The sequence below is a fragment of the Anopheles merus genome, chromosome 3L (genome assembly GCF_017562075.2).
Source record: "Anopheles merus strain MAF chromosome 3L, AmerM5.1, whole genome shotgun sequence".
NCBI lineage: Eukaryota > Metazoa > Arthropoda > Insecta > Diptera > Culicidae > Anopheles > Anopheles merus.
Window position 1 is genome coordinate 7,071,726 of NC_054085.1, and position 71,925 is coordinate 7,143,650.

Sequence of the window (71,925 nt, forward strand, 5' to 3'; positions counted from 1 at the left end):
CAGAAACCACGAGACACAAAACTCCGGAGACAACACACCACGCAGCATCGCTCAACAGCACGCAACTCCAGAACGGTTCACGCACACACGACGAGGAAGAGATGGGCATTATTTTTAAATCTCCACCGACGACTACGACGCTACGACAACGATATGTTCGTGGTCTCGTGGTTGTGGCTTTGAATCCCAAGCCTTAATAACAAAAAACCTGGAAGGAAACGAAAAGAACAGCACCGCGAGAGCAAGAAACCCCCCGCGACTACCGACCAAGCCTTTTATTCGATTGGAGGCGATTTAAAAGCCAGCCACGCAACGTGGTCGAACGACGCAATCAAAGCAAAAAGGGATGAGAAATAGACAGATAGAGCAGTGCGGAACGAGATGCAGTATGGCATACAAGCAAGAGATAGAGCAAAGCGTAAACTCCCTACACATCAAGGTTAGTTGTGGAGAAAAGAAGGACCGTGTAAGAAGGAACAAACTTTTTTGGATAATGCTGTGTGGTGAAAAAGAAAACATAATTCTTCTTTCTGCTAAGCGCTAGCTTCGCTTTTTTCCGTGCGCATGGCATCATGCGTTGCGCAAGCATAAACCCCTAGAGAGTATGTCAACATAGCACAAACATAGTTGATTTTTAGTTTATGTTATTTTATTTTTAAATTTTGACTGTGATGTATTTTTACTAACACTATTGTTGTGCTAAAAATTGATATAATTTTCATGGTGTTTCCACCTTGTTTTTATGCCTTTGATTATAAAAGAAACTCAAGGCAATACAAAAATAACCACATATTTTCTATGTTTTAAACTACTTTTCATGATTTATTCAATTTAATATATAATTGTATTGTATACAATATTTGTTTTACTTGGTATAACTGACTATTCTGTTTTGGCTAAGTCAAAAAGTCACTGAAAGCCAATCCCATTGTAGTTCAGGCAGGCTTTGACTGACAACCAAATGTTGTGCCAAATGAAGAAGATATAATTGTATTTGTAAAACTGATAAGATAATAAAAATAATTTACGATATGCATCACAAAACCTACAAAACTGCATTTGGAATTATAATTTTCTATTATTTTAAAACAAAAAAGTTTTATACATTTTTGTTTAGTCCGATTGTCATACTCTGTTTATATGATGAATTTGGGACAAAAAGTATCAGAACAACTTATTAAACTAATCCATATCTTAGATTTCGGCTTTCAAAGAAATGAAATAGTGTTATACACGTCACTAAACATTGTTCCAAAATATACTTCATATTCGTTCTACGAGTTATGTGTATGAAAGAAAAAACAATTAAAATAAACATAAACATCACGGAAAATATGTTGAATATTCCAAAGTATGGAAAAACTTCCCATAAATTCTAGATAAAAAATTATTTTTTAGTAACGAGATTTACGTGTGTGTGATACGCTCAATTTCAATACCTTTCTTCGCCATGGCTCTGATGTTTAAAACTCCACTCTACCGTCACGCACACATCCACACATGCGAGTATGTTCTTTCAATTGGTAGTGTGTGCGTATGGACTGTGTACGAAAGCAAGCGAACCTCCGCTAGCATTGCATGTAACGCCTATAACGCACCGCATTACTGTTGAAAACTTCGGCGAGTACAGTTCGGTCTCGATCGAGCTCTCGCTGTTGTGCGTATTTCCCCTATCGCAATATTCGACCTGGTTGGTGTAAAATATCAGTGGCTTGGTGGTAGTTAACTAGCAGCAAGCGAACATCGTTTTGGTGAAGTGAAATTTACCGTGGTTTTGAACGGCAAGGCAAAGGCCTTCCCGCTGGTGAAACCAACGCGTGTGTAAAATCTCGCAAACAGGGTACGCTTCTTTGTGTGTGTTCGAAAGAGTTAATATACTGCGTCCGATCTGTTGTAAGCTGCGCCGCTATTTTGGGAGGAAAATTGTTGCAAAAGGGCAAGATTTTCAATAAACAGCTCACACCACAAGTGAGTGAAAATACAACAACGCAAGCCATAAACGTCAGTGTCTCTACGCAAACTATAAACAGGTTACGCCCGTTACGAGGTTACCCATCCTAACCTCAAATTGAAGCTTGCTTGAAAAATAAAGAGACGACAAAACCCCGCACACACAAACACATGCCCGTGCGCTTGCGTGAGTCGCGTGGAAAGGGCCATCGAAAAACGCCTGTGTACGGTTGTGTGGTAGTAGTGGTGGCAACAAAGAACAGTGCGCACCCGTGTGTATGCGTGTATGAGTGCGATCGCCGCAGTGCGTGTGTCGAAAGCGAACGATAAAGGGAGCGATGCAATCGCGTTCTATTTTATACAAAAAGTATAAAAGGGCGTGTTGAAAATTTGACGACCGTCTCGGAAGGGTGTTAGAAAGTACGGAAACTCTGCCGATTAAATTTTACCGATCGAAACGGGTGCAATCACGGGTGAATGACTGTGAACGAAGCAGTGAAGGTTTTATTTGTGCCCGTAACGCACGACGCCATCTTAGCAAAAAACAAGGGATTCGCGACCCGTCTCGAATCGTTGTGCGGGGCTTGTCAGATTGACAAGTGAAAGAAGCAGAAGCAGTGCGCGTGTGTATACAAACAGACCAGCAGCAAGCCGAAAACATTTGCAAAACAAGCGTGCGTGCATTTTAATTGTGCCTCCCGTGGTGGTGTGTGCGCGAAGCAATATTCACAAGCAATTAGTAAAATGGGTGCTCAGGTGTACAACCAGACGATCGAGCGGCTGCACTATTCGCCGGTGCCGCCGATCAAAAACTACAAACGACTGTCGCCGGCCAAAAGCCTGCTGAACCGCACCAAGCGCAATCTGTTCGGTTCGGTCGAACCGAAAGCATTCATGGAGTAAGTGTACTTTACCACGGAATATGTTTGTTTAATCCCTTTCTAGCATTGTTCATGTTGCTAAATACCCTTTTTTGTTCCATCTTACCCGCAGGTACTACAAAAGTCAAATGCAAAAGGCGAGCGAGGAAAAGCGGAAGAAATGGAACTTCAACTTCAACCTCGAAAAGCCCCTGGACGGTCCGCTGCAGTGGGAACCGGTGGGTACGAACCGTGTTCCGGTGGTCACGTTGACGCAGGCCGCACACGTGATACCGGGCACTAGGCGACCGGCGGGACTGGAGCGTAGCAGTAGCAGCACCAGCAGCAGCTCGGCCGACATCCTTTCGTCGGACGAACTGATGGACCAGCGGGCGGAACGTGCAAACCGGGGCAGCAGTGTGGAGTCTCTCGATGGATCGCTCTCGTCACTGTCACCTGCCGAAGAGGAGGAGGAAGAGCAGGAATCGGTCCAGACGTACCCGATAATGCCCAGCTCGCCCAAGAAGAAGAGCGCGTCGCGCAGCCAGTCGCCCAAACCGTCGTCCTCGAAGGGTTCGAAATTGCGACAGCCACAGATTACAGGTGAGTTTCTGCTTACTGCTGGGTCATGGATCCGTTTCCTTCTTTTTGTATACAAGCCCATTTTTCCGCCCTTAGATATGGGTGCATTGGTAATAATAATTAAAACAAAGCTAATTATTGGAACTTTCGCCCTGAAAAGGAACGAAACATTTAACAAAATCAGAATCGTGCCGTCGGGAATACATTCTGTTAACGTTTCTTCACGCCTTATTGATTATTTTTAATGACCACCAATTAACACTTGGTGTGCACGGTTGATGGCTGACTGGTCGGGAATTGCTTTTTCCTCTTTTTATGATGGAAAGGTGAAAGAATTTTTATCTCTTTCTGTGTCAATAATTAGCAAAAGAAGAACAATTTGCTAAAGAGATGAAATGGAACCTTCATTAAGCAATGGTTTTTTTTTAACTTGTAGTAAAAATCGATCTTCTCTCTGTTTTCTGGTTTCACCAGAGTGAAGACAATTTGATCAAGTGTTTAATTTACTGCTTGAACGAACAAATGTTCGTATAAACGATCGCAATTACACGCACTCAGTATGGCACAGCTACCCTAAATCGTGTGGGAATCTTTATAATTTCCCCGGGACAAACAAAAAATACGTTTGTTCCAAAAAATCGATTATTCCTTCCCTAAACCCCTAAAGTTACTGACACCCAGGTGTTTAAGATCTTCCCCTAAAAGAAACGAAGAAAAGTATAATTTCTCAGAGAAAGGATGAACCCGAAAAAAATGAATCGTAACCGTTGAACTTATTAAAAACCAGAAAAATACATAATACGTTCCGCGGGGGTGCACAATAATATATCCTGCGTGGCAAGGCAGCAATCTTTAAGATTGTGTATCGCTACCCTTTTTGTCCTATTCTTTCTCTCTTCCTGCGACGTAAAAGGTGCAGCGTGAAATAATGAATTCGTTTTACTGACCTCATCGAACATATGATCACTGTTTGGAACCTCCAGAAGGGTCAATACACATGATATGTATGTATGATCTCGTTCCGTGTAGTTTTGCCTTTCCTGTTATCAAACCAACAAACAGCGCAACCTCCAATAAAAGCGCATGCGCGGAGCTCGAGTGTGTTTTATGGTTCGTCGCTTTTTCCAACGGTTTTTTGTTTTGCCACTCACACTGTTGTCTTTTGGCCGGCCAGCAGCCAGCCGTTCTAAAACACAAACCACCGACGACATGTATGTTCCGTTTTCATTTCCCTTCCGATATTCCCGACATCTGCTCGGCAGCGCAGCGCGTGTACGCCCGTGCCATGCTCCTCGGCGCGAACGGAAAGCAGAAAGAAAGAAAGGGGACTCGGAAATGCATGGAACGATCGCGCACAGATCCCCATTGTTTCGGATCTATTTTCCATATTACACACCCTCGTTTAGCCTTAGCAGAGGGGTTCCTTCTCGAGGTTTTTTTTGTTAGCTCTTACTAAGACAGACAGAAGAAGCGGGGGGAGAAGAAAGGTCGTTATTACTGTCTGCCTTTGTCTGTTGGGCTCCTTCAAGAACCTCGTCTCGCGCGTAGGATGTTTCTGCTCGCATGCATGACAGTTATGCTGCTCTTTTGGATGATCTATGCTTCTTGATTTTTGAACAGAAACAGAAGAAATTGCTGCACCTTTCACGGTTAGCAGAAACATACTCTGAATGCACTTAATTGAGCTCGTCTTACTTACAGCTACAGCCGTCCTAAGAGTAATTCTTTTCTGTGTTTCGCGCTTCGTGCACTTGCGTTGAGGTGTAATTATACAATTGTAGCTTGTTCCAGTCGCGATTTTAATGCTTCATATGTTTCCCTCGTCGGAGAATGGAGGGCCGCCACCCTTTTGCCCCAGTGTTCTTAGTGTAATTAGTGTGCAGTTGCGATGAGAGGTATTTCACGGGTTCTTCAACCAAAATAAAACGTACAATTGTGTGTTTGTAATGGTTGCATGAAGCTGAAGCGATCATTTTCAGCATGGCTTAATCGGTGGAACATTTTTTGTACCGATAATAACTACAATTACTATCCTTCATGTTAAAGGAAAGATTTTTACAATCGGGTAATGAAGGAAATGTGATGATTTTGCTCAAAGTTTTATCAACATTAACGCCAGTGGAAGATTTAAGGATCTTTTTTTACATTTGTTCATTGTTTTAAGGTTTTGCTGACCTTTTCAACCTGTGTTTCAACCAACGATTGAAATGTTTCTAAAACTTTCTTATCGCAACCGGATACGGGACATTCCTTTAGCTAATTGATTATGTTCCAAACTCGAGCCTCTTATGGTAAATATGCTAAAAAAGGTAGGATAAGCTATCCTTACCTTTTCTTCTTCTTATCGAGGTCATCCATGGTCAATGTTTCCGGTGGTTGTTTTTTTGCAAATTTGTTTTTACCTTCCCAACCGGAAGAAAGAAAGTGCACACACGTGTTGCCCGTTCCTCGTAATAGATGGCATGTGGTGTCCCTTCCGGTGTTTCTTTTTTTGCTTGTTTTCTTCACCGAAACATGTTTGGTTAAATCGGGAGTGAAGTTTTCGGGGGTTTCTCCTGTTTCCCTACGGTTGCTGCAATTACGTCTAAATTGGAGAAATAATGCAAACCATCATCCCTCTCTTGAAATCGATACTCGTTCTAGGATGTGAAAAGAATCATCGGTCGGAAAGGTCATTTTGCTACCAGCAGGGGTCCCTAGCAGCTAAAGGTGTATATTGAGTAAGAAAGGCCCTGTACGGGGGCTGCGCCCGTTGTGTAGTACGGTATTCCAACCTCAAAATCCCGCAGCGTTGGGTTGGGTGCTGCTGCATGGTGTGTGCTATTGTGGGTCTAACGTTTCAAACACAGGCAAAATCAAAGAACGGTATTTTTTTATTGGGCGATCGCAGCCCCATTGTGCTCTGAACCGTGTGCAGTTCCGGATGTTGTATGCCTTCTATTTGAGGATATGCAACTCCAAAAAGGGTGTTTCTGATTAACATTTTGCGTGTGCGTATTTTCATTAACAAAAAGGAATCGTTTTTAATCACACTGTTTAGGGTGATTTGCTCCACATAATTGAAATGTGGAATGAAAGGCTTTTTGTATTGTTGGTCGGTTTTTAATTGCTGGTATTATGGTTTACCTATGGCGGATAATAATAGTTTTAAGGTATAATAGCTTAAAAGAAACCGCAAAACAACACAATCCATGCTCGTTGAATTCTCAAAATAAATTACTTTCGTCCTTTTGCCGTGCAAAAATAATCGAACCAAAAAAAAAAAAAATGCTGTTATAGAATAACGTTTCTTTGCTAATTAAAACGTAAAGCTTGATAAGTTTGGATAATTCCGTTCCATAATATCGAGGTCAACCGATCGAATGCATGTTATCACATCCCGTTTTATTCCCCCATTTGTTTTCGAATAATCGAACAAAACAAAGCGTCCGTTGCATTAAATCGTCAAGCAAAACCGCTACCGGATTGCCGCTGCCTGCTGTCGGGCCGTGGTGGACACCTGGACAAAGGTTGTAGACCTGCCGCGCCGTGAACGAAAGCACATCCTTTCGTCCGTCCTTATTTTGTCTTGTTTTACTGTTTTGCCATTCGATGTACAATTTATTTATCTTCTCTCGCGGGCTCACCCGTAAAGCGAGATTGTACGTGGTAGCAGCAATATGAAATTATTATTATTTTGCTGGCGTGTGTTTTTCCGCTTTTACAGCGTCCGTGCTGTGTGTGTGCCTGCTGCTAAGCGAACGATAGTGAGACCATCCCGAGGGCACAATTTAACGATCGCGAATGATCGTGGCGTCCGGGGTGTAACGCTTGTACACGAACTACCGAATTTCGCCATCAGGCAGCAGCAGTCATGGAAAGATCTTTCCTCTTACCGTTGTAGCATCGTTTTTTATGTCTTCGAACCAAAGATAAATCCTTCGTCGGGAGTCACGGTGCAAGCCAGAAACACGGCGAGGAAGCGACGTTTGTTTTGTACTGCATTGAAACGAGTTCTTTCTTTTTTGCAATTTTCGATCACTTGCCCCGATGTGTAGTGTAGCGCGGTAAGAGGGCCCCATTCCCCCCTCGTACCTCTTACTTATTTTCTTCCTTCTCGATCGAGGTTCGTAGTGCTGTTTTTATGCTTTCATCATCATCCCTTCCCCATCGATCACCGCGGCAGTTGGCAGCAGAACATAAACTGACGAACGGGGTTTCTGCGGCCGCGATGCACTGCAGCGATGCACTTTTCGATGAAAGTTCAACTGAAGAAAATTGGTCTTATGCTGGTGCTGCTGCGCGTTGTTGTTTTACCATTCGCTCTTACGTGTTGCTAGTGTGTTTTGTTTTTGTGGATGGATGTATTGTTTTTTTTCTTCTTATATTATGTTTCTCGCTTGTGTTGTACGATTTGTTCTTTCTCCTCTTTCGTTTAATTTTTGGTTGTTTTGGGGAGCTTATTTTTGTTTATTTTTCTGTTTTGATTTTGAAGTAAAAGATACATCACTCTTGACAGTAACTATTTTCTAACTATTTTATATGATAAACTGTTATTTTTGTGATGTTGAAAATCGATCAATTGTTTTTGTTGAATGAATGATTTTTTTATTATTTTGAAATAATGACACTGTCATATTGCTTACATTGAAGGATGGATTAAGAGATTTATAAATCAATAGATCGACAAAATTAGAGATTTTTTGCTCACCATTCACTTTGTTAGCATTATTCTGGAACATTAAGTGTTTCTTTTGCCCGATGCTTGTCTTCATTCTCTTCCGTTGCCGCCGTGACCTGCTTTTTTGTGTGTATTCTTTATCTTGCACCCTTTTGGCAAGCTTTCTCTTCCTCACGCGGATCTGTTGTGTTGTTTACGTCGCGAGATGTTTGTACGAAATTTAAAAGTGCTTTGCAAAAGGTGTGCAGAGTAACGCGCCCGTAATGAAGAAGGAACACATACAATGGGCCAAAGATTGGGTCTTGAAGGGACAACGGCGAGGGCTGTACCCGTAGTGTGGGTAAATAATCGAACCAAAGGGTTTGCCTGTCGTCTGCCAGGTGGATTTTGGTCGATTTCATCATCATCTGTGTTGGCCGGGGCACAGGTTGGTTTGTTTGTTGCGACCTGTGTTTCGCTGCAAAACAACCCCTGCGGGAGACGCCTACCCTGTGGTTGATTTCCTTTTTACCCGCCTACCGCTGCCTGTTTCCAGAAAGACAGACTCCTATCGTTTAACTTGTTTTCACCCTACTCAGCCAAAATAGCAACCCGAAAGGGCAGCATAAGAGGATCGTGCCATGCTGCCCGGCTGAGTCAACGCGCGAACACAGTTACCTTACGCGGCGCAAGCGTAAACACGTTTCATCCTGTCTAACGGGAGGTTGCAAACATACATGTTTTGGCGTGTGCTCCACGGCGCGTACGTACCGGCCTCGTTGTGTCGTGCCTTGTGCGAGATAGGTGACGCCCGACGCACGACAATGGACCTGCCGGGCGAGTGGCGTCGCAAAAAGAATAAAAAATCATGTCCAAACGTGATCCTGGAACTTTGGAGCATGTTTTTTGCTGCTCTTTTGGCAATCGCTTCCGACGGACGATAAAAAATCAGGATCAGTTCAAAAAGCTCGTGTAATTATGCGTAAATTAACTTTTATCCTTATCTTTATCTTTTTATCTTTATTTTAACATTTATGAACATTCTGTAGTAATCCACTAACTAACTCTCTACCGGTTGGACCATTTTCATCAATGATATCCCTTCTAATGCCAATCAAAATAAACCACTTAGTGTCAACCAGACTGAGCATGTCAGGAATGACCTACTGTTGAGCTTCCAGCCGTACAACGACGATAGCAAAGACGTATTGCCGTGCTGCGTCGCGGAAGAAGTGCCTCTTGTTTGCTGTGTGGCAATTAAATTCCTCCACACACACAAACCACAAATGTGTTTGCGGGCGGAACATCTGCTTCATGCTGCTCGTGCTCATTGACAGTGAGCCACCCCGGCACACGCGGCTCTGCCTCGTCGCGTTCTGTCGATTAGACCTCGACAGGCCCGCGGGTGGCTATTTACATTTTAAATATGATATGTTTGCGCTAAGCTGCTTATCAGACGATGTAAGGAAAAGAACGTGCTGTCCCACACAGTGACTGCTAGAAGAAGAATCAAATTCATTTGACCGTACACGGCAGCATAAGATAGCAAAGGTTATGTTGTGATAGAAGGATCCAATTCTCTAAACAGGTTGTTGATCGAGAGTTGGGAGGAACTGTTGCTGTCCTTGAAATTCCAACTCTTGATTTCCCGCGCAAACTTTGCTACAATCATCGTCGCGCAACGCGCTTGTCTAGATGTTTTGTTTTGATTTCACAATGTTACCAATACTATTTCGCAGCCAGAGTTCGCATATAGCATAGGCATAGTTAGGCGCCAACTATTAATGGAATTAGCATTTTGGTTCCAGTTTCTTTTCGGCTGACTTTTTAATGACTTATCCCCCCCTGACAGAAGTTATACAGGTATTGACACACACGCACAGGTAGTACCTTTACTGGCTCTGAGGATCAACAAGTCTGACCCACCACACACTTTCTCTCGCTCTATCTAGGCTTGGACCGTGTCGTGTGAAAAGAAGAAACGGAAGCCTCTTACGAAGCATTTTTTTAAAGGGAGCAGATGCTTTTTTTCTTCTTTCATCCCTCCAACCGTTCTGCTATGCCATTTCAAGACATGTGTACGAGAGTCACTCTGTTTCACTCGGCGATCAACAAAACCACCTCGTTTCGGCAATTACCTGGCTGGCCGTGTTTTGGTTGTGTTTTTCGTAACAGATGTGGTGCCGCTGAAGAGAGTTTTTTTTGTGGCTTACAAGTTGAAAAATGGCACGCGCTTTCGGTGATCTTTGATATGTGTGTGGTTCAAGAGATAGAAGGACATTTGCCCTTTCGACCATAAAGGTTTGGCGTGTCTAACAGATGTGAGGTGAAATTGAATTTTTAGGGTACTGGCTTTGCAGAGTTCCGGTAATGTTTTGAAAACTTTTAAAAAAGGAATGTAGTGCATAAATTTGAATAAATTACTCACACTACGCGCTGCTGCAAATGGCGTGTGCCCATTATGCCGGGTTTAAAATTCCTTTTTTTTTGTGTGTGTCACGCCTAGAACCGGAACCGGTAGCGAATATTCCGCCTACAATCGTTTTACGCACGGGCGCCATATGATCCGCAACGTGCCATACCGTTGGCCACGTGCGTGGAGTTGGAGTGGGCATTTGTATCTTTCCTGTCGATCATGTGGTTTATCGGGGAGTTCTTGTTCATTCGTACTCCGGCTAAAAATGAGCAGTAAATGAATAAAAGATGAGAGAAGTGCATCGAAGCTTTACCGTAACAGCGGGTTTGGCCTTTACGCGCTGACGTTGTTGTGGTGACGTTGTCGTTGAAATTAGCTCGGCCAGCGCCTACATGCGGTGCATAAATTATGTTTCGGTTCGGATGGTTCCTGTCAAAAATGGTCCGAAATGCAAGCCAGATAAATGCTGCCCAGCCAGAGAGTGTTTTGTGGTGTGTTTCGGCGGGGACGACGACAGGATAAGATGGTTAATCGAGCGTGTAGAGCTGACTTTACCATCTGTTTGCGCTCGGGTGCGGTGAATATGGGTTTTCTGCGGAACAGGATTTTTTTCGAAACATTAGTAACGGTCACTTTGAAGCTCGTTAAGCTTTTGAGCGCGCGCATTTTGATAGCGCTTTTGTGGTCCTGGAGGATACATTGTATTTTGCTTGCTTTCTATACCGGACACAAACGATTCGTTGCGGTCAGTTATGGTCGAAACGCTGGTTGTCAAGTCCCTTTTCACTTTAATTGGGATTTAAAAAGGCTCATACCGTTTCAAAAATCATCAAACATTACTTTTGTCTCTAGTTGGGATTGAATTTGTTTGTTAGAGCGACGCTAATGCCTAGATAAATGTACTCCGCACAGTATGAGACGCGAAGGCACGCTACAAAAGAGAGGGAGATATGAGAGAAGCTTAGTCTGTCACAGCGTGTGTAGCCAGTCTGTCTGTCGTATGATTCATTTCAAGTTCGCCATGTACTCTAGTAAAGGCACAAAACGGCACAACCGAATCGCATTGACTGACCGTAGCAAATTGTTTATGGTTTTGATTGTCTCTATCGCTTTCTACAGCAACTTAGAATTAGAGTCCGCTCCCCTTACGCGAGCGATTGCCGGCCACCGTGTCTTATCTGTTCAAACTGGCTTGTTTTCAAACGCTTCGCTCTCCCGGGATCGTTTTAATTTGATAAGCGTACTTCGTGTGGTTGCTTGTCTTTTCGCTATATTCGTCTGCTTATTGACCGGTGGTGGTTTGACCGGCCCTCTGCAATCCGGCTAACACGATCCGACACGTAGCCAGATCGTCGTTGGTGATCTTTTTGATGACCTTTTGTTCGGTCCGTATTTGTTCTGTGGTCGTTAATCGTGTTCAGCTTTCATCCTAAGGATAGATCATGGGAAGAAATTGTATAAAATTCGATACCGAACCACTGCTATATTCAAATAATAATTTTAAATGCTTTCTTTAATGTGTAGCCCGCATATCTAATGTATCATTGTGTTTGTATCATTTCAGAATTTTTGAAAGAACGCAAGCGTCGCCTGTCGTCCACTGTTGCGGTGGAGAAAATATCCGCCAAAAAGGTACGCATGATGATGGCAGCTTCTTCCTCGTCGTCCGAGAATGGTGATGCTGCTGCCGGTGGTCCGCAGGAGGCTTCTGCATCGACAGCAAACTAAAACACTTCAGTGTGCCATCTGACATGAGAGAAACCTCTGGACCATCGAAACACGTTACTTTCCTCCACAACAGCACCCAGCGGACACTATTCCACGACTGTACGCCGACGATGTCAGTGTAATGCGACAGTGTCGGAATATAGGGTATATTTGCTGCACATTACTCTCTGGCAAAAGTGTGCGAGCGCTCGCGGAAACCGTACTGTCTGTGAATAGTCGTAACAGTTATTTTTTTACTCTTAGTAACTCTTCAAATGTGAGCTAGGAAACACTTTATGTGTTCCGTGTTTGCAGCAACCAACGACAGCAGCGGTACCTTTTATTTGGTATAGTTGTTTTTGGCTTTTCTTATATTTTTCGAACCATATTTACACCAGAATTTTGATATTTACGTTAGTTCGGGGTTTATTGCAATGCTAATATTGCATTCTTTCGAAATCCATAACTATAGTAATTCTTATAAGTTTACCAGTTTGATCGTATATACACACACAACCCCCGCAATATTTTCCTTTTCGTTGGTCTGTGGTTACTTTTTATTGCAAGAAGTATCTCTCAGATTTTTTTTTATTTTTGTAATTGTATATTTATGTGTATGTACATATTATTAGCTGTATTTTTTGAATAAGTACTTTATTTGAGTTCGCAAATTACAAATAAATTAAACATTCATAAGAAATTTGAAAAAGCTGTAGGGTGGCAACAAGCATCGTACGCTGTTTTGTTGAATTATTCAAGCTTTCAATGACCGATGAATCAATCCGTAGACACAGGAGATGGAAAACAACTTACAAAATACATTGTTTTGCGTCTTCCGGTGTCTGATCTATCGCTTGAAGGAAGCTTGACAATGAAACAGTATACAAGGCTGTGCAATTGAATAGAAAGGAACATGAATGAATGACTTCAGAAGGGATGTTGTATTACATTGTTCTTTTACGTTGTAAAAAAATAAGCTCGATTAATGCTATCTTAAGGAAAATCGTTTCCAGTGCTTAAACCATTATATTAACCATAAATGTGTTGATTGTTCGGTTTAGGCGGAAACGATTTTTTTAGGCTACAATACGGCACGGAACGTTCGAAAATATACTCTTAACATTAAAGTTAGACCAGATCTGCAACATTCGCATGTTGGAAAAGTGATCTCATACTAACGCATATGCAAGAAGTAATGTTGTTTTCACGTATACAGACACACACACAAACACTTGTGATAATGCGTTAGTTATTGATAAATGTTTTTAGCACAGGCGTTTCTCTGCTTTCTTTACTTTCCTAGTCTTTTTCATTATTCTTTTATTTTCTTAACGAATGTGCTTCAAACTATAAAAAGAATCCCACATCGTCGAGCGGGTATTTTGTATAATATAATAATTCTTCGTCTAAATGCCTAAGTATGATTTAAGAGGAGCAAGCTAACAGAACACTCTAGTATGTAACTTCTCGTGCCAAATCGAGAGTGGAAACTGGTGTAAAATTCGGAAAACATTTACGTTTATGATGCGAGGGTGCGCACAACAAAAGGCACGATTTGATTGATCTGAATTACAGGATAAATCAAATCGTTCCTTTTTCTATCGAAGCCCAAAGCATTGCAAAAGAGTATTCTGTCGGGATCCAACATAGGGTGAAACAACATTTATCGTTACCATAGTCGAATAGAAACAGTGGGCAGTAATGATAAGCGTTGAAAATATCGTCTTGAAGAGCAAACAAAAATAAAACTACATAAAAAGAAAACAATACAAAAAGTAACAACGTATATCCTCAAACGACACAACAAAAAAGTAAAAATAGCAATATAAAGATAAACAGTAAACTCTCCTTTCCCTTCACTCTATCACATCTAGTGATTTCTTACCCAAAATTAATAATTTATACCGTAGAAGTTATATTTTCTCAAAGAAAGTTCATAAAATTAGGAAACCTCCGATTTGCTTTAGGGAACACTAAACGATGTGTTTATACAAAGGAAGCAAACGACGTAAGGAACACACGAATGTATGGAAGCGTAGCTTAGTACGCCTTCTGAGCGAAACAAATTTGCGCGCTAAACTCAATGCTACAAAGCCGAGCCTGATTTGTAAACAGTACCCACCCTTTCCTTATCCTTAATTTTGTTTTAGTGTATTGTTCTGTTGCGAGTATTGGTCCTTAGATAAGCGCGCGCGCGCGAGAGTCTAGGATTGCAAGCAAATCGGAACCGTTTGATCTCCTGTTAGATATATGCTAAGAAACGTGTAAAGACAAGCGATAGAAAATATCTAACCCATTTCCCACGAGATAGAGGCGGTGCGATGTGCGAGAGAGAAAGCATAAGAAGCGAAATCAACACACAACAGTCACAATTACAAAACATTATCCTGCACAATGTGTGTCCTCCCCGCCCAACTTGAAACATTAAAATGATTTATAATATATGCTAAACATAAAAGCTATCAATAGACAGGGTGACAGTTACAACTCATACACAAACAATATACTTGCTCTTTAAAAAAGAGACCTGCTTCATGTTAAAGATATAAAATCAGATACATTAATACTATCCCGCAAGCAACAGATAGACGTCAGGATAGAAAGCTTAACCGTGGTGAATATTAGCGAGTATGAGGATAAATGTTGGCGAAGGAACCACGATCCGCAACCAGGCAATGTGCAATATGATAGGGCAACAGTGAAAGAGGTTTCAATTTTTCGCCGAGCCGTATACTCATTGTACCCTTGGTTCAGTTGGTGGTCCTTCCAAACGCAGAGCGGCGGCAGTGCGGGAAATCACTAATCTAAATCTATTTGTATCTAGTGGAACAAATCGGCACCGATGCACGATGTCCAACGGAGAACAGAAATAAAAATATATACAACCCATATTGGAAAAAAAGAACATATACGGTCCTTTTGGTGTGTTGCAAGCTCGTGATGACGTTTGCTAGAGAAAAGTTAGATCGTTTGGTTGGCGGCCCTCTCTCATTGCAAAAGGATGCCTTTAGTAAGTTTTTTCTTTTATTCATTTGGTAAATTTCAAATACAACAAACATAGGTTTCACGTGAAAAAGCTTTTTCTGGTCTGCAGATGCTAAGCCTTTTTCGTTTAGTTAGTTGGAATTGTTAAGTGCATCTGCTGATTCAAATTCTATTTGTATTCTCTTTTTTTTAGGTTATCATTATCACCACCACCTCATGCGAGTATCACACAACGAAGCTGCCTTCCACGTCCCCGGGAAGTGCGCCCGGCTCATCGGCCCGGTTCGTTTACAGCCAACCACTCTTCGGCTGACGCTTGATGGTGGTCACATCGTCCACCTTGCGGTACGGACGAAGACAGACCGGCGAGGAGGCGGCCCGGGCCGCATCGGCCGACGCGTCGCCACCGCCAACGATCAGGCTCTCCTTGCTGCCGGTCGAGCAACTCTTGGCCGCTTCCGATGGTTCACCGTCGGCCATTAGCTCGGTTTTGATGAGCGGCACCAGCGGTGGGCTCGCGATGGTTGGTGGCGGCGAAGCTACCTTTGGAGGCGCCGACGGTGACGGTGGTCTGGGAGCAGCGACGGCCTTGTGGGAGGGAAGCGGCGTTGCCGGTGTGGTGCTTAAGGTTGGAATAATGGTGCCGGCCGGTGCGGCACCACCATCCTCCTTCGACGGTGGCGGTGGAAGCATACCCTGCCCGGGCTGCGGTTTCACGGCAACCGGGCGTGCCACTGCAATGTCCTCCCCGGTGGATGTGGACGGAACCGGTGCCGGCGCCTTGCGCTTGATAACCTTCGGCGGCGAGTTAACGCCCGACACGAGCGGATCCGGATCGTCACTGTGTACAACGGTTGGCACTTCCGCCGCTGGGGGAGGTGAGGACGGAGCACCCGCTTCCTCCTCGCACTCGTTGCTGTCCTTCGAGCCAGATTGCTTCTTCACCAGCTGCGACTCGGTACGCGTGATGTGGATGGTCGGCGGAGGCGATTGCAGGATCGGCGGCGGAGGTGACTGCACCGTGGACGGCGGAGGGGACTTGCAGGGCGGTGGCGACATGATGGGCGGAGGGGGCGGTGACTTCACCTGAAGGTTGTTCTTCTTCTCCGGCGCCGGTGTGCCGTCCGGAGAAGGTGATTTGCTGCCGGCGATGGACGCGAGCGGCGATTTGCTGGCCACCGATGGGCCCTCGAGCCGCGATAGGCCGCCGGGCGAGCGTGAGCGACCACCGCCGGTCGCTACGCTGAGCCCACCGCCGGCCGGCTTCGGCGATTTGCCCATGCAAGGCGACGGTGTCTTGCTGAGGGCGGCCTGCAGCTGGGCGGTGAGCATGTTCAGCGGCGTGGCCGCACCGCTCTTCGCGTCGTGCAGGTTGAGGGTGTTACCGGGCGACGCGTCACCCTCCTCGGCCAGCTGGCTCAGCAGGTTCAGCAGCGTGGTCGTCGTCTCGTCGGCGTACGCTTCGATGCCGGGCGAAGCACTGCGCGAGCGGGGCAACGGGCTGCGCTCCACCAGACGGCGCGCCTCGGCCATGGCCTTCTGGAGCTGCTGCTGCTGGCGGAAGCTGTCCCGATTGCGACAGCGACCGATTTGCGTGTTTATCTCCACGCCGACACCGGTCATTACCTGGCCCCACTTGGCGGAGGTCGTATTGTTGGCCACCTTCTTGGCGACTCGCCGGAACCGGGCGAGAGGATTCGCGTCCTCCTCCTCCTCCTCTTCGGCCTCCTGCTCGGTCATCTCTACCGGCGCAACCTGGAAGTCCTTCATGAGCCGGCGCTCCCAGATCTTCATACGCTTCGCCAACACGGCTGCAAGACGAGCAAAGCACATCAGGTGTCCTGTTATCAGGATGTAATCCGCACAACAACTTACCCTTCTCCTTGCGATCAACAGCGGACACATCCATGCCGTTCTTCTCGAAAATGTCCAACAGCTCGTAGCGCATGGCGGAGATCTCCGTCTTGACCTCGTTGATGTCGTCCTCGGTGACTGCATCTTGTTCCATGCGGCGATGCATTGCCGAGACGTAGCGCCAAACAAGGGCTCGCATCACGTTGGTGTACCGTTCGGCCCGCTCCTTATCTTCTTTACGACGCTGGGTTTGTGTGGGGAGTACAACAACAAAACAATTAGTCATGTGGACGGAATGGGGTGGATAGTGCTCCTTACAATGGTCGATTCACGCTTGAGATCACGCTTCTTCTTCTTGCCGAAGAGGCGCATCACGTGCTTCATGTTCGGGAAGATGTTGAACGGTGGCGGCAGCGTGGAACTCTCCTCGAAGTAGCTCATCCAGAGGCGCGTCCGGGCAAACTTCCACTCCGTGTCGGAGTGCTCGTCGATCATCGCGTACGAGTTGGACATCATGGCGATGAGCAGGTTCAGCAGTACGATCACATTGATCACACTGTACGAACCGAACATGAGCAGGCCCCAGAAGCGCGTGTACGACTTGATGCCCTGCAGCTCGAAGTTTTCCAGCCCCACCATACCGAAGCTGGCCCAAAACAGTGACTGCGAGGACTCGAACAAGCTGTAACGAATGGGGGGAAGAAATGAAAGAAAATGACGTATGAAAACATGCCATCGACCGTTTAAGATCTCCCACACGAATCGCCCTCACTTTCCGAATCGTCTCCATTTCATGCAGGCATCGCCCTGGTTGTCCCAATCCGGCAGGCCACCCTTCAAGCTGTAGCACTTGGATTTCTCCAGATCAGCGAAATACCACAGCAGCTGGTTCAAACCGCACGCGAACGCAAACAGCACGAGCGAGTAGATGAAGAAAAACTTGACAATGTCGATGACCATGCGGCCGAGCGAAATCTGCAACGGTCCCAGGTGCGGATTGATCGAGAACAGGTGCACCAGCTTCAGGGCGGAGAAGATGTTGGCCGCCGCGAACAGACCCTCCGCGATCAGCTGCGGATCGAAGTCGTCCCAGTGTTCGCGCGCGATGTAGGCCGTGCTCGGGTCGGCCGATATCTGCGACGTCTGCTGGATGTAGGCGACGACGCGCAGCAGCGCCACGCAGCAGTAGAGGAAGTTGCGCGAGAAGTCGATAAAGTTCCACATGTTGCGGAGGTAGCTGCGGATGCCTTCCTTGAAAATTTCCTGCGTCTCCTCCCAGATGAAGCCCATCACGTAGATGACGACGAGGCACTCGAGGTACGTTGGCCCGTTGCCTCGCTGGCGGGCCAACTCTTCCTGCAGCGCTCGCTTCATGCTCTCCGTGCCGAAGAGGAGCACCACCTGCACCTCCGCCCGTTGCGAGACGAGAATGAGCAAAACTGTGCATTTGCAGAGGAGGGAAAGCGGAATGAGTGGAGGAACAGAGCAAGGTGTTAGTTGGCGCTTATGACTTACACAGGAAGAACAGATACGACGACGCATGGATCAAGAACTTCATGAACGGTTTGCGCATAAACTTGGACGTTTCGCAGGACGGCGCAATCATGTAGAGCATGCAGTAGATCGGGAAGAGCACCGCGGTACGGACGATGATGGCGATCTTCTCCACGGCCGACTTGCGCCGGAAGCCGGGCACACCCTCGTACCACATGGCTGCCAGCAGCTGCTGAATGTTCGGATGGGCCACAAACTTCTTCTGCTTGTAGTCGATCGCAAGCTCCAGCCGGGTCAGCTTCATGTGATCGCCATCCATGTAGGGCGGCGATTCCGGATCGTAGTTCAGAATGATGGCCAGCTCCTGCGAGCTGCGGGACTGGTCCAGCAGCTCCACCGCGAAATTCTGACACTGGTGGCGCAGTTCCAGATACTGCGATTTGCACTCCTGCTCGGCAAAGGCCAGATTGCGCAGCTCCCAGGACAGCTGGAACGCCGTCAGCAGCGGATCCTGCGAGCTGAGCGCAATCAGTGACGGGCTTGCCAGCGCACGGTACTCGTTCACACGGGCCAGCGAGTGGCGCAGTGAATCTTCCGACGAACGACGGATACACTCATCGCAACCACATCTGTGGAGGGGCAGAAAAGGAAGGAATTGAAAGCTTCAAAACGTCCCGAAAGCTTGAACCCCCTCCCCACTCACTTCACATCGTGAGGCATCGGTAAGGTGGCGCCACGATCGAGCAGAATCTTCAGGATCTCGTAGTTGTTTTTGTGGGCAGCCAGCATCAGCGGTGTAACGTCCGGCGTGAACATGGCCGTGTTAATATCAACCCGTTGCCAACTCTGCGCAAAGTAAAAAAAAAAAGATCCCAGGTAAGTGTCATCATTGATGAAATCCGCTTTCCAGCAAGTAACGTACGTAAGGTTCACCATCCTTATGGATGAGCTCCTCGTGCTCCAGCAGCAACTCCACGGCCTCGACGAACTCCGCGTTGATCGCGAGCAGCAGGGCGTCCTTCGTCTCCACATTCATGATCACCAGCAGTTCAACCATCTCGAGATTTTCGTTCTCGATGGCCAGCGTCAGCGCCCCTCGCCCCAACGAATCTACACAGTTGACGTTCACGTTGCGTCGCCGGTGGGCCCGTTGGAGGATCCGCTTGACGCTCGCCAGATCGCCACGTTCCACCGCGAGGAGGAACTTTTTCTCCTCGAGCGACAGTGGCACGGGCAGATTGATGTTGGTGATCATGTTAAAGGCGGCCGAACCACCGCAACCGGACGGCACCGGGGACGGTGACTCGATCTGGACGCCGACCCCGCCGGGGTCCTTCTTTTCGTTTCCCATCGTGTGGAGCGGTTTTTAAGCTGACGTTGTTGGCTAATTAGTTCAGAGCACACATCGGTGTAGAGCACTGTGTGGGGCAGTGGGAAGAAGGAGCAATAAAACACACTGGGTAGCTCAGAGATGCTGTGAGCACTACACACACTCACGACTAGAAAGACGACGGATCGAGTAGTGATTTTTTACCTGCACTCCGCTAGACGCTGGATGTCGAATTCTTGGACACTAGCTTATGGAATGGAATTGTATGGTTAACTACGCTTTTAAGTACTGAACAAGAGAGAGAGAGAGAGAGAGAATGAGAGAAACAATTGTTTATGATTGAATAAGAGAGATCAACACATGAAAAAGAAAGTAAATTACTCATATTTGCGCAGGCCACATGTTGCCTTCATTGAAGCGTAACTACGTATGTATTTTTGTATTTGAAACGTATTCAGTTGCCGATTGTAGTTTATTGCAATGTAAATTCGTTGTGTGTGAGTTAAAAGTATGGAGTTCAATAAATACAATGCAATTGAACAGGCGAGAACCTGATCGAGCGCTATTTGCTATTTTCAATGGTTTATTAAATCATATGAACGATGTTTTGAATAATTCTTATTCTGTTTGAAAGGGCAAATGTTTGAAAACAATTGATTACAATTTATGGTATGTTTTCTGAAGAATAACTTCATAAATTTAAATGTCTTTAAATGATTTGAATGTATGTATTACAAAAAAGACTAAGGAATATGTTGTGGGCAGCCGTGCCGACGCCTGGACTTGCCGTGGCAGTTGCGCTGCCACCGGTCAACGTCCAGGAGGACGACAGTGTGTCACGCACACTGTCACACACACTAAGCGCGCAAGGCTTAGTGTGTGCCGAGCGCCGAGCAGAGTGTGTTTGCGAGCCGATCGAGCAGGAGCTCTCGGCAGGGGCGCTCGGTGCGGCTGGTGCGCGGCCACCGCACTTGTTATTTTAAAGTGTGTTGTATCAGTTATGTTAATTGTGTTTTATTATTTATTTTGTATGAGTGTAAATAAAATATTTAAATACAAAAGTTCCAAACACAACAGAATAGCATTAGAATCAATCAGTAAATACTCCTAGTCATCGAACAAAGTACAGTGAATCCGCCTGTAACGAGTACTGCTTATTACGAGTTTTTCGCATAACGAGCAGACCTAACTGCTCAACAAATACCTTTCAAAATGAGCTAGTTCTCGTTTTACATCTTACGTTTTACGGTGCCGATTTGAAATCAAGATCGGCGGTATCACAGTCGGTAAATATTGAGCGCTTCTAGGATTTTAGTTATCGCTCAGACAAATAAGAGCGTTGATAATAAGCAATCATTCAATACAAAACTATTGCCAGAGGGAAAAGTGTCGGAGTAATTGTTTGAGGCATATGTGTGTGGTACATGTTAAAGAGTATTGTTAGTGTGCTTTTTTCTCGATCCATTTACTCATAAGGTTTAAAAAAACACGCTTTAATAAGTGATGATGAATATTTAACACGAAAATTTTACAATTATAATGGTACTGGATAATTTTTGAAATAAAAAATCAAGCATGAAATGTGTATCTGCAGACCAACAAAACCTCCTTAAATACGAACCTAAAAAATCTTCTTAAAAGCGATTGTTTTAGGAAACGTTGCAAAAATGATCTTTTATATTTTCGACCACTTTTTCAATAACGAGAAGAATACTGAACTACCCATATCTGACACCGTTCGTGCTGAGAAACGGGAAGACAACAGCACAATCCCACGTGGTCACAAGATATGCTCCATCCTGGACCAAACCTTACCAGGACCAATCTTATTCGCAAGATAACTCCCATTCCACAATTACATCATGCTTTCGCATCTAGAGTATGACCAGAGCGCTCTATCATGAACTGGCAGATCTTGTTCTGACCACTACTCTCCGTTTCTTCAGTCTAAATACTTAACAAAAATGTGGAACAGAATATGAACTGTTACTGTGCAACCAAACATTCACGGCGAATATTTTCACGCCATGTGTCCGCGCATGATTTCAAGTCCGGCTGCTCCGAACAAATATAGATCTGATTGGCTACGATTGAACATTGCTATCTTCATAGCTTGAGCCGGTCTCATGGTACAGTCGTCAACTCGTACGACTTAACAATATGCCCGTCATGGGTTCAAGCCCCAAATAGACCGTGCCGCCATATGTAGGACTGACTATCCTGCTATGGGGGGAAATCAATAAGTCACTGAAAGCCAACCCCACAAGTGTGTTGGCAGGCCTTGACCGGCATCGGTTGTTGAGCCAAAGAAGAAGAAGAAGAAGATCTTCATAGCTACACATATAAGCAAACATTCAATCATCAATGAGGATACCGGCAAAAATCGTACACTGGTTTTGCCATGGTTTTCTTTTTTTTTAGATTTTTGTTTTGATAAATATAATCATTGTTTGATTTCCTAATATGTTCGGATTTGTTTAACGATTTAGTATTTGAAACAATTTTGAGTAACGTTCAATACATTCTAAATTGTTCAAATAAATTGATCGAATCTAAACAAATTCTAGACGCTAACATTATATTGTTACCTGAGCCCAAATACAAAACGAAAAGTGTTAATACTTATAGCTTACAGCTACGTGGATATACAGCGTATTGTTTCACTGTGTAGTGCAGAACATGTAAAGGAAGTTAAGAAATGTAGTTTATTGTTATGAATAATTTCCAAACGATGGTGAAATCTACCAAAGGACTTAAATAGGAAATTATTCACACGAAACAACTCCCCGCTCCTTCCGCCACAAACTCCGGAGTTGATCCGGATTCGAATCCGAAAGCAATTGGATTCGGATAAATCCTTATACGGCTGCAGGCCTATTGTGCCCATCACTAGTCAACAAACCATACAGGATGACAGCTGAGTACATACATTCAGGCGTAAAATGTTTTAGCCATGGTTGCTTCGGCTATTTTTTCACGGTTAACGAAGTAAAATTGTCTTGATATGTCTAGTTGCACGGTTCCTGGCTATCGACTAAGCTATAAACAATGTATTTTTCTTCTTTATATATACTTTATATTTATATTATACGTCGCATGTCGTTAAGTCAAGACGATTGTATCTCGAGGTCGGCCATAGATGTATAAATAATGGATTCTGTTATCCAACTGGTAGATATAGCTCCAAACGAGTGTGTAGTTCTGATCATAGCAAACCCATAATGTTGTGTTTAAATCTAACGTTGAGATCTTGTCGGCATCGACTAGCAAAAGACCGTGTAAATAAAGTATCGGGTACTGCTCTTATAATTGTATGGCTACTTCCGAGCTCCTATGGACCTCAAAGACAATAAAGATGTTTTTCATAAATATAAAAAAATATATCAGAAAAATTAAACGTTGGTCTGTGGTCCTAACGTTTGCATTAACAAAAAATGGGCAAAATGGTCGATTCTTCATTGGTTAATTTTAACTCGCACTAACAAAACGTTAATTTCACTTTCAATAATAGCATCCCATAAGTCTGCATGGAAAATTTGACACTCATATCAGCCGTACTCTAACCGTGACGGCCAACAAAGTGAAGCAACTTCGTTCAGAAGCGTGTGCGATCAAAGAACGGCAATCCGTAGTGTCTAAAACGGACTTGGTGTGGCATTTTGTGGACGTCGTATAAGCCTTTTCTGGCATCTACAACATCTAGGCACTATTAGACAACAGTCAGAGCATCGAAAGAAAGGCCGGTTCCAAATGACCGAAGACTCTGAACGATTTGAGTTTTCAATGATGCTAAAAATGAAGACAGAGAGACTGGCTTGATTGTTGCGTTAGCTTGGCCGGGAGGTAGATGCAACCGGCCAAACAGTGATGCAGTACCTGGGAAAGAAGAACAAACATATCAGGAAGTAGAAATTGCGTCCACTGGCTTCACAGCGGCAAGCAATGACACCAAAACTCATGGCGACCATTTTATGTGAATATCGATATGACATCCTAGTACGCGAACCGGTCCAACATCCCCCAGCAACATGACCCTAGCTCTACTCCAACAAATTTGTTCCAAAAACTGAGGAGGAGCTGATAAATAACGATCTTAAAAACAAGCCTGGATGTCCTCGTCCGCCATGGTGAAAATTGCGCATAAATGACGAAAGGCACCTCGTTGAAATAAATCTACGAAGAGTCGAAGGTTTATGTTTGCAAGTAAGCTTAAATAATTACCTATCAAAAGATGTTCATGGAAGAAAATTATGTCTTTTAGTTTTTTTTTATAGCTTGCTTAAAAAAAGTTAATTTTAATGCAAACGTTATCAAAAATAGCCTGTTTGTTATTATGTTGACATCTTGTTGTATCCAATACGGATTTTTGAACCGTTGCCCCTGAATTAAAAAAAAAACATCTTTTTAATGGCTAGCGTATATGTTAGTCATACCAATAGTTTTATGTTGAAGTGCAGCTTTAGTTTTATAAAAAGTGAATAAAATCATATCGCAGATGACAGCAACTATTAGCAAATTATAAAACTCCACCAATAAGGTGTCTCATACAGACAACGCTGACTTCTACAGAGTCTGTGGGTAACGATTCACTATAGAATTGAGGAGATACTTCAACAGGCAGAAAAAGTAAGATTTTTTTTTCTATAGTCAATTTTACAACAAGATAACTGAAAAAGAAATATCGATTTCCAGAATTAACTGTACTACATTGCAGCATACAAACACAAAAACCCGAACAATTATTCCAGAACGTTGTTAACCCAATTAAGGAACAATCTCAGCATACTTCTCGCTTACTAGATCGAGAGAAACGATCAATCTGGAAAGAAAGGCACGTGTCATGACAATAATATGTGCGCAATCATATTTGACCAAGTGCGGTAATTCGTTGCGATTGGGCGAATTGCTTCTGTATCGTAGTGTCAATACAGAAGTAGTGTTAATTTAATTTTGCAACGCTTCTTGCAAAGCTTCTTGGAAGTTATATTTTTAGCTTCACAATGGAAGATGTAACGGCGTACACACGAATTTGCAAAGAAAACATCACAAGAGCACGTAGTCCAGCGCGATGCAAACAATACGCTTTAGTTTTGAGCAAATTTGAGTACAAAATTTAGCTCAAATGGTATTACAGTTCTTTGCATCAAATAATTTGTATCTCCGTTGCAATAGTCACAGATCACCGCACTTGATTTACACTTCACCAAACGCGTCACTGGCTGAGGCTGAACTCATTCTTTTACTGTCAACTTAACACTACAAATCCAAGCAATACGATACTCAACGAACCGGCTAAACTACCAGCAACTGATGATTCCACAATATGTTTCGCAAAATTTTCCTGCCCGACACAGCCGATCTGCACCAGAAGTTTGATCACCAAGCACACTTGCACACCCCAACACGCAAACGAACACAAACAGGCTCCAGGTAGGCAAATAGAGAATGAGGAAATATGAGGAGGGAAAAACAGAACGGGATGTCCACTGGTCGAGGCCGAGCGAGCGTTGGGCGCAAACTACCAAACTACTCTGTGCTCACGGTGTGACAGACAGAAGCCATCAAAAAGGTCGGCCAACGTTGTCCGGTGTTTTATAGATTTGGCCCTTGCGCAAAGAAAGCATGCAACCTCCAGGGCGGCGCGGGCATGGCACGGAGAAGTCAGTGGCAGTGTGTGCCTAATCCTGTTAGTGAGTGTGGCGATGGAAGGTTCTGACAAGCATCCGCACCTGCTGCTAATGCTCCGGTGCAACCGTACCCAGGCGAGTTATATTCTTTGATTTCTGCTGGAGCTGCAGCAGGGGAGGAAAATATTATAACTGGGTGTGGAAACAAAAGGCGAAACACAGAAAGCTGGTATCGATCTTGCTAAGCGGCTTGGTCGCTACAGTGTTGCCGTACGGGCCCCGGGAGGGTTATTGCACACCTGTAACCGACCAGGCGCCTCCTTGAATTCCGCACCGGTCAAACAGCGTTACATCGACACAGGAAGAAGCCGCGCAAGCAGGTGGTTAAGCAAAACAAAAAAAAAAATAATAACAAAAAAAAACCGGTCACCGACAGTTTGTAACAGCCAGGCGACGGCCGAGCCTATTCGGTGCCGATATTCGGTTTGCAATGGGGAAACCAAGCTGGTGCCAGAAATAAAAGCAAGGTTCAAGATCGATCGCCGCGCGTTGTGCCATGGGTGGCTTGCGACATTCCTGAGACCGTGCATTTCCGTTCCGTGCCTGCGGCTGTCCGCTCAACAGTGTGCCTAATGTCCGTGTTGTCCTTCGGGTTGATTCATCGCGTCAGCGGTTGGCGTTTGCACGGTCACTCACTGAACCGATCGTGAGCGAAATGCGCAGAGCGACAAATTCAAACTCTCTTGCGATCTTCTTCGTTCGATCGGCAAGCGTCTCTGACCATACAGCACGCAGAAAATGTCTCAAAATTGCTGGGAAAATGCTGCTGCCGGAATGCACTGTGACACTGGCTACGTGAGTGGTTCGTTCTCTTGCTCTCTTCGTGAGTGGCACTCATGCCCCTGGGTAAGCCCCCGCTGCAGGAAGCAGCCGGCGCAGCTGCGGGGTGAAAATCGCGCACTGCGCAACTCGTCCGCATGCCAGATCGCGATCGCGCTTGCCGAGGTTGGTAAGGGGTGCCCGATTCGCACCGAACGGAAAGCCATTTTTCGGGACCTGGCGCAGATTAGTGAGCGATTCTCAGTGCTGCTCTCGGTGCGATACGACGTGCGAACGGTTGGTGCGCGCGCTTGTTTCGAGAAACGGAGCAGAAAAAAAAGGAAGAAATTAAGTTCTACAGTAGCGGTTCGCTTGCCTCTGAGTCTGCCAGTTCCGTGTACCGATTGTCCGGTGGAAAAGTCGATACCGAAGGAAGTTAAGCAAATTCTACACTCCAGGAGCTCTTTCCCAACTCGTTCGGGAGTGGGAAAACAAAACAGCGCAAAGGAGAACGGAATACAGCAGAGCAAGAGAATCCAGCGCCGTAGATCGATTGATCGCAGGTTCGTGTGGTTTGCCCTTTGCTAAAGTGTGGCGCGCGTGTGTGCGTACTGTGAAGGAAGAAATCGTACACGGATGTGTGTGTGTGTGTGAGAGAGAGCGAGAAAGTCTAACGTTACATAGTTCGCCAATCCATACGTTTGGGTACCTCGGGGTCTTATCTTCCTCTTGAAGTAAGGAAAAACAACGAAAAAGTCAAGTGCGTTTTAGTACTGCGCTTAGGAAGCAAGTGAAGAAAGAGCAGGTAAAAGGAAGAAATAAAACCCGAAGGAAACACCAGGAACACAATAATCCGGATCGAAGAAGTTGCGCTATATCCACGTCGCCCTTGTGTGTGTTTTTGTGTGTGAAGCAAAGGAAGAAACAAGAAACAACGGCAACGCAAAAAACGCGAATCGATTGTGTGTTTTCAGCCACGAACTAATGTCATACTGATACGTGCGAAAGTGTGTGTACGGGTGCGTGTAATTATATTTGCCACTCGGAAGACTCTGATCGACGACAACTACCTGTTGTGGTGGAATAGAACAGCGCCACTCAGTAGCAGCAGTATCAGCAGCAAACTTAAAGGTGAATAATTTGTATTGACGTGTTTTAGCTACGAAACTCCCGATAAATACAGTCAAATTTTTGGTCATTTTAAGGATCATTATGATACTTTTATGAATGGTTTTTGTAGATCAGGTTTTCCTTATTGTACCTTATTCCTTATGTACCTTTTTTACTTGGTACATGCATTAGAACAATAGCAACTACGCAATTCAGTAGCTTGTGCTCGTTTCACTAGACACCCATTCTTTAAAGCGAGATCGATCGCCGGCGATTCCGCAGCCAGCCGGATAGACACGCTGGTTGCAACAGACAGACAAAGCGCTTTCGGTAAAACATTTCCACTGCGAAACCAAGCCTCCACTTCTGTGTCACGTTTGAACGGACGGCTCAAGAAATGGGGACATTGAAGGGTAAACATCAGCTTGCTTGCACGCTTTCTGTCCCCAAAATGTGACAGATAAAGCGGATCCTGCTGCACTACAGTCGGACTATCTCGGAAACCACGTAATTCACGGAGCAAAACCTGAATACACTAAAACGAACACCCCCTCCCCCCCCACCCACCCACACACACACACACACACACACTACCGGCCTGCTCTATAATGGCGACATTATGGCGACGAGGCGTAAGGAATGCACTTTTCATCGGTGCGTCTTTAGCGCCGCGTAATGCACGGGACAATATGCGCACACATACACAACTACAAAGGTACACATTCAAACACGCAACGGCGAAAAGGGAGATCTGTCTGGGATGACCCTAAAAAAAAAAAGAACCCGCAGAAAGCAAGAGCGAATCGATGAAAAAGGGACCAAGGTCCGTACCGAACGCCGCCAGCGTTTGAAAGACAGCTGAGGAGATGGTGAAAAAGAAAGAGAAAGAAAGAGAGAGAGAGAGAGAGAGAGAGAGAGAGAACGAGGGCTGGGTTCGCTCGACGTAAGTGGGCAGCTTGGAATGTGCAAACAAAAACATACAGAAAAAGATACAGACACTTCCCCGCGGATGCTCTCCGGATGCTGTTCTTGTACGGGGGGATCGTCAGCAACTCCCCGCCAGATGGCGCGAGCGGATATCGATCGTTTTTAGAACGCAATCGACTAACACCGACCATACCACCGTGTCAGGGGAAGGAAGTGAAGCAGTTCTAACCTTGAGAAGGGCTTGTGGCAAGATGTTTATTTCTGGCATTTGGGCTGGTATCGTGAGCGATCGAATAGCAGGGCTGGTGTGTTTGTGTGTGCGTTCCATCGAACACGGAGATGATCGGTTCCGTCGCTGTTGCCGTCATCTATTTAGTGATCAATTTCTTTGCAGTTAACCACACAAACACACCGGTGGAACGACGACAATTTGGGCTTGCGCTTTTGTCGAGCGCGTTACGTCACCAGCACAAACGGTAGGAGAAGGCAGACATGGCCTGTGCCAAAGAAAAGGGTAGTTGTGTTGTGGCCGTGTACGTCGAACTCATCGCCTCTCGCTCGCCGTCTTCAGCGTTGTCGGCAATTTCCAAAAATAAGCATCCCCATTCCATTCTACTTTTGGTGCCTTTTGAGCGAAAAGAGTGAGCGAAAGCGAGAGAGAGAGAGAGAGAGAGAGAGAGAGAGAGAGAGAGAGAGAGAGCAAGACAGGGATGGGTTACTACCAGCAACAAAAACATCCCACCCGGTGGCGGTTGAGGTTCGGACCCAGATTCAGGCCGGAATGCCGAAAAGAAAAACGCGTGACGGCGGTGAATGTGTTTTTTTCCGCTCCAGGGCGCAAATTGGCAAGGTGGTGGTGGCGACTGTGGTGTCCCGCTGCATCCATTTTGTCCATTTTGTGGCAAAGGGTGGGCAGAAACATCGCAAAAAACTGACACACGCACACAGAGCGAGGGGTCTGTGGGTCCACAAACTATGAATAACGGCGTGTGCGTGTGCCGCCCGTGACGACACGCATATATAGCTGTACGGTGGTGTGCGTTTGTCAGTTTCGGATAATCGAAACACCTACTTTTTCAGATTAGCTTCGACGCAGTTTGTTTACATTGTGGGATCGCTTCCTTCCGGGCGATGATCGTGAACGGTGGTCGCGGTTCGCCATATAAGGGAAAACAGTAGAACGCCACACACGCACAGCCGACGCGTAATAAAACAGCACCAGATTAGCCCGGTTTGCATCGTAAATCCAACGTAATCCTCCGGGCAGACGTTCCCCATCTGCGGGAAATAAAATCAACGAGCGTCGATAGAGTGGACTTAATCCGGCAGTGTAGGTGAAAATAGTACAGCAAAAAAAAAAAAACCCACACCAAAAACCACACTTCCGCCACGGGTGAAAGGTGAATGAATGATAAATAAAACGTGCCCCACGCCACATTGCCCGCACGCGAAGCGACCGGAAGCGGGAAGCAGCTCGGCACAGCGGGTGGCCCTAACCTCGCCCCAAACCGAAGCACCCGGTACCGTTGGCTATCCTTTCGCGCGCAAGAGTCAGGGTTGGTAAAAGTTGGCATACTGTCCGACTGTCGAGTGGAGGGGAAGGAGAAGAAAGACGAAAGAGCATGTGTGCGTGTGTGTTGATGATCGTTTCCCTTCGAATGCCGGTTCGGATCGGATTCGGTCGTCCGTGTCGTGATGGAGGTGAAAGTGAAATGGCGATTGTTTGCGGCGGTAGGAGAAGTAAAGCGACAAACAATAGTAATCGTAGTAGTAGTAGTAGTTGTAGGAGCAATGGCAACGGGAAGGGCTAGCCCTAGGCTAATTAAACCATGCGAAGAATTTGAACTCATTGAAGCATTATCGATCGATCGGTGCAGTTCACATCGGCGACTCGGCGACTCGGAGACCGTGCCCCGGCAGCTGTTGTGTACATTAGTTGTGGTCCACGCTTACGAGAGGTATGAACGCGGGATTTGGGAGGACTGTTGGGAGGGGCGCGAGATGGTGGCGCTTTCTACGCCGGCTAGGCCGGGTTTGTAATTCAAGAGCAGTAATTACACACCAATTACGTTTGACAATGAATTAACGGCTTTTCATTGTACTGTTTGCGGTAGCTGCCAACAGGGCAGAGCTGCTATGAGAAATGATCTATAGGGAAGGTGTACTTCGCGATCGTATTTCATTAACAGAATTGTTGTGAGGAAATTGTATTTATTTGATAAACAGCTTGAGAATGTAAAATATTAAAATAATTACTAATTAAGTTATCAAACAAAATTGATTAAGCATTTATTTTAGTTTTTGATTTTTTTGAGCTTTTTTTAATATTTTTTTCTTTTTTCAGATTAAATATTCAATCAGGGCACGATTGCAGCTAGGAGAAATTAATCAACTAAAAATAAATACAGTACATTGAAGAGGACATTTACAAACGTGTTGAAACGTTGAATTAAAACACACAACAGTTGGATTACAGCAGCGGAAAAGCATCAGCAACAAAAATGATTCACGTGGATGAAACAGATCCCCTCGGAGGTAAGTTAGCACATTTAGGGTTTTGGTAGAGTTTGCATAACGTTCATGTATAGGATATATTTAATATAGGATATATATTCTCTGAAAAAAGAAACATTTTTCTGATTCATAACTGTACAAGTCGACTGTCCGACACTTTTGGGCATGTTTAAACTTCATGATAGACATCAATTATTTATATTTATATTTTTGTTGAAGGTAAACATTCAATTGCAAATTCTAGTGTTTGCTAATGACGTAAGAAAGTGTTTGCCATCCAACACACATTTGAACATTTTATTGCTGCTTTAAGATAATGACAACCTGTGAATCAGTTTTTTGACACTTTGACCGCCAGCTTGACATCGCTGTGTGAGCACGTAGTGCATGGAAAGATGAGAGCGATAATTTCTCGCGAGACTGGTATCACTATTTTGTTTCAATGCGATAAGCGGCGTAACACATGTCGTACTCGATCTTTCTTTCCCCCTTCATTCGTTCTAAAGAGAATCCCAGATCACCACAAATGTGAGTGGTAAGCAAAGCCGTCATACGCTTTCATATGATGGGGCGCTTATGGTGTTAAGTAGAATTGAAAAAAAAAATCACAACCACAATCATTGTCATAACTACTATCAGCGACTTCTCATGATGGAGACGCCTAGTACTTTGCCTCTTTTCTCACATTACGGCACACGTGGTTACGCCAGCGTTTCACATACTTACGAGACTTATTTTCACCACATAATAAAATCCTTGGTATGGGAGAATTACTCAAATGGAAGACGATTCATAACATCATATGATTATAACATAAAATATACGAAGAGATATCGGTGCAGGGTATAAGATATAAATATTGTATGTATGTATTTTCGATAGACACACTATTTTATTTAATCTTTTGTTGTATAAAAATTCTAATATAATGTATATAACTGAGTTTTGAAATTTAAAAATTGAAAAAACATAAGATTTTTTTAAATACCATAAGATTTAGAGCAGATGATACTACTCGCAACCCTTGTAATGTTTAACGGGTGTCTTAGATGATCACAAGAATGTACAATAGTTAGCAAACGTATTACTCGCAACGTCGCAGAAAGAGTGACGCATCCGACTGGCGCGTTAAGTGTAAAAATAAAATATTACATTGGATATGGAAGCAATAATACTTAAAGAATAAAGAACTAAAAAATAAATAAAATAACTAGTCGTGAGCTGCAATATTTGTCACTTGTAGTTCTTTTTAATGTTTGCGACATGTTGGCCATGTTTTTTTTTGCCAAATGTAATGAGTAGAAAGACTGTCATATCAAAGTAATAAAAAACGGTGTTTTGTTCTGAGTGTCAAACACGTTTTTTGAGCAAAATATGAAAGCCAAACAAAAATTCGAGCTTACCTCACCTTTGGAATATTTTTTTCCAATTTTTTTAAGTGTGATAAATTTTATTTTGTGATTTTATTGGCACGATGTTTTAGCAAAATTTAAAGAAATTCAAATGATACACACTTTCAATAAAAAATTGTATACAATCAGTACTTTGATTTAAATAACCGGGCGTCTCCATTGTAAAACAGCTTTGTTAATTTTTTGTTCATATTATATATATACTTTGATATGATTTATTTGTAGATTATTTGTAACATAAGTCATATTTTTTAAATCAAGAGTTTATATGAATCGAAATTGTAAAGAAAAATATTACAATTAAACAGTAAATGCATTGATAAAAAGCTAGTAGCAATTCATGATTGAATAATGTGAGGAAAAGCAGTTTTTTAGACGATACTTGACATTTTCCAGTATATTCACATCTTGCCTGACGAGGTGTGACATTCTTGAGAATATAAACTATCATCTTGAACTTGAAGCAAGCGCTGCCCGTGTATTAACACCTTTAATTGTTACCGGTGTTACCGTCGGCTTTGTTTGCTCGTTAGTCGCTTTGCACTTTGAGCTGGGTGCGAAAGAATTTACCTATGACAACCTCTACGACCACAAAACAAACAAACGCGCGCACGACAGCTTACAACCGCCGTTTCCATCTGGCCGGATACAACGCACAGGCTATTTGTTTGCGCGGAAAGGCGTTTCTGTTTTTCTGTCTCCTACGCTTGTCCAACGCGCAAATGAACCTGGCAGCAAATTTCATGACAATCGGCAACGTTCCCGCGTTTGATGATTAATGTCTAGATGAAGAAAAAAGGCACTAGAAACTGCGAACGCTATACAGACGGTGATCTTTTTACTGGTGTCCCAAGCCAGTCGGTTTGGTCGACAATTAATAGCGAAAGCATGTTTCGAACGTAAGCAGAAGTAACACTCTACTTTAGATCTATTCCAACAGCACAAAAATAAGGATTGTTTTATCAAATATGTACACTCTGTTTCATCCATTCTTATGGAAACCGCCTTTCTATTGCAAAGCCGTGTGGGAGAGGCATAAATATATTCCCCTCGAACACACATTTCACTCATAGAATGTCACGCGCACATATATTGTTCCGTCAAGATGGACTTTCGAGTGTGACTGAAATAGGATGAAACATTAATGTTTTTTTTTATGTTCCCGGTCAGCAAAAGAAAGTTGTGCGAAAGATTAATGATTGTCACGCTGGAGGTCACTTTTACGCTCGTAGCCCATTTCTTTGGTAGATTTTTAGTTTTGCTTTCAAAACTAAAAATAGCGCGTGGGGCAGCAGTGTAGGCAAGGGGGACGAGTTGTTAAATTGTGTATTGCTAAAGTGCAAGGTCAGTTAGACATTTATTTGTAGTCTTGAAAAGGAGAAACAGAGAGAGCAGACACTGTTTAGATATTGCATTGTACTAATATCCTGTAACTTCAGGTTTTATTGATTCATTTTTATTTAAATGCTCGATCTTGTTTGTTTAGTAAAGCGTAAATTGAATTAATATAAATGAAATTTCAAATAATTAGCACGCTAAAAGACATGTTTAGAAACCCCCATGGATGGAAAGTAGTTTTTAGTGCTTCCATCATTCATTTTAGTACATGAATAGCCAATCGGTATTGCATTGGAATAACAAGTGGGCTAAAAATAGACCACATCAAACAAACAGTCACGCAAACAGCTTTGTCTTTTTTTTTGTATTTGCAAAAAAATATGGCAGTGCTCTGCTGGGACGTGTATTTGTACTATTTGTATTTTTGTGATCGACATAAACCGCTTTTGTAGCATCTCATCCTCATGCGCAAAGCACTTGCTTTTCTGCTTTTCGATTGTTTTTGTGTGCTACTGTTTCTGAAGCCAGCTTGCTGTTTGTAGCCGGGAAGGTAGAAAACAAAACAACAATTTTGCACCCACCGATCGATTTTCACTACAAACCGATAATGTCGATTGTGCGCCGATCGGTAGTTAACGATCGTTTGATTAATATCGTCTACGCTCTGTGCTCTATCTCATTTCTGCTCCAACACAGGGCATTTCTTTTGTGCAGTTGTGTTTTAGCAACGGCGCGAAACGACAAGTGGATGAGTGATGAACGAAAATTAGAACCAATCAAGCGTTAGTGAAAAAACCAAGTTGTTTAGAAGCCAAACACAGCGCCAAGATTAATGTCCGAACAAGAGAACGCGGCCAAAAACCTAATGTTTAAAAAAATGAATGGATTCGATTGAGATGAACCAACGGTATCATCTTTTTTTTCGTTTTTACTGTTGTAGTCACCTCTCCCAGGGCTCCCTACAGCCAAGGTTACGTGTAGATTGACCCGATTTTTTTGCGAATTTGTTTGGTTAGGTAGAGGTTAGAGCGCACAGAGCAATGGCCGCTTGGTACAGCCAACAAAACACACGTTCATTGAGCGTTCGCGAGCCGGTACATTGAAATCGGACGATGATTGCAATTTCCCGAAATAAAGTCATCGCCATGCTGGGACTCCACCCCAAATTCCACCCCGGAAGAAGATCGATTACTGAGCGGGGGATAGAAGAGGACGGAGTTATCTAACCTATGAAAGTGATGGGCAAACGGGATAAGCAAAAAAAGACACACTCACACACACACACACACACACACACACACACACACACACACACACACACACACAGGAAATGATGCACTTTTCGTCAGAAGCTTGCGTGTCCTTACGAACCCATTCCCCATATCACCGAGGGTGGGATGTTGTGAGCCGCGATCTAGCCGCCAATGACATGAGCTGTGCTCAAGGTCATGCCGGGGTGCATTTGCGTTGGATTGGCCGCCAGTTTGACCGTGGCTAATAATAATTAGCCGGCCGATGTAGATATGTCTTCCCGCTGCCCACGCAAACATTATTTGGTCAATTGAAGCTGTAATCGATTGGATGAGGAACTATGTGTGGTGGGGCGACGGAGCACCGAGAGACACTGCGAATAATGTTGGTAATTAAGATAAAAATACCATGGATGTTAGTATTTTGCAAATGGTTTAGGGCGGAAACTATGTGGCAATGTAAATGGTTGGGTACTTTTGAATATTGTTTGTTGCTGAACCATGAAGCTTTTGAAGTATCCTTGACGCAAATGAATTAATGTGCTGCTTGTTGCAGCAATTACATTATTGGCAATGCAACTTTACTTCAAGTTATTTTCTAGTTTTCTTTTTTTAAAGATTAGTCTGCTGCTTGTTTTGGGCATACTAAGCTCAATTGTACCGCAGATCCGTATCGTGCCAAGAGCCTGTATTTGACTAGGACGAATAGACTGAAAGACGATCGATCATGTCAAGGCATTGTAGGAATCATTATTGTAGGTCATTCGATTTAATTAGCCAAAATAGCCTCTTCATTATATTTTTTTCAAAAAACAAAATGTATGGCTGCAGTTGGAATTGCTTAATGTTAATTTCAAAATGACCAAACTAACATTTAAAAGATTAAAGGCCATAACATATTTGTTGCTGTGCGCCTGGATCTAAATATATCAGGAATATCAGTGACGATACAATCGATGTTTGAGAATATTGGCTTCAATTTTCAATCATAATAACAACACACTATTGGCCTCAGGACCATTTTTCGATCGAAAAAAAATCGATAGGAGCTTACGTAAAGCTGAACGTATAACTATTTTTTTTTCATACCCCGACATGAAGTAGATTTCCAACTAGTTCAGTATTTAGTGTAGGTAAACTATTTTTTAAGATAATTAATTAAATAATTTTTTATCACCAAAACTATTGAAAGAGAACCAAAACATTTACCAACTTGCTTTTGCATGACGTTTTTCAAAAACATCAACCTTGATTTATGGCATTTTTCTGATATTCGATAATTTTCGCAGATCAATGCGTCGCGGATTTTTCCCATACAAAGCGTAACGATAGAATTTTTGTAGCATAGCTCATTTTGCTCGTGAAAAAAAAATTGTTAAAAAATTGTGCTAAGGCCGTATAAGAAAATTGCGTTAAAAAATACAATCACTCACGATCCTTTGTCCGAATCATAATTCAAACTCCTTTTGCTTGTTATTTTACTCCTCACTCATAGTCGGTCTAGTTTGGCCAAAGGATAACGAAATGAAGAGTTTGTATGCCTCTTCATTGTTAAAATTATCAAATAATAGAAGTGTTTCGTTCTTTATATAGCCATTAAACATAGTAAAGGATCTATTAGAGGCGAATAAGGCGAATAGGTTCAAAGTCTCTATACAACAAAATCTTAACGATCCTGTTTGAATATTGTTTAACCTCTTTTGCTATATTTTTGTTTTTCATGTTTGCAATATACGTTTTGCTCTGATCTTTTACATTTTTAGTACCGTTTTTTTCGATTCTGAGTTCACTATATTTTTAGTTTAGGAACATTACTTACTTACTTATCCGGCGCTACAACCGCTTTGCGGTCTTGGCCCGCCTCAGGAGTGTCCGAAACCGCTCACGGTCTCGCGCCTTCGTCTGTCGGTCCGTTATCCCGGTCTTAATGGCGGACGCCTCCACGCCATCTTGCCACCTCAATTTGGGCCTACTACGCCTCTTCTGTCCTTGTGAACGGCCTAAAAAAACTTTACGGGCTAGCAGGGGAACATTATATTTTAATAATTTACTTAATCAAATGGTGGTTGCATTTAAGGCTCTATTATATAAAATTAAATTAAAACAACTATATTAAATTAATAATATCATGGGACTCGCTATTGCTCCAACGACCCACTTCCCTACAAGTGTTGTGAGATTAATACGGTTACTGATAATTGTCATAGCATGTGTCTAAATTATGTTCTTGCTAAATAGCCATAACAGAGCTGCAACTTACCATAAAGCTCAAGAAACAATTAAGAACATACGAAATTGGCAAAGGAAAAAGAACATTTCTCAATATAAATCGAGTACAAGGGAGGAGAGCACTGAAAATATTTAACTGCCCAAATGTTGTGTCATAAAGCTGTTACAGATTAGTGCTAAAATGCACTTAAATGTCATGCCATCGTTTGGCAACGCAACGAAGATGAAAACTCTTACAAAAGATTTAACAGCTTCAACTGTTTCTTACCTTTTTCACAAATTTGCATGCCAAACAACCACGCCATATCGCCATGTAAGGTCTCCTCGAGCTTCTGTTTTCAATTTTTCGGCTGTTTCCTTTCCACCTCGGAAGCTGTATTTTGGTGATTAAAAGTATTCAAAACCACATGACAGTACATCGTCGGTTGGCCCACCGTGACCCTTACGCTTACATTTTTCCTCCTCCATTTGAATGATGATGCAGTTCGCTTGCCAACATCATTTCCTCAATCGAGGCAGTAATCAGTCCGTTGCCAAGACGAGCAGGGAAATAAACAGCGTTTTGCATTTGGATTCGGGGAGTGTCTGTTATTCCTTCATTTTTATTTATTTTTCACTTGACTCGCGAATTTTCAACGCCAGTTACAGCCGTGTCGACGTCCTCAAGTGATATATTCGTCACCTACTCGGCGTCACTAAATTCAGGGGAGGGAAGGGGTTGTTGTAAGGCCGTTTGACATGCGGACGTGTATACATACAGTTGGATTAATTAATTCTATTCGGTAGCTACTGAGCGCTGACGACGGTCTAATCCAATTGACACTCGTACGATCGTACAGCTAAACGAATTTGATCGTTTAACGCTCGGTTGTTGCAGCACGAAAGTTTTGAGCGAACATGTAAACATTCCGGAACTCTAAGTCCATATCCATACTTCAATGAACGAGACTCTCCGCCGAGATGTGTCTGCCTGGGTACTTTTCCAACAAGGATCTGATCGCTATGGCAGACAAAACAGTGCACCACCAACGCGTGACGCCCCTTACGCTCGCCACTTCGTACCACGAGCGAAATTCCTTCGATCGATGCCAAGAGTATGGGGATGTTCAACATCACGTCTTGCCTCGGGTTCGAACACGGGGAGCATCGATTCATCGGGTGACATTCGTTGCAATCGCATGGTAGCAATTTTGGCGGTCAACAAACGGTCACTGTCGGGTTTTGTTGACACTTTGGACTTTCGGATGTGGGTGACTATGTGTGTGTCTGTGTACTCCCCCAAAACGATACTCACGGTCAATTTAAGCCGAAGGAGTGCTTCTGTATCAGTGCGGTGAAAGTGCGCAGTTGTTTGCTTTCCTTCTGTTGACATCTAGTAGGGAGAGATCGTGAGTACTAAAAAGAAGACCATCGGATACAGTTTTATATTTTTTTCATTTGCATTGACACTTTGAAACAATTTACAGGGTTTGCTACGATTTATTGGTTGATTTCCATTAATTTTTGGTTGGTTCCCATATTTTTTTTGGTGAGTTCCCACAATTTTTTGGCCGTTTCCCACAGCGTTTTTTTGGTTCAATTGTATTGACATCCAATTGGACGATACCAATAAATTATGGGAACGAACCAAAAAGCTATGGGATACGATGAATAAATCGTGAGAAGAGCCAAAAAAATTATGGGAACCAACAAATAAATCGTGGCAAACCCTGTAAAAGGCTTGACAAGTGCATTTTTATCACTTCCTGTTGTACGTGTTGAAATCAACGTTTTTAAATAAAGAAATATACATATTAATGAATTAAAACATCCAAATAGGTGCAGTAAAAATTCTATTTTTGATACTCAATGACTTTTCTTTCAGGACTATCGGAGTCCAATAACATTATTAAATAAACAAAATGAACTAGCAAGAATTTATTATTTCATTAGTTTTTATTCTACCAAAATTGCAAAGAGCAATATGAAAATAATGAGTTTTTTCTTAAAATTAGCCTAAATTTTGAAAACAAAACAAACCCAAAAAAAACTATCTAAAATGTTGTTATTTGTATTTTTTTTTCAGATTTATGTTATTGTTAAAGTATTTATTGAAAAACTGTTTACAGATTTCCGATAGAAGTTTGTCAATGTTTTGTAACAAGGGTCTTCAAACTATGGCCTGTGGGCTGCATGCGGCCCTGGAGAGCCTTGAATACGGCCCGCGATGACTTTGTAAAAGAAAAGTTTATTACTTTATCAAAATTTCAATGTTTACTTTTTCAATTTAAAATAGATCTTCAATAATAGAAAGTTGTACAATTTTGATACATTCAGTTGATATTTTTTCATTAAAAGGAGATTTAAACGATCATGAATCAGCTAAAGGTAACGTCAAAATGCTGCCCGCGAAGGGAAAAGACCTCTGGTTTAGAATAAAAGAATATGCATCAAAATTATTTACGTTTTTGCTGATATTGTTTAAGGTGTACTGGCCTCATGTTGTGACTTTAAATTCATCGTCGGTTTAGAACATAACGTAACTGATAAGAGTCCAATGTCAGTGATTAAACGAAATAAACGCAATTATTCAATAAAAACATTCGCCTCGTTAAAATGGCTTGTGAAAGTATGCGAAGCACCTGTACAAAGAAAAGAAACTCCTCATCCAAACGAGAAAAACACGATGCGTTTGATCCTACTAGAATAACATTCGATTTGTATAATTCGCTATATACTCGAAATTAGTACAGATTATGGTACAATTTTAATTGCTCATTATGTGATATTTTGCCTTTACTTGAACTTTCTTTTTCGAAGAGTATTTCACTTTCCTTTGAGTAATAGTTTTCCCCCCTTTTCTTTCCTTTGCAGACATTCCACCAGCGTTCCCGTACCGAGAGGTGGAAATTAAGCGCGGCATCGATCCAAAACAGATATACGAGCTCAGCTCCGAGCTTGGCAGGTCAGTAACAAACCCAAGCTGGGATGGAGGTTGTGTGTGTATTACGTGGTGGTGGTTGTTGGCAGGTGGGCTAAAATTAGAACGCACCAGCAAAGCAAGCAAGTCGTGTTGTGGTTGCCACCGTCGCCATAGTCGCCGTCGTCGTCACTAGCGCGTCGTCTGCCGTTAGCGTCGACACGGGATGGCGATTGTCCATCTTTCATCATCCGTTGACATGCTCTCGTGGCATCTACACCGCGCCTAAGCAGTCTGGCCGTGTGCGGGGTCATGTAGATTCCTTTCCCGGGTGAAGCCCCGGGTGGCAAGGGAAAAATATATCTGTGTGTGAGTGTGTGTGTGTGTAGAGGTAGAATGTTTTTCCATCCGCAATTGGTCGCGTCCACGAGTGTGACGCGACAGCGAAGAACGATGTCAGAGTGGCTGTTGAAGCACCTGTTAGTCTAGTAATATAGGCAAAAAGAAGAAGAAAGGAGAGGGGAGCTGTGGCTGCTTAATCCCCGCTCGAATGGTTTCACCATGAGTCGCCATTGCCTGGGTGCACGTCCTCGTGCCGACGGGGTCAAATTAGTTGTCGGAGGGTTGGACTCACGTGGTAAGGCTATGTCTTTAACGTCTGCGCTGCTAAACGTGCCAGGACTGGTGCAACGTATGATAGTTTTAGCGGTTAAGATTCTCGCAGCCAAAATAATACACCACGAATAGTGTTTCGCGATGTCAATGGTTGTGGCCACTCCCGCTGCAACAACCTTCGATATGTTGCACGTGTAGCGATGTTAAAAGCAAAAGGCTTCCCGGTCTGATGAATAATACTTGCCAGCTTGCCAACTGTACCAGAAAACCACGTTAGGTGTTGGGAGCAGAAAATGGGGAAGAAAAACACAAACAACGTCGAAATCAATCGGAAGCTTGTGAGTAATTAGTGGACATTCCTGATTGAATGCGTCATCGCTTATTAATGGTGCGTCCATTGATCATACGGTTATTATTAGAGAGGTTAACATGTTAAACAACCGGCAACTTGCTTCGGCTTTTGAGCTAAATTGAGCTTGTTTTGCTCCACGGGTAAGTGTCCCTTTTCGAGGCAGGCATCCTCTTGAGGCCGATTAATATATCATATTCGAGCAGTTCGAGCTTGAATCAATTTTTAGATGGTCTGGTCGTCTGGTCTAGTCGGCGTAATTTATTCATTAGCACGCCGCAGCAAAACGGAATGCGGTCCGTAGCCAAGCGAATCGGTAAATGACAGCTCGAAATATGTACTGTGAAAATGTCAAAATAAATTGATGTCGAGCAAATGGTTCAAAGCGCGGAGCAAACTGAAAGTCCCTACGAACAGTTGTTGCGTGTGGCAGCTGTAAGACAAGAATCACAGGTTGTTACTATTTACATGCAATTGGCCAAGTTGTTAACAGTTTTTTACGATCACAGGATTCAGTAGCTTGTTAAGTGCAACACTTACCCGACCATCATTAACCGCTATTGCTTTCTTGGTTCTGTGTTCGGCAGGGGAAAGTTCGGCGTAGTCTACAAATGCAAGGAAAAGTCGACCGGCGTCCGTCTGGCGGCCAAATTCATCCAGATCGTAAAGAAGGGCGACCGGCGCAACATCGAGCGCGAGGTACACATGATGAACGTGCTACACCACTCGAAGATCGCTCAGCTGTACGCGGCGTACGAGTTCGATCGTACCTTCTGCGTCATGATGGAGCTGTAAGTAGCACCGACGGTCCGAACGGGGACGGGGCGATCGTTTCAATCGATCTAAATACACCTACACTAACCTTCCTTCTTTTTCCTTTTCTATATTTCTACCAGCGTGGAGGGCGGCGAACTGTTCGATCGAGTGCTGGACGAAAAGTTCGTGCTGACCGAGAAGGCGTGCTCGATCTTTATGCGCCAGATCTGCGATGCGGTCGCGTACATCCACGGCAATAACATCATCCATCTCGACATGAAGCCGGAGAACATACTCTGCCTGACGGAGAGCGGCAACCGGATCAAGATCATCGATTTCGGGCTGGCGCGCGAGTACGACCCAGACAACAAGCTGCAGGTGCTGTTCGGGACGCCCGAGTTTGTCGCCCCGGAGGTGGTCAACTTTGAGGCGATCTCGTTCGCCACGGACATGTGGAGCGTTGGCGTGATCGCTTACGTGCTGTGAGTGTTGCTGGTTGAAGATGCACATGAAATTGGTTGATTAAAAACGTACCCTTTTGCAGAGTTTCCGGACTTTCACCGTTTGCCGGTGAGGATGACATTCAGACGATGGGCAACATAACGATTGGAAGATACGATTTCTTGGATGAAGCGTTCGACAACGTTTCAGAGGAAGCGATCGACTTCATCAACCGGTGTTTGGTTAAGGAACAAAAGTATGCAGAAGCGATGTTACAGCAATGTCAATTCATTAACACTGTGTACTATCCTTCCAGGGAGCGTTTGACAGCGGAAGATGCGCTCAAACACAAGTGGATCAAGCGGAAACCCCAATACCATCCAACGAATCGGCGACCATCGCTCACCAACAGCTTCAAGCCGATTCTGCTGGAAAGCAACAACAACAGTAGTAATGTGACGGTAGGCGACAAGCTCGTACGACTCAAGCCTGATTCGAAACCCGCTAGTCCCACTCCACACTCACAATTGCACTGCATCTCTCTCTCTCTCTCTCTTTGCTCTTTACAGAACGCCGAAATTGCTAAGGACAATCTGAAGGAGCTGGTAGGCAAGTGGGACGAAACGCCCAACAATCGGTACGCGTTCGAGCAGGACACGGAGAACATTATTGCGCCGTCCGGCGAAACCGTACAGCTGCGACGGCCCACGCTACCGGAGCTGGCTGGGCTAGCGAACGGCAGCAACACGTCCGGGAGCCGGAGGGGCAGCATAGCGCGAGGTTAGTCGGCAAACCGCACGTGACCCGTTTGCGTAGCGCATAGTTTTGTGGCTCCATTTTTTTTTATTGTTCGTTCCGTTCAGCTAAATGGCACTCTTGAGGGTGTAGAAATGTGCTGAGGGTTAAAGTATTGTTTGACGCCTAGCTTGCAAAGAAGGGGAAAGGTATCGTTGGCTAAATTTGCTACCAAGCGGTGCCGATTAGCTGTTTGAAATGGATATTTCGTTATTTGTTTACATTTTGGCAACATATTTGGCAACAAAAGAACTCTAAACGACTGTCCTCATTCAAGTACATTCACATCGTCATTATCAATGTCATTATCACTATCATCATCACCATCAAAGGCAGTATATGCGCAGTTCGAATGAAGCGACATTATTTTCTACAGCAAGCGGCCCAATCAACTAACACCAAAAAGCACGTGCATTGGCGATAAAGCACTAAACTAAATACACATTTCCACTTCCATAAGCTCACCACTGCCTTTTTGTCACATTTAAACAACAGCAGATTCCTTCATACGACCGTCACCCTCCGATTAGTACAGCTCTACCACTCCGAATCCATTTTTAACTGGTCTTTATCTTTTTCCATCTTTCTATTCCCCGTTTCCTCCGTTTCGATCCCATATCCAATTTGGTTTCCGTCCAACGGTGTCGGTTCGGGTCGGTCGGTACAATGATAATGATGTTTTGCATTCCCGCACAGACCGGGACAGTAAATTGAGTATATTGTTCCCGCTCTAGAGCTAGAGATACTTTACGCCCTACCTGCCCTATAGTTTCATTAGTTTTCCTCGAAGCTCACACGAAGCTGTCGCTTAAAGTTAGTTAGCATCTAGGGTACGATTCGGCTCGATGTAAATATAAACGTACTAAAATAAAGCAAAAACACTCCACGTGCCGACACCAGCCGAGACGCAAGCTTACGATCGCAACGCGGAACGACGTAGTACCTTCGCTCCACAAACTGACGACGACGACCACTGAACGACTGGGCAGGAAATGGAAATGTAAATGATAGTTGATAGTATTTTAGACCCTACACCCTGTGACCAACTTCCTCATGCAATGTGTTCTCCCTTTTATTGCGTTCACCATCCACTCCGATTTGCCGGTAACAATTGTGTTTTGCCGTGGTTTTCTTTTGACCGTATGGCTAACTAACATGACCATCCAGTTTGAGTTTGACCGAGCAGTAGTTTACCCTTAAAGAGTAGAGTGCATTATGTTATATTTTTTTTAGCGGTTTTGCATTGCCACTTATCTTTAAACCATTCCTTTGCGAACTTTTTAAAATCCGTTGCAACAACATTGACTTTTGGAAGATTTAAAGCCATTGGGAAATTCAATCTAATCGCTCCACCCTTATTCGTCGTCCATTCTCAATGTGTTCAACTTAAAAAGCACATTCGCCTATATTTTTGCTTATATTCGGTGCTTATGAATTCTTCGCTTTCTTTTCCCTCCCTTTACGTGTCTCTAACTTACCGCTTCGTGGATGATTTCTTCGAAAATGCTTTTAATGCGTTCGCTGTGTCGATCACACTAAAAAAAAACGCTGATGATGCTGATGATAATGATGATGATGGTGATAATGCTGCAATAGCTTGCCGTAAGCGAATGGATCTGCAAGCGGCGTCACCGGAGCTGCTAAACGAGAGTTAGAACCCCATATACTTAAGAAAACGCATATTCCGCGCGTAAAAAACAATGGTGCGCAACGGTACCTAGAGTTAAATATGTGTGTATTTGTGTTTTAGTAATTCACGCTTTGCATGCATCCTAGTAGATCGCCGCTGCTGTACAAAGCATCTAATATTTCGCTCTTTGCTACGTTTTGCTATTTCTTCTATATAACGTGTCGCATATGTAGTAGCCCTCGACGTGAATGAAGACGCAGAGAGTAACGCCGAAAATGAAGCACCGAATCAGGGTAGCGATTCGAACTACAATGTCCATCGCCGTTACGACGAGCAGCAAACGAAGCACCAGCAACACCACTACGATCCGGATAAACCACCAATAGTGCTGGAGTTGACGCAACAAACAAAAGCTGAAGCAGAAGAGTCGATCGCATCCGACAGCTTGCCGCTCTCAACTAACACTTTGCCGGCTACTAATAGCGAGCGATTTGACAGCTGTCAGCGCAGTGTGAAGTCTAACAGCACCCGCTACGATGAGGCACCTGCGGTACAGGGTGGTAACGCAGCTGGTGGTGGTAGTAGTAGAAGTATTTGCAGTAGTGATAGTAATGGCAGTATTAGTAGCTATAGTAGCTTAGAGGAAGGAGCGCCTACTGCTAACCAGCAAATGCCAGCTTGCGCAAATACCGACGGTGGTCTTGAGCCGGCATCAAAGACCATCGTCATCGTCGTCCAGCAGCCGCATCCCGTCCCAAACTCATCCCCACACACCAACAACACGCACACTGATACAATCGCATCCAACGGACGGCCAAACCGTACGTCCGTGTCGTCCGATTTCCTTTCCGCAGATAGTGACTCTGTTGCGTCCTCCTGTGACACCACGGCAAGCGTGTGCACGGATCCGGCCCCATCCCCAACAACAACATCACTACACCTTCTACACCCAGCGTCACCTGCCCAACCGAACCCACCACGGACCGTCGGGTCCGCGGGTGATGGTGACGCGGTGACCGATACACACCGGGACAAGGTACGTGACGATTTGCGCAAACTTTCCGATTTACTAAAGCTTTCCCTCACGAACGTGAAGGCACTGGATGGAGTGGAGCAGTCGGCACCGAACGCACCGACCGTCACCACACCGACAACCCCCGCACCTGCCCTCGAGCTGGACAGTGAGCTGGAGAGTCTCAAGTCGAAGGTGAACACGATCCGCACCTCCCGGGCGCAGAACAAGCTGAATGAGCTGGCCCAGCGGCCCGATTTCCTCGCGAACGATCCGTTCAAGTTGCCTACGTTCCGGTTCCTTCCCAAATCGATCAGCCTCTGCAACGAAGATTCGGTGTTCAAGGAGAACTATACGAAGTTTTGCGATCGTAACGCGTCTGGCAGGTTATCGCGCGAACAGTCGCAGGAGACGACGGTAAGCGAAAAGGTAGACACAGTCGGTACAATTGTACGCAAGAAGTCGACCATGTCATCAACGACGAAGAAGAAGAAAGATCCAGAAGGAGCGGCCACGGCGACGACGACGACCACAACCACTACGTCCTTCTCGAGTACACCCTCGGGAAAGATCGCTTCCACTACTACGGTGCGCAAAACGATCGTTAAACAGCAGAAGATTGTAGTGGAAGATGCGAGTTCGAGTGTGACGACTGTCGGGACCTCCGAGAGCAGTAGATCGAGATCGATCGTACCAACCAAGAGTCTCGATGTGTCATCATCGTCAACGGCATCGGACAGCAGCAAGATAACGCATTCAGCTTCAATCAAGCGTACCAAGTTTCGCGTCAATCAGCTCAGCAGTCGAGATGTGCCAGTGGCGATCAACTCTGTCGCACGGCGCTATCTCGAGCGGAGTGGTGTACAGGATGATCTTTCCACGTCGGCCGCCAGACTGCCCCGTACGCTCAGCCCCACCGGCCCGGGTCAGACCACGCTCGACGACACGGTGACGGCGAACAATCTGCGCAACAGTGCGCTACGACTGCGCAGCTCGGTTTCGGTGGACTGGGATGCGATGGAGGCGGTCGAAAATCGATCGATGAAGACGATCAATACCTTCCTGAAGCGGCACGCGGTAGCCAGTTCGGCCGTGAAACAGATCCAGGCACAGCTAGAGGCAACCATTACGACGCACAAGTAGGATGGACGGATTCCTCTGCTCACAATCAGGGTGTTTGAGAGGGTGTTCGATAGCAATGAGATGATTGTACATACAATACGCACCCTCTTTTCTATACGCCATGTGTATTTATACGTAGCTTTACTTATCGGTGATGTAAGCAGTAGCGAAGCGATGCAGTTTCAGTGTTAGCATATTTTTGTATAGATCACACACGATTGTAGGAGGTAATAGTTATGGAGAAAAGAAGAGGAAAGTCAAAAAACGCTGTAGTGCCTTATCGCACTAAGTGTGATTAGGTAGAGAGTATGTAGCTTTCAATTCAAAGTGAATCACATAGGATGGGAAAACAATGCAGAGAGAATTCTGATACTCTACGCTATCTTCGTAAGGGGTACGTCAATGTTGCTCTGTAAATGTAAGTAAAATCAATTTAAAATATGGATATTGAAATAAAGAATATACGTAAAATTAAACTCTCCACAAGTGATTAATGCAATTAATATACCAAGTATCTAAGTATATACCGAACCAATGCACAAATCATTGTTCAGAGCAATGAACTCCCTTCTTTTTCTAAAGAACATGCGGTCAAACACATTTCATCATTGTCCACTGTTGTGCTTATTCCTAAGGTAAGACATATTAAGTAAAGGTGTTGAATATACCGTATTTTAGCGTGCATAACAATTCTCTTTAAGGTCGAAACCAAGGACCAACATTAGATAAAGGGGGTCGTCATATACGGGGAGTAGCTTTTTGAATACACCTTCGACATGTAGCGGAATTTGGAGAAAGTGTGCCACCTTAAGTACTTCATGTTATAACTCACTAAAACTTGTTTACAGGGTTTCCTACGGTTTATTGGTCAGTTCCCATAATTTTTTGGTGCGTTCCCACGATTTTTTGGTCGTATCTCATAGATTTTTAATTCGTTCCCATAATTTATTGGTATTTTCCGATTGGATATCAATACAGTTAGACCAAAAAATTGTGGGAAACGACCAAAAAATCATGGGAACGCTCCAAAAAAATATGGAAACTAACCAAAAATTGATGGGAACCAACCAATAAATCGTGAGAAACCCTGTATCAAAAGCCGTTTTTAATTTTTGGGCTATGGGGCAAGAGTGCCAGCCATATGGGGCAAGACGGCCAACTGGATAAAATAAGCGAATTTCTTGGATAATTGAAGATTTTTACGTGTGATGCACTAGAATATGTATTGCTACATGGCTTGAGTCACCAATGAACCATTTTTGACCACCAACTGTACTCCAATGTGGTTGATACTGGTCTGTTTTTTCGTGGTGAAATCCGTTCATGATATCCAGCACCATACCGCTGCACTCTAAAATAATGTTTACATTTTTGGATTTTTTAAATTGGATTTTTAGTGACAACAAAATATTTCACTTCAACTAGCTCAGCGAAAAATTTTACTCGGTTCTTTGTAATTATGTGTTTTGAGAGCTTATTTAGTATAAGTTGATTGGCTGTTTTTGAATTTTGCTAAACACTTCGCAAAAATGGATGTGCAATGGTAAGGTTTTGCAATAATCTTGACAGTCAAAGCATTAAATTCAATACTCATAACAGATTTAGAATAATAAAAGCAAATTCAGTTCTAATTCAATTCAAACAATAATACAAAATGTTTACTCGATTAACAAACCAAAAGGTTAATCCGAACCAAAAGGTTGATCCGATAAACACTCTAAAATACATTCTGAGTAAGCAGATGAGCAGAATGAGGCCGATGGGTTAAGAGTCTCTATAATAACAATAAATCATTTTTGCCAAGGTACAACACTACCTGTAACTATGCATGTATTTTCTATGTAGCTAGTTTTAAATATATTGCGATAGCAACTTACAACTTCCAAAAATTGTTCGAGATGCTGCTGCATGTCACTGATAACCCTATGAACTTTTGACACGTTTGCTACACAGACCATTTTGACTTTAGCCAAATTCGCGCAACTAAAGCAGCTTATCTAGACGAACAAACCAGCAATTCCCAAGTAACAAAATCGAGCGAATGCTTTCTCGCTCAGGTCAGGTTGGATGGTCTGCTGGGTAGAACGAGAAAATATACGACCTCAGCACGATTTTTCGACCCAAAACAATTTGATAGGCGCTCACGCTTTTTTGACAATAAAACTATCTCTTTTGTACTCTCACTTTTGTGTTCTATGGTACTATTGCTTATTTATTAACACATTAAAATATAAATTATAACAAATAAATATGGCACGTCCACGACACATGAAAAGATGGTCTGTTCTATCCGGACGGTTAATGATCTCTTTTCCTAAAACAATCTGCCGATCGTGTCCTGCATCGCACACATACCTCTACAAGATCCTCTACAAAAAAACTGGCACAAACTGTCAATGCGAGCTGTCGAGCTCAGTGTTTAGTCTAGAACTTTTTTTGTAATAGTTCATACATAATTTTTTTATCATCCAAAGCATTCAACAGTTAAGCAATACGGCAAAGCCGTCCTTCCTGAATAAAAAAAGCATTCAACAACAACGATAGCTATTTACAATTTGCCAATTTTATTTAAATACTACGAGAGCATTGTTTTTTTTGCATTTTTCGGATATTCGAATGTTTCCGCAACACAATGCGGCGCGAATTGTTTTTCCATACACAGCGGAACGATCGAATTTTTGTAGCATAGTAGCAAAGTAGCTTGTGTTTGTATTGGTATACTAGTTTTCGAAAAAAAAAGTAAAATGAATACATATGGCGCGAAAAAATGAGCATCAAATGACACCAACATGACAAACGGTTCGATCGAAAAATCGTATTAAGTTCGATGATAGCTCAGATGATAGCGATGATTACAAATCGCTCGCACGAATCAATCAACAAATCAACACCATGCATGTTTGGTGCTTTTTCGCTTTTCAAGGCTTTTTCAGACTTTTCTTTGGCACACTTCACTTACTTCTTCTTTAGCACAATCAGACAAAAAAAATAATCCAAGGAGAAGCGCTCCTTTATCCTGATTTTCACTATAAAATGGTTCCAGAAATACTAGAAATGTAATTCTTGTGTAACGATTTTTAGTTCTAACAACTGCCTTGGATACATTACCTACTGCATTTTGGTTTATTTGGTTTAGTTTATTTGAAAATTTGAAAATAGAGACTTTGAGCCAATTTGCCTCATTCGCCTCTTTCAATCTGTGGATTAATTCTAAGCTTAAAACTAACATTCTTCTTATCTCGCATGTTTCTCCCAAAGACATGTATTCGGTTTTTGCTAGTGAAATTACTTACTTCTCTGCAAGTGAATAACTAAGCACAGTTGCTTCCACACAAAATGTCCACCTTTTAACGGCAGGGGTAAACTCGGTGGGTGATTAGTATGTAACCCAAGCACGCAAAAACCACCGGCAGCATGTGTAATCTCAGCTCGCGATAACGTACTCTACAACCCAACTAACAAAATTAACACATTTTCTTGTTTTACCCAACAGACCAGCACACCAGCGAGAGTGAGAAAGCATGTTGATTTTATCACGTGGGATGCTTTCGCGTCGTACCCAATAGAGCAGTAAACCTGAAAGAGAGAGAAAACATCTTGATGTAGCTTGGGGCATTGCACTCCTTCCCATTTCATTATCTATTAATTTTGTTTATTATTTTATATTGTTTTACTGAGAATGGGGCCCTTTCCGTTGTATGTTCTTAGGATATAATAGCAGTTTTCGTGCAGCTTTCTAAGTAGGTATAATATACAGGTGGGCTTATCCCAAGGTGTATGAATTTATAAGGCTGATTTTTATCGCTTCTGCTTCTGAATGAAAATTTTAAGAGTGTTTTGAGTATTCGTCAAGCCTCAAGAAAGCTTGGTTGAACCAAAGTTTTCACCCATCCTGTCAAAAGTGATATTCAAATTTGGTTTTAAAAAATACTATGGGACTACCTGTACTACATACACTTTGATTCTAGATTCCACCACGTGATCTCTTAAATGCACCTTGGGGTAAATGTAAACAACACCGTGTTTTCGAGCAGGTACTCGAATCTAATTCTAGCTTTGAGGCTAGAATAATCTAGACTGAAAATTGCAGGCTAGTTTTTTGTGTGGTTTTGTATGGAGTGTATACATGATTTCAGCCTTCAACTGTCAAACTCCATTCAAAAAAACTGACTAGAATCGTGAAGGGCCCCAATATTACAAAAACATGCATGTTTGGTAACTACTTACTTACTTATCCGGCACTGCAACCGCATTGCGGTCTTGGACTCACTCGGCACTGCCTCAGTAGTGTCCGGAACCGGTATGTTTGTAAAACATATATTTATAATGCATTTCTGCTTTTCTATTCATATTCAATCAAAATAATCAGAATCTTCCATGAATTACACAATTACTAATGCATTGAAGGCTGCCCATGAAAAAAATGGTTGTCATACATATTGCAAAATATGTAAAAAAAAGTATATGAAACTCTAGAATTCCCATTTTTTCAAAAAAGTATATAAGTCTAGTGCCTTCATCTTTCATTCGAATCTAAAATTTTAATATCCATTACATAAAAAGTGAAAAAAGCTTTAAAATTAAAGGCTATCACTTCCCATACAAAATTTATGGGATACCCGGGTATGTCAGTCGTAGCGATAAGGGGTATCAAGAGAAACATAATTTAAAAAAAATCGGAAATTAAAAAAAATATCATACTCCCTAAATCAAAATGAAATTTTCAAAAGATAAGTGAAAAAATAAATAGCTACCATTTTTAAATAAAAAGTTTTATCAATTTGAAAATGAAAATCATACCCTGGTGTCCGGTCGTAGGTTAAAGGTGCTCTGAGTTTACATAGGCAACCGGAATGTTTTGCGTGTTTGGGTAATTTCGCTGAGATTTCCACTTGTTGTAGCCTTGTGGTAGGGGAGTCAAGATCGCAACAAATGTTGCTGAATGTGGAAATGTAACAGACATGGTCGGTTTTTGAGCTGTGGCGATTGAAACGAATTGAATCAAGCTTTTATTGTTGCATGGGAATGCAGGAAGGAAAGTGCAAAGCGAATATCAAAAGAAACATTGATGCCTTCGAACACCAGACAGATGATTCCTCAAACCCAATCAGTCTAATGATTGCTTACACTGCAGAGAGACTCAGATCAGTGATTTAATTGTGTATACCTGTGTGTATGTGTGTGTGGTACGTTTTATTGAGAGCATTCTGATTCTGCAGTTACTTTTACGTGAACGTAAAGCCGTCTTATGGAGCTAACTGGATCTGCAATATTTGGCATGAATTACACTAGGGCGTTAGCTATCTTAGATGCTTTTCTATGCGTTTTGCGTATTTGATTATGCATTACCGTACGCTTGCTTCCTATAGTACGGCGAGCAAAGTTAGCGAGGTGAAAAGACAGTTCGCTAATGACACACGTCACTATAGGCTTATCTCGAACACTTCACAACAAACGAAGACTGTGCAACGGTGGTTCCCTTTTTTCATCAATAGCCCATTTTTATGAGATTACTGATGATAACGCCCATCGGGTGCCACGAGTTCTAAACGTTGTTGTTGTAACCCCCTTGTAACTGTTATGCGAGTGGAGCGGAGCGTATAGAAATCGGTAAAAATCATTACTATATTCACACTGAGGCTGATCGATTAAATCAATGAACAAAAAATAATTGTGTATCGCGTTTTTTCACAAAGTGTGGCACTTAGTGGTGTGTGCGACCCCGAGTTTTTGGGGATAGTCCGGAAGGTACAAGAAGACGCAACACCTTCGATAGGTGCAAAACAACGCAAACGATGTCGACCAGATCTCGTCGCACCAACGGGTATGAGATGCTTAAAATTCTTGTACATAGTGATCCTATCCTACAGGTCTTCTAAATCTCGTGACATTTACGTGTCAAACCCGATTCTAAAGGCCATCGCCGCCTCCGTGCCATGGTAATGGTAGCTTTAGAAGCTTATGGATGTTTCCTGTTTATGTAAACGTCTATGTGAACTTGCTTAACATAAGGTAGGATAAAAGAGCAGGATTAACAGAAAAGAATTTATTTTGTCGGATTCTCTTTTCTTAGCTTGAACCATAAAAACTGCAGCGCTTGCCACAACTACAGTGGCCAGCAAAATAAAGTGTCCACTACTTAAAATTTTATATTTTTTTATATTTTTTCCGTAAAAAATGAAATTATTGCACTGCTTTATTTGTTGAAACATTGTTCGTGGTATCCTTACGAATGTGCAGTACCATACCATGATAAAAACGAGAAGTTTGCTTCAAGAAAAAATAGTTTATCCAAAATTGATCAAAATCACTGTGCCAAATTAAGGTGCCCACTTTATTCATTCTACAGAAAATATTTTTCTGAACAAATATAACACCAAACTTATAAGTTATATGTGTTCCTCTCACATTCTTTACATGTTTGAGGATCTTTGGCGCGTTTTTACAATTTTTAAATGTGTATCTAGTTCTGCAGCTAGTTTTTGCATCTGGTTCTTCTCAAGCGTTATCCAGAGCTTTAAATTTAAGTTTATTAGTATGTTACACCAGTTGTATCCACCTTCGCACCTATAATCTGCCACAAATTCTCGATGGCACCAAAATTTAGACTTTACCGAGGACATGCAAGGTGTTTTATATGATACCAATTGAGAAAAAAAAATTCTATTGTTTGTTATATTGTTTGATAAATAACAATAAAAATACTGGTTTTGTGGTTGGGATTCTATTGCGATTCGATTGAGACAGGGATTGGGATTCGATTGATTTTAGGATTTGATTCCTATTATAATTGTAATAGTGATAGGATCACAATAGGATTTATCGAAATTGCAAAGATAGTGCGCTATTTGTTTGATGTGCAATAAATTATATTTGATGCTCATGAAAACAAACGTTTTTGATAACATTTTTCATGGGGTGAAACGTGGATAAATCGGACTTTAGGAGAAAGTAAAAGCAATCGATGAAAGAATGATGGTTGTTCGGATCTTTCCCAAATTATATATGTTAATCGCGGTGAATCCTTTTACAACTTTCTTTATTACTTCTGTTCGCTTTGAAGTTCTCCTACGTTGTGAGTTACTAACCATACCCGCTAACTGTTGTGTAGCAGCGTTACTATCTAACGATAACTGTCAAATTATTTGACTGCAAACTGCAATATTAGAATGGATGAGCCAACCCGATCCAGCAGCGTTACAGTTAGATGGCGTGAGTTTGTTCAAACACATATATGTGAGAATCAGTTTTACACAAAAAGAAGAAGATGGGTAGCTTTAGTTTACTTCACTTTATTTTGCTCCATATTCGCACGTCCTTCACCTTCGACATTTCACGTTCATCTGCCCTCCTGACCTAGCAGCGCGCGCCGCTTAAATTCATTCTTTCGCCCAATCAGCGCTCGCTACGATATCGCTGTGGGCGATATCTCCCGTCTCTTTTCCCTACTTCACATATATACATAGGGACAGGCACAACGAGCGGCAATCAATCGCAAGATTACAAGAAAGGCAGTAATAATTTTTGAACCTTGTTTATAACGAACGTTAAAAATATTACTATCTTCACTCTCCTCTCGAAATTTTGCGACAGTAACGGTTTACCAGTTAACACTCACCAGCACCCAACTAGCAAATCTCACATCGATCAAACTAAACTAAACCAAACAATGGTAAAATGGTAAACATTAATGTTAAGTAGTTTAACATGCATTTATTGCAACAACAAAGCAATGGATAACTAAATATGTTTTTTTTTCTTAAGATTTTTACGTACAAGCAACCGTATTTCATATTCAACCCGCTGCAATGATCATTGTTTGCATATGCTGTATAAGTCTGTTGATATTGCACGCAGCACACGCCATCGGCAATGACTGCTTCATAACAAATACGTCTAAAATTCACCAGACAATTGAATGCCCAGGAGCTAATATGCAAAAGTCATTAACCAAGAAATTTTACCAACTGGAGGTGGCTTGTTCCGGAAAACTCAATTTTCAGCTGATACGGGACCTCTCCATTAATCGCAGCAAGACGTTCGATCTGCTGGTCTATAGGGATTGTCCACTTCCGAAGGGTAATCAGTCGCTTGTGGAGCTCGATCTTTTACGACCACACGGAACTGTCCCATTTCGTTGAGCTGATTTTGAAAGACAATGCAAAACAATCCGAGAATATTACGCTCGATCCGCAGCATTTTTCAGACTTCAGACTTCACGGACTCCAATCTCTTGTGATTTCTAATCTTACAGCCATCGCGTTCGACAATGCACTGCTGTCCAAGCAACTACTTACTTACTTACTTATCCGGCGCTACAACCGCTTTGCGGTCTTGGCCTGCCTAAGGAGTGTCCGAAACCGCTCACGGTCTCGCGCTTTCGTCTTCCAGTCCGTTATCCCGGCCTTAATGGCGGACGCCTCCACGCCATCTTGCCACCTCAATTTGGGCCTACCACGCCTCCTCTGTCCTTGTGGACGGCCTAAAAAGACTTTACGGGCTGGGTCGTCCGTTTCCATGCGTACAACATGGCCAGCCCACCGGAGCCTGGTGAGCTTGATACGCTGTACGACAGTGAGGTCGCCGTACATCTCGTAAAGCTCGTCATTATAGCGGCTCCTCCATTGTCCTTCCGAGCAACCAGCCCAACACAAACTAATCAAATCTCGCGATAGAAATCGTGTTTCTGTAAAACCTGTTAACCAACAGGAATCATTCACATTCGTTGTTATGCTGGATACTGAACTTACATACTATCAAACGAGTTGATTGCTATTCTGCCCAATGTTCGAATATTGATTCTGAACAGAAATAACCTCCAGCAAGTCGAACCGTTTTCCGAGCATTGGAAGCTGATATATCTTGACATTAGTTCTAACCAGCTGGCATCACTACAAGATGATGTGTTCCATGGACTGCGAAAACTCCAAACTCTTGATATGTCGTCAAACAAATTAACTAGACTACCCGCCAATTTGCTCCGGATAAACAACGACCTGTTATGCTTTCACGCAGATGATCAGCATGGTTCGAAGCTTGTGCTTGAAGATAAACTGTTCGCAGATCTAAGAGCACTTAGAACAGTGTCCGTTTCCAACTGTAAAATAACAGCGCTACCCCAAAATCTCTTTGCTGATGCCACCAGCATAACATTGATCAACCTCAGCAACAACAAGCTGCAAAGTCTCTCAGAGAATTTGTTTCTTGATTTGTCTAATTTGATGGCACTTTATTTACAGAACAACGAGTTAAAAAGTATACTTCCAAACAACTTGCTGCGGAGTACCACTAGTTTAATTCGTCTTCACCTGGGACATAACAAACTAACAAAGATTAAGAAGTAGGAACAAATCATACTTCCTTGCCAACAATCAATCGAATGAATATCATTATCCGTTTCTTTCAGGAATCTACTGGAAACTCTATGCAAAATGAATGAGTTGCGTTTTGAATACAACCAGCTATATATGATCGATATCGATGCGTTCAAGTATCAGGTAAATCCTCTGTTAAAACTCAATGTTAGCCACAACCGACTGAGCCATGTTAACATATTTGATCACTTTAAAAACTCCGTGGAAGGCTTCCATACACTCGACCTGTCCCACAACCTGATCACACACATTCGCTATGTAGACTTGCTATTTCCATCACCCAATATCGATCAAGTTAATTTGGAGTCAAACAAGATTGCCTATCTCGACTTCGACCCTAGCCGCATTGAAACGCGCCATCGCTTACCGAGGGAAATTCTTCTAGCTGATAATCCACTCAACTGTGACTGTATGTCCTACTCGCTGGTAACATATCTGAAAGTGGAATTGCTCGCCAATAAATCTATTCCGTTAAGGGGTCTAAAATCCACTCAGCCGCCCAAACTGGTTGGACTCCAACCGCAAGACGTACAACTGAAGGATCTGCTTTGTGAGATTGATGCATCCTCTGGATTCTGTCCAACTGAGTGTAAATGTTACCAACGAGCCGTAGATCAGGGAGCCATGGTAGACTGCCCGAATCTTACCAGTATGCCCGTCATCCACAGCCCCTCGATCATCGATCGCAATTTTATCGAGCTGCATCTGACACAGAATAATCTGTGCTACCTTTCCAACGAGGGTAAAGGATAAAATTCCGTTCGTTGGCTTAACGTATCAAACAACAGGCGATCGCTCTGTCTGCAGAAAGTCTACCCAAAAACCTTGAGCTACTCGATGTATCTGGCAACCAATTAACCGAGATTAATGCAGTATTAATACACAAGCTTAAATCATCCACTCTACTTAACATCACCCTGTCATCAAATCCTTGGGATTGTTATTGTGAAAATCCACTGCTTACGTTTGCCGTCGAAAACGCAGTGCGCATTACCGAATACGTTGCCCTTCAGTGCTTCGACGGACAACCGATCAACTCGGCTACACTGAAAGAGCTGTGTGCGTGGTTAACATTGTTTCGTTTGTATATCATCTCAGCAATTTTGGTGGCGTTTTTTGGCTGCATACTCACCATATGGTTGTACGTTAAATATAACCTAGAGATCAAAGTGTGGCTCTTAAAGCATAACTTGCTACAGTGGTTTGCCACGGAAGAACAAATTGATATGAATAAGAGGTACGACGCATTCATCTCGTACTCACACAAGGATGAGGAGTTCGTCACAAAGGAACTGTTGCCGAAGCTTGAGAGCGAAGAGTAGAGCGAAGAGAGCTTGTCAACTTTCGAAGTTGAAGAGCGAAGAGAGCTTGTCAACTTCGAAATCTGCTGACACGTGCTTGACTTATTGCTGGGGGAGATGATCGCCAACGAGGTTAGTAGTGATCAGCGTTTTCTTTTCACTTGTGACTGTAATGTGACTCCTTCTAGATTATGAAAGCTGTTGAAGAATCGCGACGCACCATTATCATCCTCTCGCTCAATTGCCTCGAGTTCGTTTGGGGCCAAATTGAGTTTAGCACCGCGTACTTACAGTCGTTGGCGGACAAGTGCAACCGCGTCATTCCCATCATTTATCAAGATATTGAACAACTTGATCCACAGCTCCAGGCTTACCTAAAGACCAACACGTACGTCCGCTGGGACGATCCGTGGTTCTGGGACAAGTTGCACTACGCCATGCCTCATAAGTGTCGATTGAAGGATGTGCAGGAAACCGACAACATGCGCATGGAATCCGTGGACAAACGAAATCCACTAAAAACACCAACTACCACTACAGTGCCCATCAATGTGGTTGAAAAGGACGATGCCAACGGTGTAAGGACGGATATTTCGGTTCTTTCAAGTGAACGAGAATGCACTGAGCCGTTTGTCACTGTCCTTTCGTAGTTTAACAAATGGCAATATTTGTAGAGAGGCGGATTATCAGGAACCCAAGCGATTAGAAGAGTTGAGGCTCCCTATGTTGAGGTTTGGCGGGAGGGATGCTCAAGGTTTGTCGAGTCCTTCTCGATAATCTGCCAACAGTTACATACTGGATTAACGATCTCTGGAGCCAGCCACGAATTAGAATAAGATACATTAAGGCAGTGGCGTCTAGCTTGTGGTCCGTGGTCACTTAAAATCCGTGACGTTAATAGACGAGTTCGTTTTTTTATACTTTAAATGAAATCTTACAGGGTTTTCCGATAGAACTCAAGACCGCGGGACACTTTGATGAATCTGTGGGAGTCAATCGCAAGACTGCGGAACGATACCGGGATCTGCGGATTTGTATCGCAAGACTGCGGCACGCTTTTTCGAGCACACTATCGCACCAAAGGGACATATATCTTGACAGCCTAAATTTTTAAATTTCAAATGTTATGTTTTGAAGTGTTTCAATAATAAATTCGCTAACAAACAAATAAAAAGCCATTACAGATTACTTTTTCAAGCTCCAAATAGCGGGAGCTCAAGGTGAAAATAAATACAATTTTATGCTGTTAAGTAATTTGTCCCTGGGGTGCAACAGTGTGACCGAAAAAGTGTGCCGTAGTCTTACTATACAAATCCACAGATCCCCGAATCTTCAACGTTTTCAAGTATCGTTCCGCAGTTTTGTTATTGACTCATCAAAGTGTCCCAAAAGATCACATTTTCAAGAGGTATATCTAGAATAACATTTAAACATATTTTATTAAAAATATTTGAACAAAGTCTACAAAATACATACCCTTTCGTATAAATTAGCTCACAACACGCTTGTCAAGTCAGATTCTGTTGAACCGTTAAGACAGCACCAAGTCCATTCGCAGTTCGTCGTCTCAGTTTATGAGCTTCGGAGGTTCTATCATCCAAGATATTTAAGATAATCCAAACGTTCCTATCCTGGCTTGCGTGCGTCCGAATTGACGGAATAGCCATACTAGTTGCTAAAGCGAAGTGCCAATGAAAATAGTGCAAGAGTACAGAAACAGAAGAAGTGTAATAATGTGACAAAACTATACTCAAGGACGTGCAAGTGTACTTCGCAACCAATACAATCAAAAACTGGCAAAAAAAAATTAAAGGAAATTTCTTGTTACATCTTCATAGAGAATACAAGTCGCTAAGTGCAAGATCATTTATATCGAGAAGCGATTGTAGTGAACTTGTCATCATGTAGTGCCGTTCCTGAGACTAGACGGGATGTATTTGCACTTTAATATAAACTCACTTTATTTGCCAGTTTACTTATACTAAAACAGCGTGGTTGGCTTCTACTGATTTGCGAACTTATTTGGCGCGGCGGACTGGACTGCGGGATTTTAACTGATACAACAACTCTTTTCTAGCTCCGCGCGAGCTTCTTTTTATACGAAATAATTACATTGCGCTTATGGGCATATTTAGCCTATCCGCTCCGTTATGCATGATTACAATTAATTATCCTGCTCTATCTCCTGCATTATGCGTACGTGACTAATTGCGTACATTAGGTAATATCGTCCTTCCATGTGTAATATCCTACTGCGCAATTGGATGAACTCTATTAAATTTTCTCTATTTAACTAGTTGGTTCGGATTAGAACATATTGCACTTTTATGTCTAATATTTGTGTGCATCTAATTACAGTAATTTATGTTCTGATAATGTTTAATTTAAAATTTTATACTTGTAAAAACTATTTCTTTTGAGTGTGTTGGTGACTACGTTCACGTGCTATTTCATACGCTGTTTCATTCTGGCCTTAGTTACAAGTGTGCGGTTTGTGTCTAGGATGTAATGAATTTACTGCAGATTATTATAGCGGATGTTATACTAATAATTGAGTCTTTGCTATTCTAATCTAATTCTAATTTGCAAAGTATAATAGTGTCGGGTGTCGAACCTAAGCTTCACGATGAACAAAACCTAATATGCCTGACGTAGGAAACCTACGGTTATGGTAATCGATATTCAACAGATCGTGATCAGGCTAACAATGTTGTTGCCAGTGAATCTCGTGAACAAAATGTTCGAAAGGTTCCTGAAGTCAAGTCCAAAACTGAACAAAAAATTTACGCATAGAGTTTACACTGCACATATGCAAGAAGTGCAAGAAGAAGTACCCAATGCAGTACGCCTACACCTGGAAACTGTGATAATAAAGCACTATTATAACCAGCCAAACATGAAACAAAATAAATGTGATAGTGTAAGTGAAGAAACCATTAAGTCGACAAGTTATGTTTCTTATCCAATCCAATCTTATGCTTATATCCAATATGGATTGACAGGCGAGAATAGACCGGAGTCCCTACCAAATCTCTCGATCGACAGCGGCTTATCAAGCAGTTCAGATCTACGTATATTCAGGAACGAAAATTGTGATCTAAACTTCTAGCTATTCAGTACTTTAAAGTTGAAGTTCTCATTAGCTCCTGCTGTGAAGTAGCAGCATTTGCTCAATTTACAACACCCACTTAAGTTGACACAAACTTTGAGTCGTTTTCAATCAGCTGTTGTTGTACCACCTTTTGAGCTTCGTTTTAAGTCCTTTTCAATGAAATTTGTATTATTCTGGTATAATGTATTACCAAAACGGGAGAGAGAATGATGTCAATACTGACCACTCGGTATCTAGTAAATAAAGTATTGATCAACTTTGCTTTAAGCAATATTTGTTTCATTCCCAACAATCACTTACATTTTTGATCAGGATACCTTATAACCGCTCTTCTGAGCTTCAGCTTACAGGGTTTCCCACGATTTATTGGTTGATTTCCATCAATGTTTGGTGGGTTCCCATTTTTTTGTGCGATTTTTTGGCCGTTTTCCAGAATTTCCAATGGTCCAATTGTATTGATATCCAAACAGAAAATACCAATAAATTATTGGAACGAACCAAAACTCTATGAAGTACGATAAAAAAATCGTAGGAACGCACGAACAAATCATGGAAACTGACCAAAAACCGTAGGAAACTCTGTAAGCTATTTTTGCTGAACTACACTCTGTTTCAATTTAAACTGTTCGGATAAAACAACGCACTTGAGCAACTTTTTGATTTTTTAAATTTTCAAGGACTTCTTTATCCGTTATGTTTTTAAGATCAGAATATAACATCACGTATTGGACAGTGTTAAGAGTAGTGATGATAAGTGTTCCATTGAAAAGTTTTGTTAGAGTTTAGAACTTTATATAATTTTTTTTTTGAAGATCGGGGTTTTTAAAGGTACTTGGAACCGTTATTTATAAGTTTACTTTCTACCGGTCGTCCAACATGCTGTTGTAGACTTTTTCCGACGACAAACGGATCTGGTAGCGGCTCTCCTTCTTCAGTTGTTAACACCAGATACATCAACTCTCTTTACTCGCCGTTGAACCGTTCCGGGTAAGGCCTAGCCCAGGAAGTCGTACCAGGAGGTGGATTATCTAGCACTTGAAAAACAATCTGACAATTTAAAACGATTTGACTTTGATTCCTTGATAGTTTTAAATTGGAAGATTCTTTTGGTGGAGATATTGACTATTCAATTCAGCTTTGACTGAATTGCTTACGCTTTGGCTGTCCTGGTCATGGACTGCTTTCGCTGCATCCAAGCTAATTGAAGCGATCTCTTTTCACCTTATAGTAACAGTGAGTCCGCTACATCTGTATCTAACAGAGTAAGCGATGAGCCCGGAACTAAAAGGCATGCATAGTGACGGATTGCTCATAAACAAGGAGTGTTATCAGTAACATATAAAAAGTCAGTGTAACTGAAACTACTTAATATAACGTGAATACACCTTCACTTGGAGGCGTATTATCGGATAGATTAGTATCATCGTGAAGCATTTTATAATACTTCCTTACGCAATCCTTAATTCCGCGTACGCGTGCAGTTCGGCACTCAGTTCTCTTGTGGGTATTTGAACTCAAAATTCCTCCTTTGAGTATGCCAAACCCACAAACCATGAATTTTATCTGTACCAAACCATATTTTCTTCATCCACACTGTTTTTATAAAATCCATTAAGATTTGAATCGTGACATCTTTTAAACTGCCTAGCTCCCTTGCACATGGTTGCACAAATTTGGCTTGACAAAATATCATTGTTTCGATCGTTGGTCGAAAAATTCCTCCCCACGTGGTAAGACAAACTACTAGGCAACGTTTATCGTTAGACCTGTTTGGCCGTTCCTTACGTCCACTCGTATGTGGTACGAGTTTAGGTGATCGCTTTCGATGAAGGATTTCGCTGGTTCTAGGAGATAATTGTTTTTTGTATGTTCCCCGGATTGTGCACGTGAAGACTCCCTCTATCGGAATGCTCTTGTGCGAGATTCGTGTTCATTACTTCACCGGGCGTGTTCCCTTGTAATGATGTTTTGACAGGAGCTTCTTACTCGAGGCGGAATTTGCAGTGATTACAAGTTTGCTATTTATTTCGGATGAATCTGTGATGGCCTCCGATGTTTGATGAATCAGCGATCTCGGTTGGCCGAGTTGGGGGATTGCACTATTTGTAGGGCTGTCCATCCTTTCGCTATCTCTTGATGCGGTTGTCGATACTTGATTTGTATCGTAGATCGGGTTAAGTCAGCTTATAGTGTCGACTATCTGATTCAAACGGAAATGTGTCAAACAAAACCGCGCTACACGAACTGAAACGAAATCGGTATTATACAAGCTTGTTAGAGACTTCTTTCGTTGACTCGAGACATTGCTACCAAATTGATCTGAAATGGATTTGTTTGTCAAAACAAACTGCAACGCGTAACGCAGGAAATATCGTACCAATTTATAATTATTTCTACGTGTGGCACATTATTGTTCTTTAAATGTATTTGGCAATATCATGCAAAGTAGCGCTTGTGGTATTATTTTCTAATTTCTGTGAATTTTGTTATTCCCACCCTTTTTGCAGTGAATAATTACAAAAATCCCTTTTGAATGTAATTACATGCAATTCGTGTGGTTTAAATATATGTATTTAGTAGTTAAACCGTAAAACAAAACGCTTTCCGTAGCTTTAACCTGACGGAAAGCTGTTTGACAAAAAACGGTCTCCGTTTGAGTCAGGTAATGCAAATGACCTTTGTTCAGATCGATATATCAAACCAGAAACAAATCGAGTACTCTAACACGGATCATAATAGAAAATAAGCATTTTTGATACTTTTTCTCAAGCAGTTGAGTCACATGATCGGCACATAGATCTTGATGTAGCTATTTCTTCGAAGTCGGTTTTATTTATTCTCGAGGACATGGTTTTTTGACGATTTACCCTTCCTGGGACGTTTTTCTCCGATTTGCGTGTGTCGTCAGCAAGTTTTCTTTCACTCACGCTGCGACAGTGGAGCTTCGTAGCGTTCTTCGGTTTTGCGTCACAATCACTTGCACTTGAAACATGCGTTGAAAATAATGTTCATTAAAGCCCTGCCGGTTAACTGCCATTGCACTTTAACACTGAACTTGCGTTTATAGGGTAAGTGTACCAATAGTGGTGCAATTTGTTGTGGTACATATGTGTTTTAATGGATTTAAAGTGTCAGGTTCATAAAGATAAATTTATGAATATTTTAACGCATCGCAAATGGAATATGACTTATCTTCTCAATCACAACCATTTTTGCCATCAAACTTAACAAATTTCCAGAAAAATACATATTTTTGTAACTGTTTTGTTGTACCTTTAATGGTGGTATGGTTCCTATAGTCGTCGTATTTTGTTCCTACAGTGGTGGTAAACAAAAATACCTTCAAAACAGTGTATAATATCAATGAAACTTAGTTTCGACGCTATTTTCGTATGAATAGGAAGGATTGCTGCCATAATAACGATTTTTTGTAAAAAATGTATAAATTTGATTGATGAAACTATTGACTAAAGTACTGTATAACACCTGTCGTCAACCCTCCGCGGAACAGAAAGCTTGATTTGAGACCGATTTTTCATTCAGCAAAATAAACGAATTTTGGCCTTTTTGGTAAATTAACTACATAACACTCATTTCTGTTGCTTATTTTAGTACGACATGTCAAAAATATCCTCGAAAAAAATCTAAAACGACCTGTTTTTATTGATTTTATAACTATAACCACTATAGTAACATGCCTATTTCGTGTACCTATAATGGCACTATGGTAAAAAACACTTAATAATGCATAAATATGGTCAAAAGGCAAATAATTTTAGTAAAACAATGGAATTTTATAACAGTTATGTTGAAAAACTAGTAACTAGTAATCCGGAAAATAAATTTAGTACGGAAAGTAAATGTAAATATAATCGCAATAAAACACAAACAACAATTTCCCCGATAACATACATTGATCATGGTTGATCGCGACACATATACATAAGGGCATCTCTCAATAGGAGTAAGAGAAAATAAACACAAACATTTTAAACTTGATTGTTACCTTTATTCCTAGTGTTGCACAAACTTCACTCGCAGTCATGCATGATCCATGAGTATAGTCGCATCTCTCGATAAGAGATAATAAAATGAACAATTGAATATAAATATCACAATTCGAAATGAAAGCACAAACGCATCAGCAACCGAGTGCGACCTTACCTATGCAGGAGAAAAATATTAACGATACAGAATTTAACGAAGACCGATTAAATTACATTCATTTAAATGTTACAACGTAAGAATGATGAATAAAAAATAAAATCACTTATAGTTCAGACCCTAAACAGAAATCATCTTGAGTCGGTTCAATCCCTCTTTCGTGCAATTTCGTGGTGTCCGCCTTCACGTAAGTAATCAGTGTCAGGCTATTTCTGTTTGACCCAACAAAAGTAAATGGTGCTCGTCAAAGTTACTTGATGACATTATATATTTCACTAGCTGATTTACCCGGTTTCAGCTGGTTTTTTAATAAAAAAAATAGAAGAATTTGCAATACAGGAAATACAAAAACAACGATTACAATGATTACTATAATTTTATCCCAAAGCTTCGATTCATCTTATCGTAATAAGAGTATGTAATTAAGATCTGCTATGACAATCATCCGCTTGGGTACCTGATGACGCTTTCTCAATTGTTGTAAATAAAGTTGTTATCTCGCCGAGGTTTCAAGTGCTAATGTTTATTCCTTGTCAAATTCACTGCTCTTCTAATTCTTCTTATTTATAATTACGATCTAATCCTTTCTGTACTAATTACCCTAGTTGTCCTAATTCTAATTGTGCCATGCACATTGCCTACCGTAAGGCGTCAACAGTACCACTGAGTTTTTGGTTTACCACGGAGTTTATTGGACCCATATACCATATATCATATACAGGCACTACAACATATTAATGTGGACTGGAGGGCAATCGCGTATCTCTAATCTCAGCGTAAGTCGAATTTCGATGTTTTCGGTCAAATTATAGCTAAATTTCGTATCATTCTGCTTGAAGGGGTAGGTTTTAGCTATTAAATTAGTGATTTGATCTGATTTCATTAAATTAATTAAAATTTTGAAAAATTAAAAAATTAAAATTTTGTATCATTTAAAATAGTTTTTAAAATTTGACGTAAAGAGATTTTTTTTGAGTTTGACATTTGATGTGTCAAATTAGTATAATAACTGTCAGTATAAGTAAATCGTAATTAGTATAAGAAAATCGCGTAAAGCGAAATTGCGAATATCGTGTATGGCGTACATCGAGGAATACCTGTACCTTTTGAAATGGTTTTTAAAATCCGACCAAAGGAAAGTTATTTTGCATTTGACATTCGATCTGTCAAATTTGTACAATTAGCTAAAAAAATTAGAACAAAACGTATACCAAAATCGCGTATATATATGACGTATATATCGCGTATATCGCGTATATAAATATGGCGTATATCGGGGAATATTTGTACCCTTATACCAGCGCTAAAAAGCTATCGCAATTGCGAGGTCTCGTGCGAGCTCGCAAACTGCTCGAAATTGCTTGCGGGGTTTTAATACCAGTGTAAACTGCACTTAACACCGAGTTTTAAAACGCTGTATACAACACAACAACAATACTGCTCTTGGTATGGGATTGGAAAATTGCTAATATATTAAGTTTAGTGTAACTTATGAAAATGATGTGAGTCTTAAAACTTATTCTCATACCACCATAAGGTGTGTGCAAAGTTTCGATGAAAATGATCCAGCCGTTTCGGAGGTTGCTCACAACAAACACTGTGACACGAGATTTTTTTATAAATAGATAGCTTATGGATGCTGAATAGTGAAGTAGCAAGCAAGCGATTTCCTAACTCGATTCATTAAGCACCACAAATCAAATGAAGATAAAGTTACTCATGGTTCTGATCGGCTTACCCAGGTAATGGATCCCACCGCTAGCAAGCATTCCCATTTCATCGGAAAGTGATACAAAATACCTAATACAGATAACTACTGTGATAAATTTTCCATCGAAGATAATTACTTAAGCTTACTTTCAAAAACACATTTGCCCTTGCAGGCATATCCTACCCATTGCATCTTCCTACAGTTAACCGGAACATTCTCCATTGCTGACGAATTCTAACGTTTAGGATTGTTATTAAATTTCCGACGCAGCTAAGCCTATGATAAATCGACTATATTCGTCAAATTTTTAAGTAAAATGTACAGGGAGATTTTTGTCTTCTCGCAGTTTCAGGGATAAATTCAAAATACCATTTGTAGGGTGTTCTAAAAGCAATTCTTACCAATGAATTAACCGTCATGTGTACAACCGCCTACCCGGGTACGTCTCGCATATTTATTCCAAAATAACTTTGGATTTATATAAAAAATCCAAATCTCATGTGCAAAATATAAAAAATATCAAAACTGCTTAAATATTTTTTTAAATTATGTAAGTTTATATACCCTTCACATGTACAACCGCCTACCCGTCTAGGCCATATATTTTGTATGGAAGAATTATGTTTTTCGTTGTTAAAAGCGTATATCTTTTGAATTATTTGTTAAATTTGAATAAAAATTGTCTTACAGGGTCACAATAATGTTTTATAACATATCGTTGTAAAATTAGAATTTTAAAAATCCTATCAATATTTTTTTCAATCAAAAATGTGCTGTAACTCTATAACCCCAACCGGCCTTGCCGCATGTTTTGAGAGGATGCTTATGTCTTTTTCTTTTCTTACAAATGTTGTATTACAGTGTAACAATATTTTTATATTAACACTGAAATCATCTCTTTTAAAATGTTACCAACCACTACAAGCAAACGAAATAGAATTGGCTGAAAGTTAACACACACACATTCATACTTTTGTCATAATGTTACTGCCGAATAGGGATAGGTGTTTTGGAGCGCACCACTGGCTCCGAAGTCGGCTCTGCACTCACGGCTCCATAGCCGGATCCACACCCACGGTTCCATAGCCGGATCCACACCAACAGTTCCGGAGCCGGCTCCGTATAAACAGCCCCGGAGCCGGCGACGAATCAAAGGCTCCGGACCAACGGCTCTGAACTAACGTTTCAATAGAGACGGCATAGCCTAAAAAACGAATCTATCTTCTCGCAAGTGTAGAAGCTAACACCCGATGTGATTGTGTGATTGTTGAACAATGTTCAACACTTATCAATTTTTTTATAGATTCCTTTCAACATTATTTACTCACCTATTTATGGATCTTCCCGATTGAAACTTTATTCAAAATGATTTTTTGGTGCAATCTGTAAAAACCGGCTTCGGAGCCATGAGTGCGGAGTCGTTGGTGCGGAGCCGGTTTCGGAGCAGCTGGAGTGGAGTCAGCTTCCGAGCCATGGGTGAGGAGCCGGCTCCATTGGGTTGGAGTGGAGGAGGTTCCGAAGTTGTCTGAAGCCGGCCGGAGCCAGTTTTTAATAAAACATGATGGCCATATTTTAACTTTTGAACTGAACTTTTGAACTTTTTTCTGTGAACTTTTGAAAGAAACGTAAGTAAAACTTAGAAAAAGACTAGTCATCCACTTAAAACATGCGGCCTGGCCAGTTATGGTGGTGGAGTTAGAACATATTTTTGATTGAAAAACATCTTGATAGGGTTTTTAAAGTTCTAATTTTACTACTGTTTATACACAAGAGTTAGTAGCTGCGGCAGCTGCAATGCTATAAATAGCGAATATAATAATTAGCTAATTGAACCATTATAAGAGATGATAATGCTATAATTAGAGTGCCATAATTTGGCGGCCATCAGCGCGTTGGTTGGTGTGCGTGAGAGGGCAACAGCAGAAAGGTCGCCCGAACAGCGGGAACCTTCTTCCACGAACGGCAACAGCAGCGATCGGACGCGCGCGCAATCCGCTTAGATTATAAGTTATTTGTTAAAATAGAATTATATGCAGAAAAATACCGCAACGTCCTACCCTAGACTGATCAACTACGATATGTTATAAAACATTATTATGAACCTTTAAGACAGTTTTCATTCAAATCTTACAAGAAATTCAAAAGATATACTCTTTTAACCACAAAAAACATCATTGTTCCATACAAAATGTATGGCCTACCCGGGTAGGCGGTTGTACGATTACGTAAAGTTTTTTGGTCGTACACAAGACGGTTAAAGCCAGAATTTAACATACTGTGCAGGAATTCGCAACATTATGATTGTTATTTTATAAAGAGATTTTAAGCCTACTGGCTTTATTCACCTCTGCTATAACTGGTTAAAACCTAACAACCTTCTTATGCAAAGCTCCACAAAGATCGACAAACGCACCCGTTATATGGCTAGAACAGTTTAAACTCTCCAGAACCTTTGTAAAAACACTAAAAGCGCAGCATAGGCACATAATGACAAATACCTCACTCCGATACAATGTTTAAATTGCACCTCATATCAATAACCTTTAATTGGGACAAAAACACATTCCAAAAACAAATGTACGAAACCTATTGAGTATGAATAAAACCAATTCTGACCGTGGAAGTCAGATTCATTCGAACTGTCAAGATAGGACGTTCTTCTTCTTCTTTGGCACAACAACCGCTGTCGGTCAAGGCCTGCCTGTACCCACTAGTGAAGTGAGCTTGGTTTTCAGTGACTTTTTTTACCATAGCAGGATAGTCAGTCCTACGTATGGGGGTCGGACTATTCGGGACTTGAACCCATGACGGGCATGTTGTTAAGTCGTACGAGTTGACGACTGTACCACCAGACCGGCCACCAGACCTGATAGAACGTTACGCTGCCCAAAAACATCGCCTTCCAACTTATTTCATGAGTTTAGCTATGTCCCCCTTCCCAAGGTAAGGCTGAAAATCCAACGTTTTTCAGTAAAGGAACCCCCTTTCCGGTTTTCTATGCTCGCCTGGTCGATCTAGTGTCAAAAAGTCCGCTTCGAACAAAATGTTATTGTACCTCGATGCATGTCAGCGAAACACTGACCTACCTCGACGGTACTCGATATACAGTTGTACCGCATTCAAAATCGAACTCTTTACATGGCGACCGTTCCCATCTTTCGAATCCATTACACTGGATCAGTACACCGTCGAAGACTCCGAACAGAATTGGCAACTGCGAGCTGTTAACTGAGCAACTGAGAACCTCAAGGCGGTTGACGATGTTTCCGAGTATGCCGAATTTAGCCACATTTTTGCAGGTACAGCCAGACCTGATACAATGCGCCATATCCACTGCCGAAATATTTTCCCTAGTGGACATCGAGTACTCTAATGCTTTCGATGTCCTAAACAACATACTAGTAAACGTGAACCGATTGAACAACGAATAACGAACGGTGTACGATGTAATTACCGCAGCAGGGAACAAGTACGGTTTGACAGAACAATCCAGTGGAGAGGAGACACACAATGGATAGATATATTTCCTTGATGGACCTGGTGGCACCGGGAATCCGTTTCGGCACGAATCTATTCTTACGTGTCACCAATCAAAAATTGCAATTGCAGTGGCTTCGAGTGGAATTACTACTACTGACCGGGGGACGTACGCTACACTCTACATTCAAGGTATCGTTCAATCGGGACGCTTCCAGTTCCTGTAACACAGTCAGCACAGGCTGAATTGATGCAACATGCATCATTGATCCTAGGGAACGAGGCGTCCATAAGCAGCGGCTATGCTCTAGAACAGGGGTCTCCAAACTACGACCCGCGGTCCGCATGCGGCCCTCAAGAGCCTTTAATGCGGCCCGTGAGGTCTGGTTTAAGGTTAAATTAAAAAGCTTTCTTTTCTATCTGACTATTTTTTATACTCCCAAAAGATGAAAACCAAAATTTAATAAAAGAAAGCTGCAGAAATTTGATATATTTCAATAGTACTTTCTTATTAAAACAAGATTTGAACTTCCACTCATTCTAAAGGTAGCATCAAAATGGTCCTCAACAAGGTTGATTGTGAAGCAAAGCGGCCCGCGGGCTGAAAAGTTTGGAGACCCCTGCTCTAGAATAAGGGTGTCCAAACTTTTCAGTTTGCGGACTGCATTGCCTCACATTATGCGAACGTTTAACTTTCGTATTTATAAGAAAATACTAACATAATATTGAAAAATTCTAAAGCTTTCTATTATTTAAACTAGGTCTACGTCTTTAAAAAGCAAACCATTAGATTTTCTTTAAAAATAGTCACAATAACTAACTGTAACCAGAATTCAATAGTTGAACGTTCAATAATTATCAATTAAAAAGCATGCGTTTGTACGGAGACACAGGTTTTGAAAAATTTACAAAAAATCTCATGGCATGCCGAGAAAAAATTCAGAAATTGTTTGTATGGAAAATCATGGAAACGTCAATCAGTGAGTTCAGACTGTATTTAATTTAACCTTCACAAATTTGCCACGGGCCGCCTTTAGGGTATTGCGTTTGCGGGAAGAAGGGGGAAAACAAGTGTGTGTAGACAGCCCAGACTGTTCAAGATGCAGAAGAGTTCGTAGAATCTCTACTCTGCATCGGCAAGAATCATAAGGCATACGGAATACGACATTACCGGGATTCGGTAAGGCGTGAATTATTTATTTCAAAAGGTACACCATCCCCAACTTAATTTATAAAATATCAAAAAAAAAAAAGAAAACTAAGAAAACATAAATCTATATACTGCAATGTATGTTATACACAATGTAAGCACACAAAAAATATTTTACGAAGGATCCAAAAACAAAATGGTTGATTGAAGTGCAATTCTTATATGTCCCCCAATAAACGTTGCGTAGCCCTGTAGTCGGGCCATTTTAACTAGTTAAAACAAGATTTAAGCGTTTACCCATTAGCTAAATGTATCGTTAAAATTACTATTATTTGCGAAGCAATACAGTCAGCGAAGTGAAACGTTTGGAAACCCCTGTTTTAGATCAATTGTAAGCATTGGTGCGAAAAAGATAAGAACAACTTCCTGATAAATTATATGAGAACGTTGGCAGCTTTTAAATCCACCAGCTGTTTTGATTTGAGAGGCAGAACGTACTTTGTAGCCGGCTGACATCATCGGGGTAGTGGTTTACTTGTTCAGTACATTTGGCTTTCAGTCGTATTGCCAGTAACGATATCATACAAAAAAGAGTGCATAAATCTAGCGCACCCGAATGAGAGCCTGTGAAACAACTGATACGCTCTCGCATTATCACTCTCGTGGAGAGTGACAGAACGCTTATACCCAAGCGAGTCAACACGCTCGAAAGTAGCAAGGAAAGTAGAAATGAAGTAGCCTTCTACTTCCCGTTCTACTTTTGTTGCTTAAAATCAGAAGAATGTAGAACATCTGGGTTCCAGGAAAGAGCAAAAAAATGAGTTCTCTCGTGTACACCCCACACACACGCACGCGACGACTCACTCTCACGCGTACTCTTGTTCTACGCCCCTCCTCCTTCTCACTCGCCCCACAGATCTATTTTTAGAACATCATTCACTTCCATCGACGGCGGTCGATGTGACGATGTGTGT

At 42.2% G+C, this 71,925-nt stretch overlaps 3 protein-coding genes and 1 pseudogene across 8 annotated transcripts; 3 read left to right on the top strand and 1 right to left on the bottom strand.

Annotated features, from left to right (window-relative positions):
• The first annotated feature begins 1,588 nt into the window (after window positions 1-1,588).
• LOC121598376 (cyclin-dependent kinase inhibitor 1B) lies at window positions 1,589-14,158 on the top strand. The gene is made up of 3 exons (XM_041925104.1): window positions 1,589-2,849; window positions 2,944-3,413; window positions 12,012-14,158. The coding sequence occupies exons 1-3, from the start codon at window positions 2,695-2,697 to the stop codon at window positions 12,173-12,175; spliced, it is 789 nt and encodes a 262-aa protein (XP_041781038.1). The 5' UTR covers window positions 1,589-2,694; the 3' UTR covers window positions 12,176-14,158.
• A 970-nt stretch (window positions 14,159-15,128) lies between these two features.
• Window positions 15,129-25,384, bottom strand: LOC121598375 (transient-receptor-potential-like protein). 3 transcript variants are annotated; one of them, XM_041925102.1, is made up of 9 exons: window positions 25,119-25,384; window positions 20,022-20,105; window positions 19,410-19,905; window positions 19,191-19,333; window positions 18,509-19,116; window positions 17,766-18,432; window positions 17,312-17,675; window positions 17,015-17,237; window positions 15,129-16,950 (listed from the first exon to the last, which is right to left on the bottom strand). In XM_041925102.1, the coding sequence occupies exons 3-9, from the start codon at window positions 19,836-19,838 to the stop codon at window positions 15,428-15,430; spliced, it is 3,957 nt and encodes a 1,318-aa protein (XP_041781036.1). In that variant the 5' UTR covers window positions 19,839-19,905; window positions 20,022-20,105; window positions 25,119-25,384; the 3' UTR covers window positions 15,129-15,427. The 3 variants fall into 3 exon arrangements, with proteins under 3 accessions (XP_041781036.1, XP_041781034.1, XP_041781037.1); XM_041925100.1 differs by having other exon boundaries at window positions 25,107-25,384; XM_041925103.1 differs by lacking the exon at window positions 20,022-20,105 and having other exon boundaries at window positions 25,107-25,384.
• Window positions 25,385-26,458: 1,074 nt separating this feature from the next.
• On the top strand, window positions 26,459-47,147 carry LOC121599158 (caM kinase-like vesicle-associated protein). Of its 4 annotated transcripts, XM_041926716.1 has the most exons (10): window positions 26,460-27,394; window positions 30,645-30,835; window positions 39,897-39,987; window positions 41,494-41,697; window positions 41,803-42,144; window positions 42,207-42,359; window positions 42,420-42,564; window positions 42,673-42,883; window positions 44,762-45,564; window positions 45,625-47,146. In XM_041926716.1, the coding sequence occupies exons 2-10, from the start codon at window positions 30,802-30,804 to the stop codon at window positions 46,681-46,683; spliced, it is 3,042 nt and encodes a 1,013-aa protein (XP_041782650.1). In that variant the 5' UTR covers window positions 26,460-27,394; window positions 30,645-30,801; the 3' UTR covers window positions 46,684-47,146. The 4 variants fall into 4 exon arrangements, with proteins under 4 accessions (XP_041782648.1, XP_041782650.1, XP_041782651.1 ...); XM_041926714.1 differs by having other exon boundaries at window positions 26,459-27,394; window positions 44,762-47,147; XM_041926717.1 differs by having other exon boundaries at window positions 26,462-27,394; window positions 45,383-47,146.
• A 4,638-nt stretch (window positions 47,148-51,785) lies between these two features.
• On the top strand, window positions 51,786-60,839 carry LOC121600278 (annotated as a pseudogene).
• Window positions 60,840-71,925: the final 11,086 nt, after the last annotated feature.

What these genes read in the sequence shown, in the direction of transcription:
- LOC121599158 (XM_041926714.1), top strand. Translation starts at nt 30,802, where the DNA reads ATGATTCACGTGGATGAAACAGATCCCCTCGGAG. An exon ending in TGAAACAGATCCCCTCGGAG is followed by an intron (nt 30,836 to 39,896) that starts GTAAGTTAGCAC and finishes TTTCCTTTGCAG; the next exon opens with ACATTCCACCAGCGTTCCCG. An exon ending in TGTTTGGTTAAGGAACAAAA is followed by an intron (nt 42,360 to 42,419) that starts GTATGCAGAAGC and finishes CTATCCTTCCAG; the next exon opens with GGAGCGTTTGACAGCGGAAG.
- LOC121598375 (XM_041925102.1), bottom strand. Translation starts at nt 19,838, where the DNA reads ATGGGAAACGAAAAGAAGGACCCCGGCGGGGTCGGCGTCCAGATCGAG. An exon ending in GTCGTATCTGTTCTTCCTGT is followed by an intron (nt 18,433 to 18,508) that starts GTAAGTCATAAG and finishes GCAAATGCACAG; the next exon opens with TTTTGCTCATTCTCGTCTCG. An exon ending in AAATGGAGACGATTCGGAAA is followed by an intron (nt 17,676 to 17,765) that starts GTGAGGGCGATT and finishes CATTCGTTACAG; the next exon opens with CTTGTTCGAGTCCTCGCAGT.
- LOC121598376 (XM_041925104.1), top strand. Translation starts at nt 2,695, where the DNA reads ATGGGTGCTCAGGTGTACAACCAGACGATCGAGCGGCTGCACTATTCG. An exon ending in GAACCGAAAGCATTCATGGA is followed by an intron (nt 2,850 to 2,943) that starts GTAAGTGTACTT and finishes TCTTACCCGCAG; the next exon opens with GTACTACAAAAGTCAAATGC. An exon ending in GCGACAGCCACAGATTACAG is followed by an intron (nt 3,414 to 12,011) that starts GTGAGTTTCTGC and finishes GTATCATTTCAG; the next exon opens with AATTTTTGAAAGAACGCAAG.